This window comes from Hemiscyllium ocellatum, chromosome 11, assembly GCF_020745735.1.
Source record: "Hemiscyllium ocellatum isolate sHemOce1 chromosome 11, sHemOce1.pat.X.cur, whole genome shotgun sequence".
Taxonomy (NCBI): domain Eukaryota; kingdom Metazoa; phylum Chordata; class Chondrichthyes; order Orectolobiformes; family Hemiscylliidae; genus Hemiscyllium; species Hemiscyllium ocellatum.
In genome coordinates this window covers 81,154,833-81,226,921 of record NC_083411.1, presented here as the reverse complement: position 1 = coordinate 81,226,921, position 72,089 = coordinate 81,154,833, and positions in this window count along the sequence as shown.

The window sequence follows — 72,089 nt, the reverse complement described above, 5'->3', positions numbered from 1 at the left end:
TGAGGCAGGTACCTAGGTGCTTTCATAACGTAATTCAGAGGTGGGACATGATAAAAGGGAATGGAAAGATAAGCAGGCAGACTGTGATGAAATAAATTGCATGAAAGGTGACTTGGGGACAATAAATATCCATGCAATCTAGGTGAGCTGAATAGCTTGCTTCAGTGATCTACATTCCACAAAATTTGATGTAACTCTTGAGGATACATTTCAGATGACATATTAGAAAAGAATATCGAACTATCCTCGAGGAAAAATTATAAGTTGAGATGATTTATTGCATTCTCTTCTGCTGAGAATGGGATAGAAACTTATAACAGAAACTAAACTACTTCACCCACATTCAAATGCTATAATATTGATAATGAATTTCCTATCAATATGACAGAGATGCTAATGCATTATGAACAAATTGTATAACATCAGGTGAGGGTCAGATGCTCAGTTACACACAAATATCTGAAGTTTACTACCTTTACTACTCGCTTCACAAATATTACACCTCATTGTCTGCTTCACTTTTGGAATGCTTCAAATAATGTGAAGTTCTGTATTTATGCCATTGAGACACATATGTATGTATATCAATGTGCAAACATACATGGATATAAAAAGGTTGAGTGAGTGTGCAAGTACGCAAAACAAATAGAAAGTTAAATTGATCTTACTTATTACAAGGTAAATAGAATATAATAACAGGGATAGTTTGGTTTGTAGTTTAATTTTCCTTCGTGATGTAGTCATCTGAGCGAGATGTATGAGTTCCCATGCACATGTTTCGAGAACATGTTTCAAATTGACCAAGGCAACTGCTGGAATTTAAATTAGATGAATAAATCTGGAATTAAAAGTTAGTATTAGAAATAGTGATAATGAAATCATTCTTGGTTATCATCAAAACACTAAATAAAAACAAAGCAAAGTAAAGCAGAAGTAAAAACAGTAATTGCTTGTAAAGCAGAGCAGATTTGGTAGCATCTGTGGAGAGAAACCAGAGCCAAAGCTTTGGGTGCAGTGACCGCTCAACGTTTTGGGTCAAGTGACTGTTCCACAGAAATGATGTTAGAAAATGTTAGTAGGGTGGGTGGAGCAGGTAAGGAGCAAACAATAGGTGGGGATAGAGCCCAAAGAGAGAGAAACACAGTTAGATAGACAAAGGAGTGGATAACAATTTGGGTAGAACTTAGAACAGAGAACATAGAACAGTACAGCACAGAACAGGCCCTTCAGCCCACGATGTTGTGTTGACCATTGATCCTCATATATGCACCCTCAAATTTCTGTGATCATATCCATGTCCAGCAGTCTCTTAAATGTCCCCAATGACCTTGCTTCCACAACTGCTGCTGGCAATGCATTCCATGCTCTCACAACTCTCTGTGTAAAGAACCTGCCTCTGACATCCCTTCTATACTTTCCTCCAACCAGCTTAAAACTATGACCCTTCGTGTTAGCCATCTCTGCCCTGGGAAATAGTCTCTGGCTATCGACTCTATCTATGCCTCTCATTATCTTGTATACCTCAATTAGGTCCCCTCTCCTCCTCCTTATCTCCAATGAAAAACGTCCGAGCTCAGTCAATCTCTCTTCATAAGATAAGCCATCCAGTCCAGGCAGCATCCTGATAAACCTCCTCTGAACCCTCTCCAAAGCATCCACATCTTTCCTATAATAGGGCAACCAGAACTGGACGCAGTATTCCGAGTGCGATCTAACCAAAGTTTTATAGAGCTGCAACAAGATCTCATGACTCTTAAACTCAATCCCCCTGTTAATGAAAGCCAAAACACCATATGCTTTCTTAACAACCCTGTCCACTTGGGTGGCCATTTTTTGGAAAATATGTACCTGCACACCAAAATCCCTCTGTTCCTCTACACTGCCAAGAATCCTATCCTTAATCCTGTACTCAGCTTTCAAATTCGACCTTCCAAAATGCACCACCTCGCATTTATCCAGCTTGAACTCTATCTGCCACCTCTTAGTCCATCTCTGCATCCTGTCAATGTTCCGCTGCAGTCTACAGCAGCCCTCTATACTGTCAACGACAGTAGGAAGGTGAATATCTATGAATGGGGATGCTCCTTGAAAGTGGAAATGCAGATAGATAGGATGGTGAAGAAGGCGTTTTATATGCTTTCCTTTATTGGTCAGCGTATTGAGTACAGGTGTTGGGAGGTCATATTGCGGTTGTACAGGACATTGGTTAGGCCACTTTAGGAATGTTGCATGCAATTCTGATATCCTTCCTATTGGAATGATGTTGTGAAACTTGAAATGGTTCAGAAAAGATCTAAAAGGATGTTGCCAGAGTTGGAGGATTTGAGCTGTAGGGAGAGGTTGAATAGGCTGGGGCTGTTTTCCCTTGAGAGTCGGAGGCTGAGGTGTGACCCTATAGAGGTTTATAAAATCATGAGGGGCATGGATAGGGTAAACGTACACAGTCTTTTCCCTAGGGTGGGGGAGTCCAGAACTAGAGAGCATAGGTTGAGGATGAGAGGAGAAAGATATAAAAGAAATCTAAGAGATAACCTTTTCACACAGAAGATGGTGCGTGTGTGGAATGGGCTGCCAAAAGAAGTGATGGAGGTTAGTACAATTGCAACATTTAAGAGACATCTGGATGGGTATATGAATAGGAAGGGTTTGGAGGCATGTGGGCCGGGTGCAGGCAGGTGGGACTAGTTTGGGTTGGGATATCTGGTCAGCATGGATGAGGTTGGACTGAAGGGTCTGTTTCCGTGCTTTACATCTCTATGACTCCATGACTCTATTAATGGCTTACGTTGGGTTATGCGTAATAGCAGACGATATGATAACAAGGCATAGTGTGGGTGTGTGTGTGTGTGGGGTGGGGGGGAGGGGGGAGGGGGAGGTAGCTCTGAAGTTCTTGAATTTGATATAGTCCAGAAGACTGCAGGGTCCCCAGGTGGAAAATGAGAAGTTGTTCTTCCAGCTTGCACTGAGCTTCATTGGAGCACTGCAGCAATTCTGAGACAGTTGTCGGCCAGGGAACAGAATGGTGTGTTGAAATGGCAGGCAACTGGAAGCTCAGGGTCTTTTTTGCAGACAAAATGGAGGTGTTCTATGAAGCAGTCACCCCAATCTTCGCTTTGTTTCCCCTCGTGTAGAGGAGATCACATTATGAGCAGCGAATGCAGTAGATCAGATTGTGTAAAGTGCAGGTAAAGTGCTGCTTCACCTAGAAGGTGTGATTGGACTCTTGGATACTGAGAAAGGAGAAATTAAATGGACAGGAGTTACACCTTCTGCGGTGGTAGGGGTAGGTAACATGGGACTGTGGGGGGCGATGGTAGGAGTGAAGGAAGAGTAGACCAGGATGTCCCAGAGGAAGGTACCTATGGAAGGCTGACAAGTGAAGGGGAATATGTATCTGGTGGTGGAGTCCCACTGGAGGTCGCTGAACTGGCTAGTAATGATCCTCTGGACATCGATGCTGTTGGGACGGTAGGCGACGGTAAGGGGGACCCTATCATTTTTGTGTGAATGAAGAGAGGGGGTGTGAGGGCTGAAGTGTGGGAGATTGGTCAGACCCAACCCACAGATTTCTCTCCACAGATGCTGCCAAACCTGCTGAGCTTTTCCAGCAATTTCTGTCTTTGTGTCATAAAAACATGCCAGATTCACTAATATCATTTGGAAAAGAAATCCGTCATCCTTAACTGGCCCAACCTAAATGTGACTTCAGACTCACAGCGAGGTATTTTTAATTGCTTTCTGAAATCACTCAGCAAGCCATTGAATTCAGAGCAATGAGAAATGGACAGCAGGTGCAAGTGCCGGTGACACTGACTCCCGTAAAAGAATAGGGAGAAAATAACCTTTCCACCTATAAACTCACTCACATGACCTATGAAATTCTGCCCACTGTATCTCAATGTAATAGCTGCGTATGGCCAGGATAGGTGTGATAGCCATGCAACCATATTCCTGCATTTTACATCTAGTTTTAGAGCTGTGGAGACTACCAGAGATCATTTATGACATGCCTTTGTGCTGGTAGCACGATGTACAGTTCTGGCTTCTGTAATGGTAGCTGTTGTACAAACTCCCTCAAAGTGCTCACAACATGAAGTTTAAGCATTAGAAGAAAGAATTCATTCTATAAGTAGATGTGCTGCTTGGTCTTGGTGCAAAGTAAATAAGTAAACTAATATAGATTAAGCAGGGAATTAAACTGACAATGATGTCTAGTCTGCAAGCTACTGGAGGCCAGACAGCAGTGTGGTTGATATTTTCCTGTCCTCCCAATTCATTCAGTTATATCAAACCGTTAGAAAAGATTTTTAGGAAGTCCAGCACCATCATCTCAGGTTATGGGCAATACATTTAAGTCTTAACAGCAATTATGCATATCCTGAGAATGAATCAAGAAAGATAATGTTGAATATTGATTACTATGATCTAACCTGCAGCAAACATCCACCTTCTTATAGTTGACATCAATTAATAATTCAATAGTTTTATTGTATTTTAAAGAAGCTACGGAAATGTCGAGATTCAAATTCAAATGTTTATCTAAATACCTTAAGGTTATTAAAATGTCTGACTACATTAAAATAGTACAGATCACTTGAAACTTGTATCCATTATAGACCATGTAACATGATTATTTTGCTCGTTTTCTGCTTATAGTGTATGTTTTATGAGATTTTTCTTCTCGTTTTTAAACCAGGAGGAAAAAAGATTGCAAGTAAAATTGTAAAATTGTAATCTAATACCCTTGATACAGAGATGCATTCCCCAAGGCACTTTAATCAAGGACTGAGGACAAATTAACATTAAGACAAAAAGATGTGCTCAGGGATGACCCGATGCTGAAATGATGTGATTTAAGATGAAGGGAAGGGAGAAGATATTTGGTCAGGGTTCCAGATTGTGGTATCTTGGCAGACGAAGCCCTGGCCTTCACCACTAGTGAAAACAGCAAAAGAGTTTGGGACACCAGATAGAGTCAGATGAATGAGTAGTTTGATAGAAGAATGATAGAATCTCTACAGTGTGGAAACACAGGCCATTCAGCTCATTGAGTCCACACCGACTTTCTGAACAACATCCCACCCAGAGACCTACACTTTTCATGTAACTCTGCATTCCCATGTCTAACCCACCTAGCCTGCCCATCCTTTGACACTGTGGGCAATTTAGCATGGTCAATCCACCAAACCTCCCACATTGTAAGAGAAAACTGGACCAGCTGAGGAAACTCACTCAGACACAAGGAGAACGTGCAAACGTCACACACATACTTGCCCGAGGCTGGAATTGGATCCAGGTCCCTGGAGCTGTGAGGTAGCAATGCTAACAACTGAGCCACCGTGTTGAGGATGTGTGTGGTATTTGGATCATTACAGACACTGGTGAGGTGCCAATGACTTCGAAATAAACAGGGCTGAGGCAACTTCAATAACAAAAAAGGAAATTCTAACGTTGAACCTTTGTGGAATCAGCAGCAATGTAAATGGGTCAGGGTGGGATGCTAAATGTGACCAAGTTTGCACACAAAAGAATATGAACACCTGTGGACCAAGTGTACTTATGTTTGCGGAGGTAATGTTAGCAGGGTCAACAGGAGAGGACTGGAATTCTCAAATCCAGAACTGATAAAGCTGTATATTTTGTGTGGCTATAGATTCAAATTAGTCAGGTGAGTTGGCTTCAGTGAGGAGCAAGATGTTGTCTTTATGTGATGCAATAGGATGTGGTATCTGGGAATCATGCTTTTTAATTAAAAATTATCGCTGTTAGCTTGAATCTGTTCTGCTTTTATAATCTCCAGGAGATTAGTGATGGGCTTTTTACTTCCAACAGAGTATTCATACCTGATGAAGTGTTACTTATTTTTGCTCTCAGAAGTAACATAGTTCAGAAAGATTCAATAGACTTTTATGATAGGTTCTGGTATCTACGAGTATCACAATCACAAACACTTACATTTGTGAACTCAAGCAAAGCAATTTGGATATAAACTGCAGCTTCCCTCAGTGTATCAAGCAGCAGTAAGGTTAAAAATCGCACAACACCAAGTTATAGTCCAAGAGGTTTATTTGGAAGCACTAGCTTTCGGAGCACTGCTCCTTCCTCAGGTGATTGTGGAGAATAAGATTGTAAGACACAGAATTTATAGCAAAAGTTTACAGTGTGGCGTAACTGAAATAATATATTGAAAAAGACCCGGACTGTTTGTTAAATCTCTCATCTTTTAGAATGACCATATTGGTTTCAGTTCTTTCATATGTAAATTGCAAAACTTTTATTAAAAACTGAAATCAACATGGTCATCCTAAAAGATGAGAGACTTAACAAACTATCCAGGTCTTTTACAATATATAATTTCAGTTACGTCACGTGGTAAACTTTTGCTATAAATTCTGTGTCTTACAATCTTATTCTCCACAACACCTGATGAAGGAGCAGTACACTGAAAGCTAACGCTTCCAAATAAACCTGTTGGACCATAACCTGGCGTTGTGTGATTTTTAATATTGTACACCCTGGTCCAACACTGGCATCTCCAAATCAAGCAGCAATAAGATGCAGTAAGGTGAAGTCTGAGTCTTGAATATCATTAGGTCATACATCATAATATGCTGATGGCATCACTAGCATGTACCTTAAAGTTAAACTGCTTATTAACTGTGAGACGTAAGATCATAAATTCATTTTCAATCAAAGTTATTGATGCAATCAACAGGACTTCTTTCATTCACTGACAGAATCCAAGGACCAGTGTGAGGATTAGTGATTACTGAGGAGTGAAATCTGTAGAATGGGCAAGTGGTTAGAGAGATTTGAGCTTTGCCTTTGGAAAGATATGCTGATCAAGACAATAAGTTAGATTAGTCTATTGGTTCTAAAGCAGTGGCAAAGATTTCTCAATGATCCCTTTGAACAATGCTTAAAAAAAAGGCATAGGGAATAGCTTTTGTCCGTAGGGTCAGTCTGAAATGGTGACAAGGACATAAGAATGTGGCAGAGTGATGGTAGATTGGGACATGGAGATAGCAGTGTACATGCATGAATTTGGGGTGAAAATTAGAAAAAAGAAGAACATTGAAAGTGCCAGGACTGGGTCACAGGAACAGGTGGCAACAGAAGAGAAAACCCCAAGCTGTCCTGGTCTTAAACAGATGGTTCACAAATTGTTACACTCGACATGCATAGCATCTTAAAAGTTATGATATAATGTTATCATATCTCATTAAGTAACACTCAACAACTCTCATTCAAAATGCCAATGAATAAATAATCCCACCAAACACTGGAGAATCCATAAAATTCACAAATTCCACAGAAACAGCGCTACTCTGGATAAAAATACCAATATCTGTAGGCATGATTGTTTGCTGAGTAAATGCACTGATCCCTCAACTGAGCAGGTCCTGAATATTTTAATGAGAAAGACAAAGGTAATACCAAACATATACAAATCAATGCACAGGTTGTAAGTGTAATGCTGCATCCACACAAACACATAAACAAGAAAGAAGACTAGGGCCTCCTCAGCCATTCAATAAGATTATTGCTGATCTGATTTTTACCTCCTGCATTTGTATATTCCTGCATATCCCCAATAATTTTTCATCCCCCGGTAATCAAGAATCTATCTACCTCTGCTTTCAAAATATTTAAGGATCTTGCATCCAGTGCCTAATAAAATAAGGAATTACATAGATTTATCTGAGAGAAAAGAAAGTTTCTTCATCTCTGTTTTAAATGATGATTCCTTATTTTTGGGCTATGACCCCAATTCGAGATTCTCCCACTAGAGGAAATATCCTTTCAAAACACAGCTGACCAAGTCCCCTCAGAATTTTATCTGTTTCAATTGACTCACTCCTATGCTTCTAAGCTCCAGATGATACAAGCTGTTTCGCCTTATTCATAAGGCAGTTCAATAATTCCAGGTATTAGTCTAGTAAACCTTCCCTGAACTGCTTACACCCCATTAAGATCCATTCGTGGGCTTGGTGATCAGTACTGCATACATTACTGTGCAGTCTCACCAATGATCTGTTAGTCCAATTTAAATGGTGTATTTCAGAAAGGGTGACATAAACACAAAGACTGTTTGTGAGAGATTAAGGAAAATGATTGCAGGAATGAGAAGCTTTGTTTATGATGAGAGATTTGTCACTGAATCAAGAAGTAAAAAGAGAGTTATTGTGGTCTTTATTTTGAGCCTGTCAAAATTACAAAATCTTTTCCTGATGGGGACTCTCGTGAGCTTTTAAGTGAGACAATCTGACAAGGCATTGCTTCCATTCTGAGCTTTTTAGTGATTTAGATGAGTTATTTTGAACTCAAAATGATTTTGACAATTGGAGCAAGTAAAAGGAAAAATAAAGCTGACTAACTGCACACAGTCAACACAGAATGGTGCATAAAGGGATGTGAGCCTTTGGTGACATTTTTAATTCAGCCTCTTGTCTGTTATCAATGAGAAAACCTCTCAGGGATCCCAAAATGCTGTTTGTTTTCAATGTTTATCTAATTCGTCAGACAACAAAGTCTTCAAATTTCCATAGCTTCTCAGAGCAAATTTCTGTGGAGACTCAAATCAATGTCTGTGATATATGAAGACAGATTTAACATTAAGCTCCCCTCTCACGTCTGCAAGTATCACAATTGGATATTTACAAAATCTTTTTGAAAACAACAGCTAGGCTGCATACTTTTCTGGAAAATGTGACTTTTTAATTGATTAAAATCAATGGATGGAATCTTCCAGGGGTCTGAGCAACGTGGGCTACAGTGAGGTGTATGATGGAATTCAGTGACAAATGCAGCAAGGCTCATCTCAACATCAAAATTATCTTACTCCACCTTTATACCTTTCATTAGTGCTGAGGTGAGATTCTCACTAGGCAGTGACAAGATGTCAATTGACAGGGATTAATGCACACTAAATGCCTTACCAAAGCCAAAACCCACCTCATTCACATTCAGCCTCTCAAACTCACCCATATTGTCGGAAAATTAACAAGGAAACCACAGCAAGGATCTGGCAGATTTAGATCACCCCTTGCTCTAACTGACATCCATGTAAGAAACTGGGCACTAAATGTCCAATGCAAGCTTCATGGACACTAGCTACATGCACCCCCATGTAGAATCTATAAACCATCATTTCCAATTGACTTACAGGATGCTTCTGCATTTCAATGTTGCACCTTGGGTTGTACTGATAACTATCACTGTGTTGCAATAACAAGGACATTTTGTACTCAGGGACACATATACAACTGATGGACTGAATGTAGCAACATCTCCGGGGTCTTTGCTTGCTCTCACTCTGAACCTACCTGAATGCTCACTGCATCTTTGCCTGACATTGCCTTTGTTAACTGTGCTCCTTCAGCCAGAGGTACCAGGCTGATACTATAGCTGGCTTGCCATTTTATTTTGTGCAGGCACAAATACAGGAATCCTGTCATTGTTATTGGCAGACTTTGGTCAAGTCAAGTTGGGCCCTGACAGATTAAGTCAAGGGCAGTCTGAAAAAAGTCCGGGCCCTGTTTGGGGTGGTCAAAGTTAGAATCCTTTGCTCACAAAGGATGAGGAGCCAAATGACAAGCAGCTCATCACCACCTTCTTGACTGTGGGCTGCTTTCCTCCTGGTGAATATGTGTGAGTGTGTGTGAGAGAGAGAGGTATTAAGGGTGATGGAAGTAGGTGGCACAATTATTAATGCTGGTACAAATGGCGATGTGTCTGCAAGCAAATGAGTGGGCAGCATAATAAGCATACAGGATTAGTGGTGTCTGCGGCTAGGGTGGGTGACAGTAAATGGGGAAGATGTTGCAGGCATTAATAAGTATTAGGGTATGATTCTTGGAGAGCAGTCTGTCAGAAGTAGAGATTGAGTGTGAGGTATCGCTGATGTTTGATGGAGTGGAGAAGATCTTTCCCCACAGTGCTGGGCATTCCTTTAGATGGCTGAGAGTGCACTGACCCAGTTGCCAAACTCACACCAACCCGGGAAAGTCTGGAGTTGTGGCCTTCAGCCCTGGTCCTGAGGGAGGAAGAGATCCTACAATGGCAGCACTAACTCCATCCAGCAGAATGCCCAAAACTGTGTCTGCAAAGCAGGGTGCAGATCTTGCGTTTGTCTGTCATGTTCAAGGCAGATATAAGCAACTGTGCAGGGCTGCTCCAGGTTGACAATGCTAGGTGTCCAACAGGCTTTTAAAGATGGTGCAGGCGCAAGGGATGTGGTGAATTCTGCAACATGCACTGAGTGCCAAGTTGTTGCTGGTTTGATGTAAGGTCAAATGGGAGAGAAATTCAATTTCAGTGACGCCACTGGGACATGTAATCAGTGAAGAGCGTTTGGTAAGATACAGTGGCCGAACTCATTAGGCTTTTGTTAGGGCAATAAAAAATAAGAACTGTGAGGAATAAATTTAAATAAGGAAAGTTTATAACAACCACTTTACTTTCCCTCCCAGACATAAACATTTCCCTCCTTATTGACACTCTTAATCTTCTCTCCCCTTTATAAGTGTTAGGGCGCCCATGGTTCCTGGTTGACATAAAATGGCTGTCCATGCTTTTTTGTTGACATAAAAATGGCCAAAGAAGATTGTTAGCTGAGGCTGTAATTTACACAGAGACAATTGTGGCCTTCATAAACCTTGCCAGATAAGACAATAAAGGGTCTCTTAGAAATCACACAATAGTGTCTTATTAAGAAGAAGCAATAATGTAGCCATTGTTTATATTGAGACAGTGTTGATAAGGGAAGCACTGATAGAAATTTGCTATTTAATAACAGATAAAAGAGAAAAAGTTTGACTCACATTTGTTAAGACACTTTAGTTGATTGTAATCATATATGTGCATATTTATATATATTACTAAATTTTATTCTTATGTATATAAATTTATATAGTGGTAGTTTTAATGTATTTAACATCAAGGGATTTCATTGGATTCCTGTAGAGTCAGCTTGAGACACAAAACCTGTCTTGATAAGGAACACCCTTGAAAAATCCTGATAAAGACTTCTTTTGAGTTCAAAGGTTATTATTAATGTAAACCCCAAAATAATTAAGATGATTTAGTAATTGTGACTCCATATTATGTATGCGTACATAGATCTACTGAAGTTCTGAATACAATCAGCAAACTTACATTAAATTCCCTACAGTGTGGAAACAGGCCAGCAAGTACACACAGACCCTCCAAAGAGTAACCCACCCAGACCCATTTCCCTCTGGCTAATGCACCTAACATTGTGGGCAATTTTGCATGGCCAATTCATCTAACCTGCACATCTTTGGACTGTGGGAGGAAACATGCAAACTCCACACAGACAGTCACCCGACACTGGAATCAAACCCAGGTCCCTGGTGCTGCGAGGCAGCGGTGCTAACCAATGAGCCACTGTGCCATCCCGATTTAACTGAGATCCAATGGATATACCGCATTAGACAATAGGGAGGAGTCCCCATCCAGCTGACAGGGAGGATTGAATAATAGATGTCGAAGCCAGCAGTATTGGAAAGTGATTGAAATAGATGCATTGCAAAAGCCCAAGGAGAAGTGATAAGGATGTCAGGTAAACACTTTGAGATCAAGACCTGGAGTTGTCCATCATTAACTATGCAGTCACATGATTACCCTGACTTGATGTGTACGTAATCAATTAATAACATGATTGGCTTGTAACAATCAAAGGGGAGTTGGGGATTGAGGGTTGGGGGCTGGGAGTTGGGAGTTGAAAACAAATGTATAAAAGTTAATGTCTTTCCTTTGAACAGTGAAGAAGCTTTTGGATCTCCAGACATTTTCTTTCAGCTGGCGTAACATCAATAAATCTTTTGATCCTGGAAGTGGATTTCAGGGGTCAGGTAATTAGTGATTCCACCCCAAAAGCCTCATGGTGAAAAACCCTCCAATTCTTTAATGCAAGTCAAACTCAAGCTCAAAAAGAAGATTCAGCTCAATGTTTTAGTTACAGATCTCCAATAATAGCTTCTTCATCCAGAACTGTTTTAGTAACTTCTCATTTGGCTATGTGCTACAGCTCAGTATTAAATGACAGTTAAGTAGCAGAGAGGAAAGTAATATGCCAATTTTTGTGTTTGAATTTGAATGGAATTAACTTTCTGTTTTTAATTCTAATGCATTTTACACTTTGTACATTTATTTGCAAATTTGCATGCAGTACTTAAAACTAAACCAATAAAGAGCTGTGCGCAACTGGGTTACTTAATTGTCATGCATTTCATGCACTCCCTCGTCAGGTCCACACCCCCCACCAACCCAACCTCCACTCCCGGCACCTTCCTCTGCAACCGCAAGAAATGCAAAACTTGAGCCCACACCTCCCCCCTCACCTCCCTCCAAGGCCCCAAGGGATCCTTCCACATCTGTCACAAATTCACCTGCACCACCACACACATTATTTACTGCATCCGCTGCACCCGATGTGGCCTCCTATACATTGGGAAGACAGGCCGCCTACTTACGGAACATTTCAGAGAACACCTCTGGGACACCTGCACCAACCAACCTAACCGCCCCGTGGCTGAACACTTTAACTCTTCCTCTTACTCCACCAAGGACATGCAGGTCCTTGGCCTCCTCCATCGCCAGACCATGGCAACATGACACCTGGAGGAAGAGCACCTCATCTTCCGCCAAGGAACCCTCCAGCCACAAGGGATGAATGCAGATTTCTCTAGCTTCCTCATTCCCCTCCCTCCACCTTATCTCAGTCGGACTCAGCACCGCCTTCTTGACCTGCAATCTTCTTCCCGACTTCTCTGCCCTCACCCCCTCTCCAACCTATCGCCCTCACCTTAACCTCTTTCCACCTATCGCATTCCCAATTCCCCTCCCCCAAGTCCCTCCTACCTACCTTTTATCTTAGCCTGCTTGGCGCACCTTCCTCATTCCTGAAGAAGGGCTTATGCCCGAAATATCGATTCTACTGCTCCTTGGATGCTGCCTGACCTGCTGTACTTTTCCAGCAATACATTTTTCAGCTCTGATCTCCAGCGTCTGCAGTCCTCACTTTCTCCTATGCATTTCAGATGACAAATTGTGCTAAATACAATTGAATGGAGGAATGACAAATCAAGGCATGTTAGAAAAAATATGTTACCTAATGTCATTTGGCAGCAGATGCTGGTATCTGTCTATCAGCTATTATTTTTAATATAGTCACTAAAGGGAAAATGGGGTGGAACTGAAAGCATGCAGAGTATTGAACAACATGTATTTACTTCAGCGCTGATTTGAATTCCTGTAGCATTTGTGGTAATGTGATGTTCTTCCAACACATCTTCATTAAAAGTCGAGAAAATAACTAAGTAAAGTGGTTGGATACACAGCATATTCATTCTAGCAGCCAGTATGAATCATTTCACAGAGTTAGCTAGTACAATACTATTCGTTTTCTGATAAGATCAATATGTTTTGTCACATTACATGCATTTAAAAAAAAACGCAATTTCAGGTTTAATCAATGAAAATGAAAGGTACACCATGACTTGGAATAGGAGAGTTAGCAGGTTTGACTTCAGGTTGTCATAGTCAGGTGAGAAAGGGCTACTGTCTCCTTTATAGATTAGCTATAGCACATGTTTTTTTAATTTTTTTGGCACCTATCACAGTTCAGTTAAGATATAGTTTGCCAGAAAAGGCAACAGCCAATTTCCAAAGTTTTCTTGTGTTCAGGAGAATAAGGCAGAATCTCAAAGAAACTTGTTCAAACAGGACTAGACATGGTAAATGTCAGGAAAGATGTTCCCAATGACATGGGAGACCAGAACCTGGCATCACAGTCTAAAGATACATGGCAGGCTATTTTGGACTGTGAGGAGGAGAAATTCCTTCACCCAGAGGCGAGTGAGCCCGTGGAATTCATTGCCACTGAAAGCTCTTTCGGCAAAAACTTGAATGTTTCCAGGAAGGAAATAGATATAGTTCTTAGATCTTAAGGTTCAAAGGGTATAGAGTGAAAGCAAGAATAGGATACTGAGTTGAATGATCGTATTGAATGATGGAGCAGGGTTGAAGGATCAAGTGACCCATTCTTATTCCTATTTTCTGTGTTTTTATGAAAGAAAGAGCACTTTTATTACCTACTGACTGATGTGATTTTTGATCACAAAGAGTATTTTACCTGAAGCAGCACACTTATGTTAACTCAAATAAGAACTGGACATGGATATTGTGCTACTGAAGAACACAGCAGGCACTTATTGCATCTAATTATTATATACAAACATTACCTTCATAGACACATAAGTATTGGGCTGTATTATGCTTTCTTTTTCCTTCAATCTTTGATTTATTGCCCATGTATATTAGCTCTAAATTGATTGGCTCAATCAGCCAATCCAGAGGTCAGTTACGAGTCGGCAACCTTGCTGTGTGTCTGGAGTCACATGTGCCCAGACCACAGATTTTCTTAAATACAGGAAACAGATACGTTTTTCCATCGATGATAGTAATTGTTAACATGACACTGAGACTAGCTTTTAGATTCAGATTTATATTAATTGAATTTAAATTCTACTAGCTTCCATGGTTGGTAGGTGCTGGAGTCTAACAGGTCAAAGGACCTTGAGGTATGACATTATAAGAGAGAATATGAAGGATAGGAGGAATATTTTGCATCTCAGGCAGCGATGACAACTCACTTAAAAGAACATTACTTTGGAACCTTGACTTGCTGGATTGAAAGTCAACTGTGAAGAATGACACAGAATAGCTGACACCACATGCAAAATGTTTTTTTTCCCTTTGGGTCAGAGTTAAATTATTGGAACTTGAGGAATCATTGGGCTTCCAGTGATCCAGCAATGTGATCCTTCTGGCTTCAATTGGACTTCACCAACAGGATATTCATCATCCAAGAAGTAATCAGGAGGTCAGCGTTGTGCACACTAATCCTCCCACCATCATATCAGCAAAGCAACTGTAATCAGACACAGGTACTTCAAAGTGGGACCTGAATTTCCCATTACCCAAACACAGTCTTCAGAACACATGTAGAACAGTCCAAGGGGGATCAATCATCCTCTAAGCACAATCTTCTCCACTGTTGAAAATTACAAATGGCACTGAGTGACATAACCACATCCCCCAAGGACCCCTGACTCCCACCTCCTAAGACTACATGAAGTCATCGAAAGGATCCCTGACCTCAGCACCTAAGGCGTCCGTCAACATATTAATTGGCATACTGTAGTTGTCCGAAGAGATACCGTTGTTATTGTACGAATGAAATGCACTGAGTAAATCTGTTCTTCCTGGGTCTAATCTCCACATTCTGAGTTCCAGACGTGAGGGACACCATGGTCTAATTTGAGTGAAAATAGCTCACCTGTCAAAGTGATAGCTGCCTCTGGAAATTAGAGAATGGTGACTCCAACAGCAGGACTTTGGATGTCAGACATAATCCAGCATTCTTGCCACTTGGGGAAAGTCTCCAATCTGGACACAAAACTCGACTCAATTTTCTGAAGTGAGGCCAGTTGAATGTCTGAACAAGGACAAAATCAACATTCGTAAGAATGCAACCAACGCCCTATGCCTTCTAGCTATTGCTTCGTAATGTTGCCCATATAACTCTAGAGATGTATTCATTAGGATACCCAATCAACTTTCCTCTCTACATTCTGATTTATACAGAACATTTAAGTTTATAAAACATCCCAAGTTGCTTAATGGATAATAATGGATTCTGCAGGCATGTTTCCTCTGGAAGGGTGCTCCTGTGCCTATTTGCAGCTTAAAATAATTTGCAGTACATTTCAAGGATATGTCAGGTAGAAAATGTTGGAGTTAAAAATAAGTAATGCTGTGTGAATTGGGAGATTTTTGATAATTCTGAAAAAGTTTCATTAGACATGAAAAGGAACATCATCTCTTTAACTCTTTTGATTCAGTGAGCTGGAGAAAGCAATTTATTTCTTTTTATCAGCTGTACAGATTTTATAACTTTTATTACCACTCATTTTAAGCAGTATATGCTTGACAGACTGCAATAGATATCAGAGTATATGTTCCAGTTATCTCCAAAAAGATAAGATTGACTACCTTTTTAACTGGAAAATGAGTTCAGGGGACATTAATAGTTATAGCTGTGGAATTTTCTCTCCCTGCCAATAGATATTAAAATATTTTAACTTGGGAATTGCCAGCACATTGTATACTATCTTTACATGAAAACAAAAATACACTTTCATTATTCCAAACTGAGCATTGATATGAATCTAAAAATACTATAGATGGTATAAATTTCCACCGCAGTAAGCCTTATACAGTGCAACACATAAGATATGTTAATAAGGTTTCAATATCCATGGATCATTGCAGAAGGTTATTTATTTATACCACAATATTAGTAGAGATATTACACTACACCACCTGACTATATTCAGTACTAAGTCATTTAGAACTGTATTTCATTCTGGGAAAGAAGAACTAAATAATAAAACATATTGGGGCTGAACATTAACAAAAATCAGCTAAGTGTCAAGTTTTGCGTGTTTCATAGAGTATTTCAGCTCTTGAGCTCTAAATGGTTTTCTCTCACTAATATCAGCATCTCACCTTATTAGCTATGCATCATTTATTTAAGGCACCTGCCTCCCATTACTTCTTACTCAGTAAGAGTAGAAGTATTCACTGCTGCTGGGTCATTGATGGACTCTTGAAACCATTATTAAAACTCAGCCATGCACCAGGTTGCTCAGCACTGACAGTCAGGGACTTCACAGTATACATAGTGAGAGTGCAATGAAAAATATAATGCTTCCGAAGACACATAGGTGGCACGGTGCTACTTCATTGCAAATAAAAGTGCATCTTGGCTAGTGTATTGCCATTTTAAATCATCACTTGCCTGAGTGATAGTCATTTAACTGCAGCTACAAGAACTCTCCATCCTTAGCACTATCCCATCTTAGAATCATGCTGAAGGGAGTGCTCTTCTCCTAGCGGAACACAACACTTTGTTTAATATGGGAGCATCACATACCCATGAAACCTTGTAAAAAGTTGAAGATGTTCAGTTTTTTTTATTCAGAGCAGCAAAAGCAAAAAAAAGAAAACAAAGAAAAGCAGTGTTGTCTTGCTCTTCTGGCACAGTGGTAGTGTCTCTCTCTCTCTCTCTCTCTCTCTCTCTCCCTCTCTCTCTCTCTTTTTCTCCCTCTCTCTCTCAGGGCCAGAAGACCTGGGTTCAAGTTCCATCAGATGTGGAGGAAAGTGTGTTGTTTGTAAGAGCTGCTCTCTTCACGACTATGTGGCTGCTGCTGCAGCCTGCAGAAACTAAGGGCAGGTAATGAGTAGTGACATAGGGACAGATATCTGTGTATGCTGAGAATACATTTACAGGGATGGTAATGGCAGAATAGTGTAGCACTTGACAATACATTTTACTTAATTGCCAGTTCATGGAGTTTTCAGTCTCAACACAGGAGAGATCACAGCCATCTCCAACTGAGGCAGTCACTGTTTCCTCACACGGCGTAAGCAGACAGATGGCCCTTGCTGCTTTACTCCAGGCACTCCAGGAGACAAGCGAGTGGATTGATATGGATGAAAATGACTGTGGGTGAGAGCTGCTGGAAGAAACGTTACATGCAATGATGGAAGCGAGTGCAATCGTGAAATTAAAGTGAGCGAGAGGCAGATGGTACACAGAAAGTGCTGTCCTGGGTGTTACCTTCAGGCCAGTCTGGCAGGGTCTGGTGCTGTGGTCTCCTCTGACAGTTCTAAGGAAAGAAGAGAGCACTTCTATCTACTGCCTCTTCACAAGGGCCTCCAGATCTCTATCATCAAATCAGGGTGTCATGCTGTCTCCATCGCCCATCTCAGGGAGCAATACTTCCCACAATGGAGCTGTGAATGTCCATTTCTGGCTTGTAGCAATTAGACTGACATACAGCTGGACTTTAAATATGGTGCTGGTTGGGGAAAACCCAGCAGCTCCCAATACAGGACAATATTTCCTCTGCTGACGAGCACAAGATATCACAGGAACTATGGGGCTAAGGTGTCTAGGTAAATAGTAGAGAAGTGTAAAATTGGGCAAGAAAATTGTGAAGGCTCACAGAGAGAAACATTTAGCAATTAGCACTGCTGCCTCACAGCGCCTGAGACCCGGGTTCAATTCCCGACTCAGGCGACTGACTGTGTGGAGTTTGCACGTTCTCCCCGTGTCTGCGTGGGTTTCCTCCTGGTGCTCCGGTTTCCTCCCACAGTCACAAGGATGTGTGGGTCAGGTGAATTGGCCATGCTAAATTGCCCGTAGTGTTAGGTAAGGGGTATATGTAGGGGTATGGGTGGGTTGCGCTTCGGCGGGTCAGTGTGGACTTGTTGGGCCGAAGGGCCTGTTTCCACACTGTAAGTAATCTAATCTAAACTAATTTGATGAAACTCCCAGAAGGGGAGTCCAAAACTAGAGGGCATAGGTTTAAGGTGAGAAGTAAAAGATTTTAAGGGGGTCTAAGAGACAACCTTTTCATGTTGAGGGTGTTGCGTGTATGGAATGAGCTGCCAGAAGAATTGGTGAAGGCTGGTACAATTACAATATTGAAAAGGCAGCTGGATGGGGAAGGTTTAGAGGGATATGGGCCACATGATGCCAAACGGGACTAGATTAGTTTAAGATATCTGGTCAGCATGGGCGAGTTGGACAAAACAGTCTGTTTCAGTGCTGTACATCCATATGGCTCTATGATTCTAAACTGGCATTTAGTCAAATTTGGGAAAGTTCAGCATCATGTTTTTAAAACAACCCAAAATTCATAGATATTTCACAGTCGTGTCATTCTGCATAATCAAGCACCAATACATGTAAGATGACATTAAGGGAGATGGTCAAATTGTTGGTCAAAGAGCTAGGTTTGAAGAAGTATCATAAAAGAGTTCAGAGGGATAGAAAGCTTTAGTGAGAAAGTCCCAGAGCTTTGTGCTTCAGCATTTTATTGTATAGACACCAACAGTTGAACAATTAAAATTGGAGATGCTGAGGAGACAAGAATTAGAGGGTTGTGACTTATATATTTCAGAGGGTTGTGAGATTGGGGGAAGGTCACAGACATAGAGAAAGTTAAGAAGTTAAAGAAGAAATTACAGGGTGCACCTTATTTTTTTTCATGACAACTAAAAACAATTTGGGATTTTGTTTTCCCTGGGGCACAATGCTGTCTTATTCTAAGGGTTTGTGAGAGATAACTTTAAGCTTTTTACAAAGATGTTTCATTCCTAAAAAGGAAATTGAGGGTAGTTGAAAATTAGGTGTGGATGATTACTAACATTTAAATAACTTCTCACAAAGTTTCAAGCTCTGGCCATGCTGCTGTATGATTAAATATACCAGGGTGAAAACATAAAGTAAATGTAGCTATATACTTTTTTTCATTCAAGGGATGTAGGCATCACTGGCTGGACCAACATTTATTGCCCAACCCAACTTGACTTTGAGAAGGTGGTGATGAGCTTCCTTCTCAAACCACCGCAGTCCGTTTAGTATATGAAGACCCAATAAAATGGATGCTGATGGCAAAAGGTAGAATACTTTTTCCAGCCCATATTTAAAGGGGTCAGAAAAAAATATTCAGTGTGGAAGTACAATGAGAAAATAGTTATTATTGATATTCACGTGATATTGGAATACTCTAATTTTGTTCAGCATTTAAATCTGAATATGTTTGAGAACTTTCAATCAGTAGCTATGTTTGTAAATGTGGAATTGGGTTGTTTTCAAAATCATAATTGTAATATGCTGATCCAATCAATTGTAGACTTCATCAGAAAAGCAGAGACGGAGGTATTTTCAAATGAGACTAAAAATGACTTTAAAAATGGACAATGGTTTGTAAAATAACTAAAGTGCTGGATAGCACACCCATTGATAAATGATTTCAGTTTGACAAATTGGGAAAGACTAAGATACATGAGTTTGAACTAGACTAGAATAACAATAGTTTAGATGTGAAGGGGATCATTTTATTTTGTCCCAGAGAGTAGTGAGCTCGGAATGCATTGATTGCTGATGCAGTCATTGGCTGGGCAGATCCTCTTCATTTTCAGTAGGGAGTTGGACAACTTCTTGCTTGTGACAGAGATCAAATAACGTAGAAGTAAAGTTCTTCACAGAAAATGGATTCAGCATGTAATCTTCTGAGTTTGATTTCCTGAGGGATAGGGAGAGATATTTCAGAATATATTTAACTCTTTATCATCCCTGCAGACTATGAAACAGAAATTAGGCCATTCAGCCCATCAAGTCTTCTCTGCCATTCAATCGTGACTGATAGGTTTCTCATCCCAATTCTCCCGCTTTCTCCTCGTAATCCTTGATCCCTTTGATGCTCAAGAACCTATCTATCTCTGTCTTAAATATACTCATTGCCCTGACCTTCACAGCCTCTGTGGCAGTAATTTCCACAGATTTGCCACTCACTGGCTGAAGAAGTATCCCCTTGTCTCTGTTCTAAAAGGTCTTCCCCTTTACTCAAAGCTATGCTCTCAGGTCCTAGTCTCTCCTACCAATGGAAACATCTTCCCAACATCTACTCTGTCCAGGCCATTCAGCATTTTGTATGTTTCAATTAGATATCCCTTATCCTTCTAAACTCAATCGAGTATAAACTCAGAGTCCTCTAACATTCCCCAGAAGTTAAGCTTTCCATTCCTGGGACCATTCTCGTGAACCTCCTCTGAATGCGCTCCAGGGCCAGTACACCCTTCCTGAGGCATGGGGCCCAAACCTGTGCATAATACTCTAAATATAGTCTGACCAGAGCATGGAAGAACCTCAGAAGTACATCCTCAGATGCTGCCTGAACTGCTGTGCTCTTCCAGCATCACTAATCCAGAATCTCTGCTTTTATAGTCAAGCCCTCTCAAAAAAATGCTTTCATTGTATTCTTAACACCTGAGTCAACCTGCAAGTTTACCTTGAGAGGATCCTGGACTACAACTCTGAAGTCTCTTTGCTTCAGACTTCTGATTTTCTCCCCATGTAGAAAATAGTCCATGCCTCTATTCTTCTTGCCAAAATGCATGACCTCACACTTTCCCACATTGTACTCCATCTGCCATTTCCTTGCCCACTCTCCTAACCTATCCAAATCCTTCTGCAGCCACCTCACCTCCTCAATGTCACCTGTCCCTCTACCCATCTTTTTATCATCTGCAAACTTAGCAGAATGCACTCGGTTGCTTGATCGAGATCATTAATGTGTACATGTTTATTTATCAGATTGGATTATTAGACTTTCCATGCATTATGTGGTTCTATACTCAAAGTAAGGTATGTGCAGATAAAGATAAATGAAATTACATGCAAGAGAGAAAAAGCTACAGTTTAACTATAAAATGCTATTATAAGATAAATATCATGCTGCGTGCTGGGATTTATTTTCTGTCATTGGATAGATTGAAACTAGGCCCTAGCCATTCAATTGGGTTAGTGACTGAGTTTACTTCAGCTTTTGGCTGCACATTTATATTTCACATCTATTACGACAAATGTGAGTGAAGAAATTGTGTTAAAGCAAATATCAGTGCAGCAACTTTCCCTCAGTCGAAGAAATATGGTAACCATAATTTTTTTGGACAGGTCACATTTGAAATTCATGGACTGTGTCAGGCCACCAATTTATTACATAGTTTTGGATCATGAATTGAATATAAAGATCAGCTAAATTTCCATTTAGGAATATGTAACATTAATAGAAAAGATAACAATTGCCAAGCCTGCACTTTTGTTAGCACATTAAAAGTTTAATGCAAACAAATTAATTAGGGCCAGTAGTCCACTCAAACCCTTAAGCCTGGTCCATTATTCAATAAGATCATAGTTAATTTGATAACCCAACATTCCCTCCTAATCTGGTTAATCTTTCACCCCCTATCAAGAACCTACCTACCTATCAACCACCCATCAGTCTCCACATCCAATGCATCATTGTTAAACACTTCTGTCAATGCTAATAGATCCCACCACCAAGAACATCAATCCCTTCCCCCTCCACCTTTCACAAGGACTATTCCCTTCATGAATCATTGGTTGCCGCCACTCTCCCCACCAACACCACGCATCACCACTCTCCCCTCCCATTCCCCACCCCCCCCGACCCCGAACTCCAGATACTTTCCCCTGCAACTGGAAAAGATGCAAAAACCTGTCAGTACACCACACCCCTCACCTCCACCCAGAGTCCCAACAGTCCTTCCAGGTGAGACGGAGGTTCACTTGCCTCTCCTCTAACTTTGTTTACTGTATCTGGTGCTCTCGATGTGGCCTTCTCTACATTGGGGAGACCAAACGTAAACAAAAGCAATACCTCACCGAGAATCTCAGCCAGGCCCACAGGGGCTGACCTGACCTCCCAGTCACTATTCATTTTAATTCCCCTTTCCACTCCCTTTCTGACATGACCATCCTTGGTCTCCTCCATTGCCAAAGTGAATCAGAGCGCAAATTGGAGGAACAATACTTCATCTTCCACCTAGGCAAGCCTATAGCCCAGAAGACTCAACACTGAGTTCTCCAATTTCAAATAACTTCCCTTCCCATTCCCTGACTCCCTTTTCAACCCATCCCTCTCCTTTCCCTTACTCTCATCTACCCTTCCTTCTAGCCACCAACTGGATTTCCTCCTCCCATCAACTAACCAGGTCATACCCTCTATCTGTCTTCACCTATCCCCACCTCACAACCCTCCAGATCCTTGAAAGTGGTGTTGCAGGTAGACATGGTGGTGAACAAAGCATATGGCACAATTGCTTTCATTGATCAGACTATTAAGCATAAAAGATGGAATGCCATGTTGCACCTTTACAAGACAGTGGTGAGGTCCCTTTTAGAACACTGTATACAATTCTGGCTGCCCTGACATAGGAAAGGCATTGTTAAATCTGGCCCACTTCTTCAGTCTCAATCAGTTATATACATTGAGGCTCAAGCACTGTGGTACAGAACTTCTTCTGTATTACCATCCAGCAAATAGACTGTTTACGTCTACTCGGTTGTTTCCTGTTCACTAGCAAATCTTCTATTCATGCAAATATGTGACCCACTATAGCAGTAACTGTAAATGTTTGTAATAAACTTTAATTTGGCACATTCTGAAATGTCATCTGTAAATTCAAATACAGGATGTCCAAGGATTCCCATCTATTCACAGCACGTATGTACCACCCTAAAGAATATCAATAATTTAGTTAAACATGATTTCACTCTTACAAAGCTATGTTGACTCTGTTTGATTACCTTGATCTTTTCTTCATGTGTCATTCTGTGACATGTTTAACAATAGCTGCTAACAGATCCCCAATGACAGACGTTAACCTAATTGGTCTGCAATTTCCTGCTTTCTGTCTCCCTGGCTTTTTGAATAAGAGAATTACAGTTTGTTTTTTTTTAACTTAATGGAAACTTGCCTGAATCTAAGCAATTTTAGAAAAAGAATCCAACTTTATCACTAGCCATTTCTTTAAAGACCCTAGGATGAAGCCTATTACAACCCAAGGTATTGTTAAAACATAACTCCAACAATTTGTTAAGCCCACTTCCCTAATGATTGTAATTTTCTCTCTCCTTCACATCCCCCGACTTATAGTTAGTCCTCAGATATTACTCTTATCCTGTATAGTGAATACTAATGCAAAGCACCTGTTCAATTCATTTGTAGTCTCCACACCTTTCATGATTATTTTTCAAGTCTAGTTTTCTAAAATCCATTGCTAATTTTGATAATTGTTTTCAGATATCTATAGAACTCTGAATATCAATTTTATATTTCTAGCTAACATTCATGCACATTCAACTTTATCCCTTCCTTATTAATCTTTCAGTCATTTCTTATTTTCATTTAACATTCACTTTTATTATGGTGGGTCCACCCCTCAGAATGTCTCTTTCTCATTAAAATTTACCTATCTTGTATATTCTGAAATATCCCTTTAAATGCCTGCTACTTTTCTGTCTTGACCTATCTCCCGCCTCAGGTGACTGACTGTGTGGAGTTTGCACGTTCTCCCCGTGTCTGTGTGGGTTTCCTCCGGGTGCTCCGGTTTACTCCCACAGTCCAAAGATGTACAGGTCAGGTGAATTGGCCATGCTAAATTGCCCGTGGTGTTAGGTAAGGGGTAAATGTAAGGGCATGGGTGGGTTGTGCTTCGGCGGGTCGGTGTGGACTTGTTGGGCTGAAGGGCCTGTTTCCACACTGTAAGTAATCTAATCTAAAATCTAACTTTAGATAACTCTGCTTTCATGGCCTCATAATTGTACTTATTCAATTTTATAGTACTACTCCTCGACCCATTGTTCCCTCTTCAAACTGAATGTAAAATTCCTTCATATTATAGTTGCACCAACCTGCATGGATCTTCACTCTGAGGTCATTGATTAGTTCTATTGTACAGCACAACAGCAAGTAAAGTTTACCAGCTTTCTGGTTGGATCCAGAATATGTTGTTCTAAGAACTATTCTGAAAAACATATCGGATATCCATAGTTAGGATACCTTGTAACTACAAGTATACCACTCCAGCAAGTGACTGCTTGTCTTTATCATTTCTCAACTTTTTAAAAACTGCTTCTATATTCTTATTTTGCAAACTTAGAACATTCTCCTCTATTATTGTAAAAGCATCATTAATTAACCAACACCTTTACCTAGCCTCGTTTCCTTCCTAAATGTTATGTCACATCAATATTCAGCTCTCAATCTATATCACCCTGAAATGATGTTTCTGTGTGAGCTATCAGACCATATTTATTTCTATATGTGCCATCAGTTTTTCTGTTTGGTTTTGAATGTCATGTGTGTATAGATGCAGAGTCCCTCGTTTTGTCCTTAAGATGTTTCATAATAGTTAGATATTTATCCATTGTTAATTCAAAAGCAGTCAGCGAACTCTTGCATGCTCAAATTCGTTTAGTCTTATTAGGTGTAAGTAATGGGACCACAGCAATTAAAGTGGAAATAGAACAAAGAACTGTGGATACTGGAGATTGGAAACAAACAAACACAGAAATCACCAGAGAAACTCAGCAGAATCCATGGAAAGAAAGCAGAGTTCACATTTCAAGTCCAGTGACCCTTCTTCAGACCCCCCCAGCTCAAACATTAGCACTTTTCTTTCCACAGATGCTGCCAAATCTGTTGAGTTTCTTCAACAATTTCTGTTTTTTATTTTATGGAAAATAGAAAAAAATGTTTGCTTAGAAGTGATATGAATGATGTAGCTTTTAATATATCTCACTGAGTGGTTCAGAAATTGTGCTGCTGCAGTCTTTGATGAGTAAATTGATAACCTATTTGTCAGAGTTAGGATGCAACCTTTTTAAAAAATTGAATATCTATAACAAAATGGGTGGAATACCTTTTATCAGGACTATTTGATCAAGAAGAAAAAACAAAGGGCTAACTAATTGTTTTATTTACAGTCAGTATTAAAGTTGATTGCTTTTTTTTAGCATTGGCGATCTTGATCAATCTTTTTTAGATTTTTTTAAATGACTTCAAAATATAATGTTGCAGGTCACCAAAAGAAAATGACTCCCATTATTTACCATAATGGCCTAGGTTGAAATGAAGCTTCCATTCAAAGTCCTCTTAGCTTTATGGTTTAAATGCATGTATCTATTCAATATTCCTAATGATATGAATTGCATCTAGTCTATATTCCTTTAGGAAAGTAAATGGCAGAAAATAGCCAAATTGATTTATCATTCAGATCACAGCGTTTCCATTATCTGTGAATAACATCAATTTTAAATTAATTAAAATGACATTTAGAAACAGACAAAACTATTTTCTAGTTTCATTTGGATACAGTAGTCATCAGTTCTTTGGTAAATTTGAAAGGAAACAGTTTCTAAAAATATAAATTAGTCTCCTCAATTGTGTTGTTTTGTTTTGCCGTAATTCACCTGATAATAATGTGGCCAATGTAAAATATCATAAAACTTTTCACACAATTTGTGTTCATGCTGACTCACCTTTATGTGCTCGTTGGTCAGAGCTTTAAAAGCAATGTACTGGAAGCAGACACCTATAAAACTGGCCATAACCCTCAAGTTGCATTAATCATCACAGAGATTTTCCAGTACACATTTGCAGGCCTTGAAGGAGGGCTTAAATATTAACAAAAACACAATTTACTGGAGACAGTTAGGCAGACTTTGTGGAGAGAAAGTAGAGTTGGTGTTTCAAGTCCAATGACTCTTCCTCAGAACAAGTAGCATGTAAGAAAATGTGGTGTATCTGTGGAAGACAAGGGTTCGAGCCAATCCATTTTCACCTACGTATAGTCCTCATGAGCAGCTTTTCTTCCTCCCTGGTCTATCATTATCCATCTATCTTGTGCCCCTCTGTGCTGCATCTCCACCTATCACTTACTTCTAACCTCACTACCACAACCTTTGTCTTCAACATATATACTAACTTCCTCCTAGGTATGACTACTTCTAAAGATGGGTCATTGGACACAAACATCAGCTCTGCTTTCTTTTTGCAGATGCTGCCAGACTTGTTGAGTTTCTCCAGCAATTTCTATTTTTGTTTCACATTTCCCGTGTCCACATCTCTTTATTTTATTTAATTACAAATATTAAACTGGGTCATTTGGGTGCAAGGACAAGAACATTTTGAATGACTTCCTAAAAAATAAAATGTTGACCGAGTCCTGTCTCATGAGGTAACAAGTTTTTGCTTATTTTCTAAATGTCATGTTAACTTAAGTAGAATTAACTAGTCACAGTTGGTGCAAGCATTATGATTTTTTTTTGGTAAACCCATTTCAGCTGCATTGATCAAACTGCTTGAAGTTATTATAACTACATGATAAAAAATTTTTCAAGAAATTTTTAAAATGATTAGATATTTACAGTGTGGAAACAGGCCCCTCGGCCCAACAAGTCCACACCGACCTGCCACCCACCCATTCCCCTCTTTACCTAACACTACAGGCAATTTAGCATGGTCAATTCACCTGACCTGCACATCTTTGTGATTGTGGGAGGAAACTGGAGCACCCAGAGGAAACCCATGCAGACACGGGGAGAAAGTGCAAACTTCACACAGTCAGTCGCCTGAGTCAGGAATTGAATCTCTGGCGCTGTGAGGCAGCAGTGCTAACTGCCGTGCCATCATGCCACTCCTGCAATAATTCAACAAAGCTCATTGACAAATTCAACAAATTACCTCTTAAAGTTTTGGCTAGCTCACTTGGTTAATGACAGACTTTCTGTTTGTTAATATGCACGTGAGTTTGGACAGAAACATCAGAGAAAACTAACTTCTTAGCAAAATTCTTGCTGAAATTTCTGATTGCAGCAAAGTTGAAATTATATCACTCTGGGCTGGAACATTTTCTTGGCAATCACATTAAGCTACTGGATATTTTTAACTATTTGCTTATTTAATTATGGGGATGTGGGCATCATTAGCCAGACTACCAGTTATTACACATTCCTAATTGCCCCTGAACTGTGTGGCTTGCTGGGGATCACTTCAGAGGGTACAGAAGAGCTAATAAAATTGCTATGGTAATTTCACATGTTTTTCTCACATGTCAGCCAGGTCAGATATGAATGGCAGATTTCCAGTCCTAAAGGACATTAGTGAATCAAATAGGTATTTTAAAAAAACAGCAATTGTTACATGGTCACCATGAGTGCTTTTAATTTCAACCTTTTAGTGTTCTGGCGACACAGTGGCTCAGTGGTTAGCACTGCTGCCTCACAGAGACCTGAGTTCAATTCCAAACTTGGGTGACTGTCTGCATCAAATTTGCACTTTCTCCCTGTATCTTATGGGTACTGTGGTTTCGTCCCACAGTTTTAACATGTGCAAGTTAAATGGTTTGGCCATGCTAAATTGTCCATAGTGATCAGGGATGTGTAAGTTAGGTGCATTTGTCATGGAGAATGCAGGGTTACAAGGATAGGGGAGGGGGAATGGGTCTGGGTGGGTTGCTCTTTGGAGGGACAATGTGGACATGTTGGGCAAAATGGCCTGTTTCCACGCTGTGGGGATTCTATATTCAAATTTCATCATCTTCTTTTGGTGAGATTTAAATATATATCTTGAGAAAATTAATCTGTGTAACTAGTCCAGTGACATTGCTACCTTGCCGAATGGAATCTGATACAATGAAGTGTTGTTATAACTACACAATGTACTACTTAGACCACGCCAAGAAAATTGTAATCAATTTTGGTTCCCTTATCTGAAGAAAAATATACTGGTTTTGGATGCAGTCCAGAGAAGTATCATTAGGTTGATTCCAGTAATGGAAGGATTTTCTCATGAGGAAAGGTTTGAGTAAGTAGGGTCCATATCCATTGGAGTTTTGAAGAATGTAAGGTGACCTTTTTAAGCATATGAGATTCTTAGTGGGCTTGACAGGATAGATGATGAAAGGTTGTGGGAGAGTCTAGAACCAGAAGGCATGATCTCAAGTGGGTGTAAGGCAGATAAGTGGAGTTTTCAATTATCAGATGAGTTATGATATCATTGAATGACAAAACAGGTTCAATGATAGAGTGGCCTACATCTGCTCCTATGTCTTATGGAAACTGCATTTCATGGCAGCCATGATCTTTTACCTCAACTTCACCTTTCCACACTTTTCCCATATCTTCAAATTTCTGAACCATTCAAAAATCTAGCAATGTCGTGTAAATGTATGTGTCTCAGACTTAAAACTGTAACTTTACATGTCTCTCTTTAAATGCTGCCAGACCTGTCAAGATTCTCCAATACTTCAGATCTCCAGCATCAGCAGTACTTAGCTTTTATAAAATTTCTTGATTTTTTTTTCTTTTATTAGAGATTACTGCAGTTCCGTGGGGTAGACTGCATATTATTGCATCATTCGTGACTGCAATAGGAAACACAGTTGACAAAGAGATAGGCAAATGCTCTTACCTTTAACAATTTTGATTAGCAGACTTATTAGTTTATTTTAGTTTGCTCTCTCACATCAAATTGGCTGATAGGAAACTGCAACAGAGTTTAGAATTTGGCATTTTACAAGACAATAAATGCAACAAAAGACATAGATTGCATCATAAACTTGAAATGTGGTATTGCTTTTGAACACATTGAAGATGTTTCTCATGATAAATATAAATAGAGCAGTGTCTTGCCTTTTTTTTAACTTCCTGTTGTTTATAAGAGCGTCATGAATGACAGACCACACGGTCAAGTCTATTTTCCATCCACAGAATATGTTCAGGCAAGATGTAATATTAAAAGAAGTGATTTATCCAGAATTTATATGGGAATTTATTATAGAGGCTAGCACAAGAAAATTGACAACTTTTTATTTTACATTAGATTACTTTCAGTGTGGAAACAGGCCCTTCGGCCCAACAAGTCCACACCGGCCCGCCGAAGCGCAACTCACCCATTCCCCTACATTTACCCCACACTACGGGCAATTTAGCATGGCCAATTAACCTGACCTGCACATCTTTAGACTGTGGGAGGAAATCGGAGCACCCGGAGGAAACCCACGCAGACACAGGGAGAATGTGCAAACTCCACACAGTCGCCTGAGTCGAGAAATATAAATCTCTTTTATCTTGTCATTGAATAGTTTCATTTTGGTCTTATGGCTAATTTTCCCTCTTTCTAAGAACACATGGAATGTTAATGAAATTTAAACAGACTTTTGGAGTGTTGATTTGCCTTGACTGTTAGATGTTGAATGAATAAAGGAAACAACATGCATTTATATGGCGTCATGTTATCCCAAGTGGAAACATGGAAATTTCTTCCTTATCTTTCAAATGGTAGTCATTGTTGTAGGTAGGAAAATGTGGTAGCCAACTGGAACAAATCAAAATTCAACAAATTAGATAAAACAACTGTATGGTACCGAGTGATGGATGAATTATAACTAAGTTACCAACGTCCATTTGAATAAGAAGACATGTTTGTTTTAATTTTTTAACTTCAGCCTAAGAGTTTCAGAAAGAATTCTTTTTTTAAATATAGTTTTGTGGTAATGATGGATGAATTATAACTAAGTTACCAACGTCCATTTGAATAAGAAGACATGTTTGTTTTAATTTTTTAACTTCAGCCTAAGAGTTTCAGAAAGAATTTTTTTTAAAATATAGTTTTGTGGTAATGAAAACTTTAGTTGAACACTATATATGAACTCAATTTGGTTGAACACTATATATTTAGTTTTGCATATCATGGGATGATAAGATAATAGATAGAAGTGGTTGATAGCCATTCCTGTTCCACTGGATTTTACAACCCACACAAAATAATGATTGTAAATAATGTTGTAGCTGATTCATACATTTTATTTCATTCATTCGCAGGATATGGACATCACTGGCAAAACAAGCTTTTATTACCCATCCATAATCACCTTTGAGAAGGTCATTATCCTTGCAAAATGTTATTTAACTACCAACAATGATCAAAGTCTAATCAGTTATCACAGAACAAGAAAGAAATTCAGACATATAAATTTACCACATAATGCATTTTCATTTTCCGTTTACATTGGATTACTTTTTTATGCATCTATGTTTTCATCAAGAATGTTTAATGGAGTAACTACAAATCATCAACCAACACCCTTGACAGAAAAGGAAAAGCAGACTTCTCGTTAAAGTGTGAGATAATAATTTAGGATGTTAAAGAGCTGAAAATGTTCTTATCTAATTACATAATGAAACCACAGTGCCATTAAATGAAGGATGCAAAAAAATTTACTTTGGATATATAAGCAGCACTCATTTTTATTTTTTTGTCTGCTGAAATCAGTTAAAATAATTATCCACCATCTAAACATGGTATATGCCAGTGTGTCTTCGTTGTTTTCTTCTTTGCTGAACAGCATGGTGGGTACACCTTCACAAGACAGTCTGCAGTTATTTCTGACAATCTTGTCAAGGATGCCTATAAATGGGCAATAAATGCTAGTCTGGTTAATGATGCTCATGTCTTAAGAATGATCTTTTTAATAACCTGCAATATTGCCAGTTATCTCTCTTCACTTGTGTTATAATGAGAATATGTCAATCATCATCAGAAATTAAAAACTCGTTATCCCATCAGGACAATAGTATTTGCCCTGTCATTGTTAATACATTACAAAATTAGCTGAGAAATTGTATGAGGCAATGCATTATTTCAGCAATGCTATGCAGATTATTCATTTAGTAATGGAGACTTATATGATTATTCATTAATCCAGTAATATACACATATGTACCTTATTATTTATTAAATTTGTAATGCATAGACACTTTATTATCTAGCAATACACACATATTATCTTATAACACATTGTCTTGGTGAACAAGTTAATCTGAAAAATGTTCTTGGCATAAGTGTTCAATTTTAATAATATTCCTTATAAAGTAATTCAACACTAAATTAGTTGTTCAATTCTTCCACTGGGAAATACATCTTTTAACCTTGAACTGCTACACAGCAAAATTCCCAGCTCTGTTATTGACTCAACTCTGCTGTGAGGAACTGTCAAGGTCTGTAAAAGCTCTTTAAATGGAAGTGGGATTACTTTGGCCATGCAATCTATATTCAAGCCTTTTCTGACATTGGGAATCTGAGCTCTCTTTCCTCCTGTTAGGAAATGACCCATGATGTTAAGCAGCCCTTCAGTCCTTAAAACAGATTCGAGTTACTCGGATAGACTGACCTCAATAACTCACTAGAATGCTGAGAACACCCAGATGTATTTACACAGAACAGATCAGATCAAAACAGTGCATTCTTTTTTTTTATTTTATGTATTTCAGCCAGGAGACCCAGTGCAATCGGAGTCAGATCTGAGCAGAAGCTATGGAAAGGTAAATAGCTCACGACTGAAAAGACATGAAATTTTCAAAGAGCTGCTTACAGGAGCGATGCGGCAATACATTTTGAATTTGGTGAATGCAGAATGTGTTTGCATTACACAGTTGGAGGCTTTAAATACAGAACAGAAGAAGATGAAGACAAATTCCATCCAAAGATAAGCCTTCAAAAAAAGTTAAAGCCAAATCAGATTTTTATTCATAAATAATATCATTTTATAATTAATTGCTTCCTTTATATAAATTAATATAATGGGTAATTAGAGGTCAATGATAATAACATTTCAACATTTCTCACAATTTATTTAGAAATAAATGTGGTGGGAAAAGTGTGAAATGTTCAGGAAGTCAATGCTAACACTTGCAGGAAGTATACTATATATGACTATTAACACATTAGCATACTTATAAATAGGATCTACAAAGGTACCAGTGCTCAGAATGCAATCACTGAATTAAAATTTTCTCTTCTTTGCATTCTTGTACATAATATCGACATTCCAAAGACTGGACATAGCAATTTAAATGAAAGATTTACTCCAGAATCCCAGATTTAACTGAACCTTCCAGTAACACTGCAGATAGTAATCAAACAGTGGTGAAATTACAGGAATATACCAGCGATATTTTCAACCCTGCACTGGCTATTTATTTAGCTGAATATTCATGAATATTACTGAAATTTCTTTGGCAAAACTTTACCATCAGTAAACCAGAATCAACGCAAGCTATTTTTTCTGGTCCATTATCATTATTCTCACATATATTTATTAAATAACATTTGAGATAAAGTGATTTTGTCTTTTGGAATCATAAAAGGTTTATTGTACAAAGCTATAATATATAATATATTAAGTAAACAGTTCAGTTATTCTCTTCCAGTTAGAACAGTGCAAAATTCAAGGTAGCCATGGAAGGGATTGGCAAGCATTTTTTTCATTGCAGTTTTGAAATCAATACATTATTATATTGTGTTACAGTGCTATTCATTATACTTAGTAGCCTGCGACAAAAATGTCTCCAGTTTTTAATGAATCAATATAGAAACAATGAGACTCCTTTAAAGGAATACGTGGTTGAAGCTATAAAAATGTTTTCCTGGTGATCATACATTACAAAGGTGACACTGTAACTGTAGTACTATATTAATTCATTAAACAGATCATTTCCATTAGGTATCAATCTCCTTTTTAGAAAGGTTATCCCTTTCTGCCAGTCACAATTTTAAGCAATTGAAAATAATTTTTAAAAAGTCAAATGAATTTCATTATAGGTAAATGTGAGGTATGACATTTTGGAAAAATAAGGAGGTTACATATTACATGTTTCACGTATTCAGAAGGTAACTGGGGTAGAGGAGCAAAGAACCACAGGTACTCAAATCACTAGAAGTATATACACAGCTAAAAGAAGGTCATTAACAGAGAAAAGAAAGCACGAGGGTTTATGTCTCTTAGGATAAAACTAAAAGGTGAAGATGGTATTTTAGGTATAAGGTACTCTAAATCTCTCTTGATTCATAGTTGTAGCATAGTTGAAATTCTGCAAATAATTCTGATCACCTAATAAACAATGATAGCGGGACACTGGAGGGAATGCAAAATAGTTTTTTAAGAATGACACTACAAAGCAATGAGGATGGTCAGGCTGGATCTCTTTTCTCTTATAAAGGGAAAGTTTACAAGACAAGGTCTTTAAAATTGTAAAAGACTGACATAAGGCAGAAACTTCTCAACCTCTGAATGATACAGGAAATCGTGAAACAATTGGGAAGATAGGGTTAGATTGGAAAAATGAAAATCTTGATGTCAAAGGAAAAGTCGGATTTTCCACCTGAGGTTTAAACAGTGAGGCAAGTGACACAGCAATGAGTGGCAAGAGGCATATGTGTAAGTGTTTTGTTTCACTATTACCCAATCTGACTTCATGATATGCAGTCAGCTATTTTACTAGGCAGTGGAGAGAAACTGAACAGCTCCAGTTTGTTGCTTCTTTCTCCAAGACATGGCCAGCATTTTCCAACATTTCATTGCATTCTCAATGGGCAGCGACTGACAATGAAAGCTAGCATTGGACATGCACCAGCCTATTACATCATCATGGAACATCTCTGAATCACTCAGAATATAGTTCATCACTTTAAGTCCTTGACTCCTTTCACTCGAATGCTGCTGCCAAACTGCTTTGTGTGCAGGGACAAGAGCCCATTTCATGCATCAGAGCAGGGTGCATCTGAGGGCCTCTTTGCTCACTTGCTCAGAATTCACTCACTTTGTGCATACTTGGATGATCACAGTATTTTTACCCTGACTTTTGTACTCATCGACGCCTCATTCGAAACTTACAGGCACACAGTACTTCTGTGTTGCCTTGCCTTTTCACACAGGCACAGGGAGCAATCAAAGGAATCGATATGTTGCTCAATAGCACCAAGGGCAATCTGCCACATGGGGATGGGAGATAATGGCATCATAGGAGAACACAGGATTCATGAAAGAGAGGATCATCAATGGACATAGCCACCTTGGCTTCAATGTAGGAACATTGTGCAACAATGTTTGACATACATAGGCTATCTCGAAAGGTGTAGTGCTGGAAAAGCACAGACCATCAGGCATCATCCGAGAAGCAGGACAATCAACATTTCGAACATAGGCTCTTCATCGGGAATTCCAGCACCACACTTTTCGACTCTGATCTCCAGCATCTGCAGTCCTCACTTTCTCCTCCATGACTAAGCTGGATGCCTGGTGCTTAAAGTACAAAGTAGGATGATGAGCAGTCAAATACAAGTTTTGTAGCAATGTGGGGAAGAGCCAAAGCAATGGCAGTGACAAGAAAGGCAAGTTGGAAAATAACTTGAAGATTTGGAGGGTTAGATTACCTATATCGAACAGGGTGAGCCTTGGTAAAGCACACTAGGTGAAGCACTACTCACTGTATGGTCTTCCATTTTTATCCAAATTGCACAATGGTAATGAAAAGTAGCTGCCACCACACCCAGCATGGGTGTCGTAAGTATATTTCATCTTATCACTGAGGAGCAGATTTTACTTGTGAGTAGGTGAAAGTGAGGACTGCAGATGCTGGAGATTAAAGTTGAGAATATGGTGCTGGAAAAGCACAGCAGGTCAGGCAGCATCCAAGGAGCAGGAGAATCGATAATTCGGGCAAAAGCCCTTCTTGCTTCTCAGATGCTTCTTGATTTTCCTGCTCCTCAGATGCTGCCTGACTCACCGTGCTTTTTCAGTACCACAGTCTCGACTTTTACTTGTGAGTAATGTGAGACTCTTCAATGGGCACTTGCATTAATAAGACACTGACATAACGCAGGTTATCACAGAATAATCATAGAATTCATGCATGTGATTCTCATGCACTGAACTATTTTGAGTACAAATACTGGCCACAAGAACTTTTGACCATCTCATTGCTGCTAACAAATTTATCCTAGTGATGGCTGTGAAGCGTATTTTATAACAGGTGAGCTGTCACATTTTACCCACATTCCACAATTCCCAAACACATTCCAGAGGCTCGTGTCTTGTAAAGTTTCCAGGAACGGCTCACATCATACCTTGAACTATAACATTTGTAGGCCATTGTCCGTTACGCAATCCTGCTATTTTGTGGGTAATGTGGGTGATAGGGGATTGTGCGAGACATTCTCATTTTTCCTACTGTTGGACTTAGGCTCAATTTACTAACTTACTTCTTCTCTGTGTGAGCCCAGTCCTGTGTGCTCTTTAAATAAAGCAATAGGAGAAAATATTCAATCTTACACTTTTAGTTTTATTCTAGCAGTAAGTGGATAAAGTATACAGAGCTCTGGGTCTAAACCTTTCTGTCCCTGACAAACTACAAAGTAAGTCAGTTCACAAAGAACAAAGATATATTCCTGCCCCTGACCCAGTCTTTTAAACCATACAAAACATCATACCATCACTCAAATGAGATTGTCTTCTAATTGGTTGTTGATCTGACTCCATTCCCCACCTCCTCGCGTTCCCGGATGTCCGATCCCACGTGACCCTCCTTTGTGTCTGAAAAGGAGCACCACCACACGACCTTCTTTCGGGTGCGAAACGACAGACTCTCACAATTCCGGGGCGCAAAATTGCTGATCACGTGACCTCCCGGCACTCTTCCAGAACGAGAAACAGGGAGACCATGTGACCGCGCCTGCGTCTTGGAGCATCACATGATCATCCTCTGCGCACGCATCATAGGACCACGTGACCTCCAAACGCCGAGGACACGCCCACTCGGAATCTACAATCTATTTTACTGGTACACTATATATATTTTTACACTACCCCCACACCTACAATTTGCCACAATGTGTGTATTCAATGGCTTGTTCATCAAACATCGGAATCAGGGCTACATTGTAAGAGGAAAATGTAGAGGCATTCCATTGCCCCACTCATCAAATGTTTATCTCAAATGTTTGAATGGAAATGTCTAAATGCAATGTGTGTATACTGTGATTACTGACTGATCATGTTACTGAGGTGGCTAGCCAAGCAAATATCTCTACCTCCATTCTTGCGGCTGTGGCTAAAATGACTGATGATATAAAGTGAATATATATTTATAAATGTGAAATCCTATTTACAATCACATGCCCTTTCTTTACCCTCCCATTACATTTCGATACAGATACTGAACCTGGGTCTGCAGCTGGCTGGAGGGTGCGTATCACTTTGGCGTTTAGGGTGGATAACACTTTGGAAGTTTGTTGCTGGACAGTCCATTAGGCTGCATGTGTAATGTCCAAATGCAAATTTGCCTCTCTCAGCTTGGACAGGGTTGAGCGTGGTAAATAGAGTGGGGCTGGATAGACTGGACACAACTGGGTTATCCTGAGAGGAGACTTCAGGGAGGATGGTATGTTGTCACTCCCTTAGCTTTGTGTTGACTGGCAATACCCTGTCTCCACGTGAGGAAATGGCACCCTGTCTGGGACCAGTGGGAGAAAGAGCGGAGGTAATGATGGGAGGAGGTTGCTGGGACGGTAAGAATATAGTATATATTTGGACAGTGGCTAAACCCAAGATACAACAAGTATGGGATCTCCTTCCCACTCCCTCCTCTAATCAGAAGGAAAGGACTCTGTAAGGTAAGGACTTTTTTTCTTTTCTTATGTATATTTAAGTGCATTGTTTGGTATCAGTTCGTTGAGTTAAAGCTAAAGCTAAGGCTTACAATGGCAGGGCACCTCAGATCCATGGCAAGTGCTTCTTGCTTGATGTGGGAGCTCAGGGAAATGGCTGACCTCCCTGACTCTCACACTTGCAAGAAGTGTGCCCAGCTGCAGCTCTTGTTTGATCACATGACAGCTCTGGAGCTACGGATGGACTCACTGTGGAGCATCGCAATGCTGAGGAGGTCATGGATAGCATATTTAGTGAACTGGTCACATGCAGATTAGACGGTGAATTTGTGACCAAAAGGCAGAGAAAGAGTAGGAAGGCAGTGCAGGTGTCCCCTGCGGTCATCATTTTGTATACTGTTGAGGGAGATGGCTCACCAGGGCAGGGCAGCAGTTGCCAGGATCATGGTAGCCCATGGTGGGCTCTGCTGCTTAGAAGGGTGGAAAAAAGACTCGTAAGGCCATAGGCATAGGAGATTCTATTGTAAGGGGAGCAGATAGGCGATTCTGTGGCCGAAACCGAGACTCCTGATAAGTTGCTTTCCATGTGCTCAGATCATGGATATCACCGATCGGCTGCAGAGCATTCTGGAAAAGGAGGGTGAACAGCCAGTTGTCGAGCTGCATATAGGTACCAATGACATAAGTAAAAAACAAGATAAGGTCCTGAAAGCAGAATTCAGGGATCTAAGAGAGTAGTTAAAGAGCAAGACCTCAAAGGTAGTGATCTCAGGATTGCTACCAGTGCCACATGCTAGCCAGAGTAGAAATGAAAGGATAGGCAGGATGAACACATGGTTTGAGGGATGGTGTAGGAGGGAGGGGTTCAGATTTGTAGGACATTGGGACCGGTTCTGGGGAAGGTGAGACTATTACAAATTGATGATTTACACCTGAATCAGACTGGAACTAATGTCCTTGGGGGAGTTTTTGCTATTGCTGTTGGGGAGGTTCTAAATTAATGGTGGCAGGGGACTGGGAATCAGAAGAGAAGATTAGTAGACAGTGAGATGGAAACTGGAGACTGTAAGGATCATGAAGTTAACATTACCAAGGGGAAGGGTAGACAGAAAGCAAAGGAACTGCTGGTCTGAACTGCATATACTTTAATGGAAGGAGTATAGTGGGTAAGGCGGATGAACTTAAGGCTTGGATTGGTGCCCAATTGTATGACGTTATTGCGATCACAGAAGGAAGGGCATGATTGGCAACTAAATGTTCCAGGATATAGATACTTCAGACAGGACAGTGAGGGAAGTAAAAGGTGGGGAGGAGTTGCATTACTGGTCAGGGACAATATCACGGCTGTGGTAAAGGAGAACACGATGGACAGCTTGAACAGTGAGACATGATGCGTAGAGCTGAGAAAAAAGAAAAGTGCAGTTACATTGTTGGGGCTGTGCTACAGACCTCCCAACAGTGAACGTGAGGTAGAAGAACAAATAGGTAAACAGGTTGTGGAAAATAATAGACGCAACAGGGTAGTGGTGATGGGAGATTTTACTTTTCCCAACATTGACTGGGATACACTTAGTGTCAGAAGTCTGGATGTTGCAGAATTTGTAAGGGGCATCCAGGAAAGTTTTCTAGAGCAGTATGTCAATAGTCCAACTAGGGGAGGGGCCATATTGGACCTGGTGTGAGGGAATGAGCTAGGGCAGGTGGTAGAATTTGCAGTGGGAGATTTCTTTGGGAATAGTGACTACAATTCTGTAAATTTTAGAATATTCATAGACAAAGATGAGAGTGGTCCTAAGGAAATAGTACTAAACTGGGCTATGGTCAACCATATCAAAATTCGGTAGGAGCTGAGAAATATGGATTGGGGCAGCATTTTGAAGAGAAGTCCACATTTGATATGTGGGAGGCTTTCAAAGATAGGTTGAAAATAATGCAGATAAGCATGACCCTTTGAAACCAAGAGATAGGAAAGGCAAGATTTGTGAACTGTGGATGACAGGAGAAATTGTATGACTAGCCAAGAGGAAAAGGGAAGCTCAGAACAGAACAGGCTTTGGAGGACTATCAGGAGATTAAGACCAATCTTAAATGAGGAATCAAGCAGGTTAAAAGGAGTCATGAAATAATTTTAGTGAGCAGAATTAAGGAGAATCCAAGGCCTTGTATTCATATATAAGAAACAAGAGGGTAACTAGAGAAAGGGTTGGTCCACTAAAGGATAAGGAAGAAAGGTTGTGTGTTAAACCTGAGAAAATGGGTGAGATTCTCAATGATTACTTTGCATTAGTGTCCACTGAGAAGAAGGGTATGATGCACATTGAGATTAGGGATAGAAGTTTGGTTACTCTGGATTACGTTGACATAAGGAGGGAGGAGGTGTTGGGTAGACTAAAGGATATTAAGGTGGACAAATCCTCAGAACCAGATGGGATCTGTCCTAAGTTGCTGAGGGAGGCGAGAGAGGAAATACCTAGGGCCCTGACAGATATCTTTGTAGCATCCTTAAACATCCTTAAACACAGGTGAAGTGCCAAAGGACTGGAGAGTTGCTAATATTGTCCCCCGTTCAAGAAGGGTAGTAGAGATATTCCAGGTAACTACAGACCAGTGAGCCTGATGTCAGTGGTGGGAAAGTTGCTGGCGAAGGTATTGAGGGATAGGATCTATTTATATTTGGAAGAGAATGGGCTTATCAGTGACAGGCAACATGGTTTTGTGTGTGTGTGGGGGGGGGAGGGGGATCATGCCTTATCAACTTAACAGAGTTTTTTGAGGAAGTGACTAAGTTGATAGATGAAGAAAGGGCTGTAGATGCCATATTCATGTACTTTAGTAAAGCATTTGGTAAGGTTTCCCATGGTAAACTAATGGAGAAAGTGAAGTCATGTAGTGTGCAGAGTGTTTTAGCTCGGTGGATAAAGAACTGGTTGGGCAACAGCAGACAGAAAGTAGTAGTTGAAGAGAGTTTCTTGAAATGGAGAAAGGTGACCAGTGGTGTTCCACAGGGATAGTGCTGGGCCACTGTTGTTTGTGATATACGTAAATGATCTGGAAGAGAGCACTGTTGGTCTGATCAGTAAGTTTGCAGTTGACATGAAGATTGGTGGAGTAGCAGAAAGTATAGGGGATTGTCAAATAATACAGGAGAATATAGATAGACTGGAGAGTTGGGTGGAGAAGTGGCAGATGGAGTTCAATTTGGGCAAATATGAGGTGATGCATTCTAGAGCGAACTATACTGTAAATGTAAGCTTTGAGAAAATTTCCTCAGAGAGATTTGGGAGTTCAGGTCCATTGTATCATGAAGGTGGCTGTATAGGTGGATAGAGTGGTCAAGAAGGCATATGGTATGCTTGCCTTCATCAGATGGGGTATGAGTATAAGAGCTGGTAGCTCAAGTTAAAATTATGCAAGACTTTGGTTTGGATGCATTTAGAGTACTGCGTATAGCTCTAGTTGCCACATCACCAAAAGGTGGACATTTTGGAAAAGGTGCAGAGAAGTTTTACAAAGATGTTGCCTGGTATGGAAGGTGCTAGCTAGGAAGAGAGGCTAAGTAGGTTAGGATTATTTTCATTAGAAAAAAAGGAGATTGAGGCAGGACCTGATTGAGGTCGACAGAATCATGAAGCGTCTGGACAGAGTGGATGGAGATAAGCATTTTCCCACTGAGGGATTCAATAACGAGAGGTCAGGCGTTCCAAGGTGAGAGGTGAAAAGTTAAGGGGGATACACACTGAAAGTATTTTACACAGAGGGTGGTAGGTGCCTGGAACACGTTGCCAGCAGGTAGAGGTAGATTCATTTACGTGCATCCGGACAGATGCATGTATAAGTGGGAAGCAGAGGGATACAGATCCTTATGAATTGGGTGATAAGTTTAGACAGTGGATTTGGATTAGCACAGGCTTGGAGAGCTGAAGGGCCTGTTTCTGGGCTGTAAATTTTCTTTGTTCTTACAATGAAGTCAATGTGCCTTAGCTTTGTCACTTTGCTGTTGGTGTTGAACATTAATAGCTAAAGCGATGTATTACAGGCCAATGTGTGAATCTGGGAAACACTGAATGTGCTAGACCTGGATTTTAGAGGCAGCCACCAACCTGTGAATGGAGATAGCTGGATGCAATATGCCAGTGTTAGCATGATATAGATAGTGATGGGGTCTACTCCAAGCATTGAACTAGTTTGCCTGGTCTCTCTAACAAACTTGCTGGCTGCCCTGGTGTCTGTTTGTGCCTTTGATTGAAGTCATTAATAGGTTCTCTTCTATTTGGTGCTGAACAGGTACTTGTCCCCCAATTGTCAACTCGCGCTAATGATATGGGGCATTTCTTCCTAGACCAACTGCAGTGATACGCCAATGATGTGCTCACCAGAATGTTCTCCTGAGAATAATCTAGTGAAAGAAACCACTGAGCTGTCAGTGAAGGGTACAGGAGTCAGCATAACAACGATTCCTCTGAAGGGTCTGTTTTTCTTCCATGGAGCTGGAGGAGGAGATGATGTCCAGATGACTGGTCTCCCCAAAGTGAAGACTGTGTGGATACCACTGGTGGTTGATAGAGACAAGAAATGAAATAAGTTGCAAAATAAGGACAGACACTGTTCAAGTCTACATTCACAGTCACAGTAATAATAGAGGAGCACAGAGCTTGAAATTGAAGCCTACTCAGTTGCCATGTCATGAAGATCTCAACATTACCACATGAGTAAACGCAGTTCACTCCCTGTAAGATAAACATTCTCACATGGGTTGTGGAGACAAATGTTGGGCACCCCATCACCCATCTTGGCTCTCTCCACCTAACTGTGGGATGTTGCCAACTGCACTGAGACAAAGAGAGGGATTGAGTGAGACAAAGGTGGCTGGCACAGGTGTTAGTGCTGGTATAGGTTGGAAAAAAGAGGTGAGACGTGCCATGTGAATAAGTAGGCAGAGTAGGCAGGGCATGCAGGGTTAGTGCTGTGAGGATGTTGGGGTTGACATAGCTGAGAGCAGGCAAAGGTGAGGACTGCAGATACTGAAGATCAGAGTCAAGATTAGAGTGGTGCTGGAAAAGCACAGCAGGTCAGGCAGTATCCAAGGAGCAGGAAAATCGATGATTCAGGCAAAAGCCCTTCATCAGGAATGAGGCAGGGAGCCTCCGGGGTGGAGAGACAAATGGGAGGTGAGTGAGGCTGCGGAGAAGGTAGCCAAGAGTACAATAGGTGAATGGGGGTGGGGATGAAGGTGTTAGGTTAGAGAGAAGGGTGGTGCGGATAGGTGGGAAGGAAGATTGGCAGGTAGGACAGGTCATGAGAATGGTGCTGAGCTGGAAGGTTAGAACTGGGGTAAGGTGGAAAGCTGACTTCTCTTTCTCAGCCACATCCTTTAGAACTGGGGAGAAAAACACTGTGGAGGGCAGGCCCTGTCTGGCAGTGTTTGACCTGGTGTATGGCACTGGTGGTGGAAACCCTGGAAGGTCACACCAGAAGTGAGTATATTTGCCATTCATAAGTGTACGATAAGTCAAGTGCAGTGCTATAGAAAAGTGGTATCATTAAATTATAGTCAATAAAAATGAGTCAGCCATTGAAGGCAGTATGATTGTGTCATGATACATCTATTTAATCTGAATGAGTTCAAATGACACAATCAGGACACAAACAGCAGTTTTCGGTAAGAAGTCTGAATGAGAAAACAATGACAGTTTCCAATCTGGACAAACCTGTCCGATTGAGGGCCAGAAAAGACTTAGGCCAACAGATTTAGCTTTTTTCTCAGTAAATTTTGATGGCCAGGAATATTCCCCAATGTCTCGCCCTAATGTACCTCTTCATCTTAAACTTCCCTTTCCTCTCCTGATGACTTCATCACTGACCAGTCTTGTGTTAGGGACCGTTCATACAAATTCTATACCAGTTAAAAGTTCCTTCATGCATATCAATTAGTGTATTTGGCAAGATTAATGTCACCAAATCTATGTAGACAAAATCCAGTTGTTTAAAGTTGACTGGACTTCAGTGTCTCTGAGGCTTTTACCCCCATGTTTCCAGACCCTCCATCAATCCAATTTAGGTCCAATTCTCTTACCAATTCTATGTGCAACTAATTTTTTTGAAACTTTTTTAGTGTTCAACTTGAAAAATAACTGACATCAATCACTAGCTACTACACAGGATTTCCCAGCTGTCCTACAGCTCTGAACCTGCCAGGAAACTGACTGGAATTAAATGAAATATCTGTTTTGTAACAACATCAACAACTTGTACTTGTATAACCTTTCTAAAGCATTAAAATGTCCCAAGGTCTCACAGGAATATGATCAAACACAATTTGACACCAAGCTATGCAAAGATATACAAGGACAAATAACCAAAAATGTGAGAGAATTTTCTCCTTCGTGATGTCTCAAACATAATGGCAAATGAAATGACTAAATAGGGTGAGAATGAAATGTCACATTCTCAACATCAGAGAAAACTTACCTGAGTTAGTCCTCATGCATTACATGGTGAGTTCAGATCTCATCCTTGAGTGGCATTAAGCTCACGTCAAAATAGATGTATCTTGTTCATACACCAACTCGACTTTTGACATTGGACTATCAGTCTTGCTCTCCACAATCAGAAAACATGATGACACAAATTGTTGACAGGTAAAACAGAGCACACTCCTGGTGAATGTCTCATCACCACAGCTCAGGGGAAAGCCTGTGTCAGCCATCTCAACGTTCCTTATGTGGAGTCCCTTCTTCTGTACAAGATGTTACCGTGGTCAATAGCCACCTTATTCTTGGACTTTCAGCCTTGCAACTCAGCTTTGGCAAAGCAGCCTCACCGCATCATCACGTTTGCTCTGTGCTAGGTCAGTAGTCACTTCAGGACTTTGAGTATCCACTTGGAACTGAGAGACAGCTTGACATCTCATTTAATTGATAGAGGATTTCTGGTATTGTCAGAAAGTCTGGGCCTTAATTTGCTTTTTAGCACATAAGGATTTGCTAATAACATGTGGCGATGGTGATTACTGAAGAGTAAATGTATCAATCCAACAGAGACAGACATATCACTGTACCATATCAGCATGTGCTCACAGTTTAAGGCAAACACACTACATTTGATTGAAGTAAATGATGAGGAGAGAAATTCCAAGGGAAGCAGTATTATTGGGACAAGGGTATAATTTAGGCAGATGAGAGGTTAGTTGCGGTCAGTCAGGTGCTTTGTCCCAGGTGGAGCCTAACAGTCACTGATGTGCATACAAATTTGGAGCCTTACTTGGTAAAAAGCTAACTGTGCAATAATTTAACAAAGTGGCTGACACTACATGCAAAGTAGGAGTATTAAGTTTTTTTCTGTGGGGCTGAATTATCAACTTTGTTTTGAGGTTCTGCAAGTAGCAAGTGCAATAGTCATGCTTTCACTGATTAAGCAGAGTAACCAATAGACCTGCAATTATCATTTAAACTGGAGGTCAGTAATTGTTAAAAATTGTTGTTGATGGGTTATAGCCTTAAGCAATCATGAGCAATGCATTGTGTTCACACAAACTGTTTCCTTGTTGTATAAGCTTTCCAGGCCTTTGAGGTATACTGTCTCCTGCATATCTGGAACAATTAAAGGCAGAAAATCCTGGGTGTGCACACAATGGGACAGTAAAATCAATCCCCTAACAATGAAGCTGAGGATCAGCAATTCACCAAGAGGGCAGTCCATCAGAAGAGAACAGAGTAATGTTTTGGAGCCCCTGAGAGATAGAGCCAACTTTACAATCATCCACTTCCAGATGAATGAGTTGGATTTACACATCATTTGATGGTTTGTGCATCTAAATTGCTCATCTGTAAGGCAGCCTTCTGCTTCAAGTCTAACTTGTTGTTTTGCTGTTCTTCACTTTTTATATTGTAGTTTGAATGATACGTTACTCATGTAAACATGTGAATGCTAGCTTCAGATGAACCCATGTTACAGTGAAAAAATAGCAGTGAGAATGTATTTTGTTGCATGGTACTAAAATGGTGTAGCTCAAACACCACTCTCAAGTATATGATTTTGAGTCACGTATGTAACAGTTCCTCATGAGAGTCATCAGTTTGAGCCAAATTTTGAGGAAACTCCTTGCGACCCTTCATTCATGTGCATCTTATCAATTCTTGAGAGTGCATAGGACTGTAACCTTAACTTGATATGCTTGAACATCTTATCTGACAATGTTTGAACTTTAAGTGATGGTACGTCACACAGACCCCAGCATAATGAGTAACAGTCACTACTTCGTAAATCCCATATAGACGAAAACATTTCCCTATAGTAGTATGAACAAAGCTCATGCTATGAGTAGACAAATCAGATCACAGCATGAAATCTAGCTTGATAACTTTTTTTTTAGTTTTAACAAGGTGGTCTCTCAACTAAATACAAACATGCAATTTTGTTTTGCTAAAACACAAAGTTTATGCACAAAGGAAAGAAGATAAAATGAAAATAAACAAACTACTCACATATGCTACAGATGTAAAATCTTCAAAACATATAGTAAAGAAAATCCCATTCATCCAGAAAGCTGCCTCTGAAAGTATTCATATGAGAAAGCATTCCCTTCTCTATCAGCCTTACAGATCTTTCTTCAACTGTAGCTTCAATTTCCAGTCTTGAGAATCTGATAGTCTTCTCCAGAAGCCTTCATTTGACTGAGCTTAAAATAACCCCTCAAGATTTTAACCAAACACCTTAAGTCTGGAATGTTTACTAAAACCTTCACATGGAGATAACCTATTTTAACAATTCTCAACTATTTCCTTCCTTTCTCAGGAGCAATTGCTTCACATGGCTAGTTTCTGCTAAGAATCTTGCAAACTGCTTGAAAATGAAAACAAGAAGATAAACTTTTTTTCTCTCCTAAGTTATGGGTATTTCTCACATCAAAAGAAAAAAACAATTCCAGAATCTACTATCTCAAGCTGAAAGCACCATAATTATTTACTATGTCTCCCAATTTAGATAAGTTCCCATTAACCTTCAAAACTATCTTGCAAACTGTATGTTAAAAGACATCACCATGGCTACAAAAATACTTGCAAGTTAATCATTAAACCTCTTCAGATGCCTATAAAACCTCGACGTCATGAATTTAGAATGCAAAAGTCCAGATGAAAAAATAAACGATTTTAAAATATACATAAATTACCCACCTCATGTTACATCAGGGATGTGTGGAGTCATCACGGATTTTGTACTCTCACTGATAAGGTGGGTGTAAGTTTAACATGATGTGTGCAGGTCAGGCCATGGATTTAGAGTTTAGCATAAGCAGAGTCCATACGAACAGGTTTCACCTTGGCTACAGTCCTCAAAGCTAAAGTTCAAGGATCCCTCGTGGATGAGTCAATTTGCAAACAGACGCTTAGTTGCTTGTGAGAAATGAGTATTGCTTGGTGATTGCAGCAACTTATTTCCTAGGATTATGAGGAGATTCCTCACCTTTTACATGGGTAACTTAAAGAAATCCGATAGTGAAAATATATTATGAGACATTTTAACAGCATACATGAAAATACTTTGATAAAGATGATTGTTTTATTTAAAATGATGCAGCATTCATGCTATTTTATGTGCCTTCAATATGTTTTCTTCTTCCTCTCCCTCCCACTGTGATATCAGCGTGTCTATCCAAGAAGAAGAAATACTTAGATTGAGAAAAAAATACTTTGACTCCCTCCCATCCTACCATTGATGTTGAGTACCCATGACTAAAGTGATGGGCTGCTGATGCATGCGCATGTCTGGCAGTTACTGAATATTCAGTTGGGCTTTGGTCACCAATGTAGCTGCCATCCTTTCCCCTGAGCTAGCCAGGCATCCATGTACCAAAATCACCACAGTAGAGGGACCATTGAAGGTTCCTCAATCCTTTATACCTCTGACACACCTCCATGATGATCCTGTACCTTGGCTGTCTCTGCATGTCTATCAAACCATTCATGACCAAGAATAGAATGCATCTTTTATACTAGTCTGAGCAAGTGCAGGTCCTATGAATGCCAGAGACCTTGAGTATTTTTTTTAGATTACATTCCCTATAGTGTGGAAACAGGCCTTTCGGCCCAACAAGTCCACACCGACCCTCCAAAGAGTAACTCACACAGACCCATTCCCCTACCCTACTTTTACTAATGAACCTAATGCTATGGGCAATTTAGCATGGCCAATCCACCTGACCTGAGCATATTTGGACTGTAGGAGGAAACCGGAGCACCTATAGGAAGCCCTCGGAGACACAGGGAGAATGTGCAAACTCCACACAGACAATTGCCCGAGGCAGGAATTGAACCTGGGTCCCTGGCGCTGTGAGGCTGCAGTGCTAACCACTGAGCCATGATGCCACCCATTTTCTTTCTCAACCAGCTGAAGAGACATGTTAGTGATGTGCACATCAGATCCCCTGTCTAATCTAGAAAGTGAACCCACTGAGCTGCAAGTTTCTATTATTGATGGAAGGTGACTGTGAGAGCTTTGCTTTTGCATCCTTTAAGGGTTTACAAGCTTCCATCTCAGAAGTAGAGGTGAAGCTGAGAAGCTTAGGCAGTAGCCACTTTCTTATGGTGTTTTTGCTGGTGCCTGTACACGATTGCCCGTAGTGTTAGGTAAGGGGTAAATGTAGGGATATGGGTGGGTTGCACTTCGGCGGGTCGGTGTGGACTTGTTGGGCCGAAGGGCCTGTTTCCACACTGTAAATCTAATCTAATCTAATCTAAGAAGAGCAGGAATTAGTTGGAGAAATTGAATAAAACTTTGCGCAGAAGAAACAAGACATAATGGGAGACAGGCAAAACATAATGGAGCTTTCTAGTTGGTTGCTCATTGGTGACTCTAAGCAGCACTTGGGCAAGTTGTGTTTTTCCTACGAGCTCCATTTTAATTCTTTCTTCTTTCCACTGCCTGCTTTGGCCTTCTCGGGAACGAACCTAGGGAAGGATTTTGAACAATGGAAGTGGATGTAACAAGCATGGATGATCAAAAGAAATGGCGAGACAAAATCACCACAGTGCAGATAGAGGCCATTTGGCCCATTGGGATTGTATCTACCCTATCCCCATTACCCACTTTTACCGTAGTTGAACTACAGAGCCTGCACATCACTGGACACTATGGGACTATTTACCATGGCCAATGCATCTGAACTGTACATTTTTGAACTGTGGGAGGAAACCAGGGCACCTGGATGAAACCCACACAGACAAGGGGAGAACATGCAAACTCCACGCAGACAGTAACCCAGGGGTGGAATCAAACCTGTGTCGCTGGCACTGTGCAACCTAATGCTAAATCACTGAGCCACTGTACTATCATATACTGGGGTGTACCCAGTGAGTGAGTAGGAAGTACAGAGGGCAGGAAGGTTTAATAGTTGCAGAAGAAGAAATGGATGTGAGTCCTTGAGTGGACACGAAACACATGCACTTACTTCAGAGTAAAGTGGATCATTCTTCATACACTGCTGGGCTTCTATTTGTATGCGTTAGAAAGGATTGACCTATGCTGCTACTTACATAAGTATTAGCTGTGCTTTGTAGTATGGCCTTTATCTGAGTCCAGCAAAGAAGACCTTCACTCCATCAACCCATCCATCAGAACATTGAAATCCATCTCCTTATAGTCTTCCAGCATATAGCCTTGTTCTACACTGCGTCTTGACAGTTTAGGGGTAAGCACCACAGTGTGAGGGGTCAATTCTAGTTTGCAGCTTCTGAAGTGGTGAGTGGCAGCAACTTAAATATGTGCCAGAGGACTGGGGAGGCCCTGTCTCGCTCACCAAGCAATTCATCAAGTAAGGCATTTGACATCTCACTTGCATAATTAATGAGAAGGAAAGCAAAGGATTACGCAAGACAACGTGCCATGGGCTATGGTGAAAATGATGCCATTTATCTTGCACATTACCACTCTCTAACTGCAAGTGGAATATCCCAGACTTGGTTGAGGCAGTAGTTTTCAAGCATCGGCTAAAAGCAAGTGAAAGTGATATCCAGGCACTAGAGGTTGAGAGGGGGTTTTAAGGTTTTAGTCTGTTAATTGTGTAATTTGTGCAAATTTGGGGAAAAATAGCCTTATGATGAATTTTAACCATTAATATGAAATTTTATTTCTAGAATTGTACTTTTTGTATCTGTTTGTGGAAATGGATCACACTGTCACTTTTGTTTGATGCAGGTACTGTACTTCAGAATTGAGTGGTCTGCAGTGCATTTTGGAATCTTATTATCCTAAAATATTCTACACAGCTACAACACTTTTGTTGTAGAAGCATTATAAGTTAAGAATCGAACACAGTTGGATTGTAGATTGGCAGAAGCAGTGGGAGTTGGGGGCAACATTTTCTTTGGAAAGAAAAGAACTTATTTTATCGATGAATGAATAATTTAGACTCTGTTAAGGCTGGTGAGTTAACTTATTAAAATTCCAGTCTGCCTAGAGTGCTTCTTTAAGAGACTGAAATTAAGGTGAGAAGAGAATAACTGCAGCTCAGAGATAAAGGTAGGTGATTTGAGGATTTTTAAGAGAGTTAGGGTATCTGATAAACACCACGTGAATGATGATATGCTACTAAAATATTCAAAAGCATATAGCTAAGTTAAAGATTTATAATTGATGCCCTTTTAATTAAAACTTAGCCAATGGCTATCCCTTTTCACTCTTAGAAGCCTTACCTATTAATATGGACAGTAATGTTTTGAAATATGTGAGGTAATTATTATTTTTTTCTTTTAAAATTCAGGTCAGTTGAGGAGTTTGTTGTCCGAACTAGCTGCAGTGAAAAGATTTTGAAACTTTGAGCAAATACTCTTTAAGACTGCAAAAAGAAATTGCGTACCCTTGAATTACAGATATCTAGCTACTGCTTTAAATAAAATAAATAGGATTATCTTAAAGTTTCCTTTTAATGAACAACTTCTGGGAAAAATAATTGTTAAACCATTTAGCTGAAACTATTTATATGTGTTGATTAGCCAAAAATTATACATATTCTATCTGTTGACAATTTCGTTTGACATTCTAATTAAATCCAGCAAATTAAAACAGGGATAACAGCTAAAATGGATTTAAATTTGAAGTCAATGAGCTTTCATCAGAACTCTAATTAAAGGTCATCGATCTTTAATGTTAACTGTATCTCTGTCCACAGATGCTGTCGGACTTGCTGAGTATTTCCAGCATTATTTTTTATTTAAGGTTTACAGCACCTGGTGTATTATGCTTTTATATTGGTCAAAAGAGTTTCTGCTAAAACACTGGTAATTAATTAAAAATATTGCCATACTCTTTGCAGACCACAGGGCTGCTTTATGTTTAGAGAGAGATGACTGACGGCTGTTTAATCTGATGGTCACTGCACCTCAGGTGACGGGAGATGTTGTGAAGGAGAATCCTTCATGGCATCATTTGGCATTGCATGCCAATTCTCATACACACACACACACACACACACACACACACACACACCATTTTTGTCGAATCCATAGTTATTGAAAGAAAATGCAGCTATTAATATCATCTTTGGTACAAAGCTCAGTGTCCCATGGCTTACAGACTTATTCTTTCCTTCTTTAATTACTTTTCACAGCTCTTCAATTACCTGGTCTTATGATGTTCAATTCACTCACCTCTGCGGTGATAGTGGGCAACTTCAGGGATTGAAAGCGTCGCACCTCTTTGAAAAAGAATGACACATTTTAAATCAGTTTTATGCTACAGCAAGCACAGTCTATCAGTTTGTCTCAATAAGATTGGTGCTAAAGGTGCATAGTTTTGCTGACCTTTGCTTTATTGGATGGAGAAGACTCCACCAAGCAATAATTTAGTGAATAGAAATGAGATTGCACTCAATAACAGTGTGCTGGTTGTTATGTTAATGATGTAATTCCATGTTTCTCAAATAATGATGTCATTCAAGTGTCTATTTTAATTTTGCTATAGCTATCATCAACACAACATCTTCTCAAGGACAGTCTGACATTTGTAATAACTGCTGACCTTGCCAGTGACACACATCCCATGTATGAATCCAAAAGAAACAGCATACCGAGGATAGATACCTAGAATAGTTATAGGAAATAAAAGAATATAAATCTGAATTTAAATCTGAACTATTTTGCAAGTTTAAATTGTCTATTCTTTTGGCCAAATTAGAATTAGTTAAAAATAATAATCTCAATTGCTGAAACAAAGGGCAGAACTTTAAAAAAATCATTTTAGAGTGAAGTGGATAGCTCAGGTGCAAACGCGGGCATTAAATTTCCAGAAAAGAAAAGAACATGTTGGAAACTTGACAAAGCTAAGAAACATGTGGATAGCATGTTTCAGGAGGTTATCAAGCCTCAGGTGAGTAGCATGTGGGAAGAAAGGGAACAAATGATCACCAGGCAGAATCTGCGTCACGGTCAGATAGTGCAGGAGTCGTCGGACTCTTTCTGAGTCAGGTTGTGTGTTTGCTCACTGAGCTGGTAGATTTCTTCTCAAATGTTTCATCAGCATGTTAGGTAACATCATCAGTGAGCCTACGATGAAGTGCTGGTGTTATATCCTCCTTGCTATTTATGTGTCTTAGTCTGTTTTGGTGAGTGATATCATTTCTGGTTCTTTTTCTGAGAGGTTGGTAAATGGACTCCAAATCACTATGTTTGTTAATGGAGGTCCAGTTTGAATGCCAGGCCTCTAGGAATTCCTGTGTGTGTCTTTGTTTAGCCTGTCCCAGGCTGGATGTATTGTCCCAGTCGAACTGGTATCCCTCTTTATTTGTGCATACGGATGCTAGTGATAGTTGGTAATGTCTTTTGGTAGCTTGTTGGTGATCATGTATCCTGTGGCTAGTTTCTTGCCCGTCTGTTCAATGTAATGTTCGATGCAGTCCTTGTAGGGTATTTTGTATATGATGTTCGTTCTGCTGGTTGTTGATACGGAGTTCTTTAAATTCACTAGGAGCAGTTTCAGTGTGGGTGGTGGGTTTCTGGGCTACCATGATGGCTCAGGGCCAGAGTAATCTGATTGTCATTTCCAAATGTCTTTAATGTATGGCAGGGTGGCTAGGGTCTCTGGGCGTGTTGTGTCTTCTTGTTTAGGTCTGTTGTGTTGGAATTGACAACATGTTTATTGGGTACCCATTGTTCCTGAATATGTTGTGCAGGTGTTTTTCCTTGGCTACACTTAGTTTCTAGGTGTTGCAGTGTGTGGTTTGTTTAAATAATGTGCTGGTGCAGCTCTGTTTGTGGTTGTTGAGATGATTGCTCCTGTAGTTGAGTAACTGGTTCGTCTGTGTGGCTATCCTGTAGATGCTGGTCTGTAGCTCTCCATTAACTTTGCATTCTATCGTGACAACTATGAAGGGGAATCTATTGTGGTTCTCTTCCTCTTTGGTGAACTTTATACCAGTAAGGGTGCTGTTTATGTGTTTGCGGGTTTCTTCAAATTTGTTGAATTAGAAACAAACCTACCACCACACTGAAACAGCTCCTGATGAATGTAAAGGACTTCATACCAACAACCAGTAGAATGAACGTCACATACAAAATACTCTGTAAGGACTGCAACAAACATTGCATTGGACAGATGAGTAGGATACTAGCCACCAGGATACATGATCACCAACTAGCCACCAAAAGACATGACCATCTATCACTAGTATCATTACACACAGACAAAGAGGGACACCTGCTCAACTGGGACAATACATCCATCCTAGTACAGGCTAAACAAAGAAATGTACGGGAATTCCTAAAGGCCTGGCATTCAAACTGGAACCCCATTAACAAACATATCGATTTGGAACCCATTTACCAACCTCTCAGAAAAAAAACAGAAATAGTATCACCGACCAAGACTCACTAGCGCTTCATCAGAGGCTCACTGATGATGTTACCTAGCATATTGATGAAACATCTGAGAACAAATCTACCAGGTCAGTCAGCAAACACACAACTTGATCCACAACCTGAGCTATAGATCTTCTCCAAAATTGCAAACCTTTTTTGAGTCTCTGATTTGAAAACTGATGAGGGTGATGGCTTCTCAAAGGAATGTAGCAAAGTCTAAGTTGTGGGACCATGAGTAGCTCAGCTCATAGGGGAGAGTACAGGACAAACCTTACTGTTACGAGATTCATTAGTTGTGGGAACAGGCAAGTGTTTCCGTGACTGTCGATTGACTTCAAGTTGGTGTGCTGTTTCCCTTATGTCAGCGTCAAGGACGACTGACATTGTTCTAAGGGACAGAGAATGGCCAGAGATCATGATCCACTCTATTCCATTAGGTTGAAAGAGGGTTAAAGTCCTGTTACCACAGTTTAAGAAAGAGATTAGAAAAAATGACCTCTAAGTCAGTAATCTGCTATTGTTAGAACCTTATGCCAGTGAGTACATCAGTAATAAGATTGAGTGAACGCATGTGTGGCTGGAAAAATGGTGCAGGTGGGAAGGCTTGAAACTACTGAGGCACTCAGGCCAATATGGGGGACATGGGACCTGTAATGGTCAGGTTACTTCTTAGCAGAACTGAGAGCAATATCCTTACAGGGTGACCTGCTGGTCTCAGTGAAGATGATTTAAATTCGTTGCCAGAGGAATGAGAACCTGAGAAGGAATTCACAGAGAAGAAAAACAAAGCTGGAAATGTAAAGTGAAAAGTGGTAAATGAAAATGAGGAGCAGCAACAACAATTGCCAACATTAAATGAAGTTAAAAGACAGAATTTAAGGCATTCTAAATGCACAACTAAGTAAGTGAATTGCTGGCATAAATAAAAGTAAACAGACGGTCTCCCTCCTATAGGAAGGAGGTTGTGAAACTTGAAAGTGTTCAGTAAAGATTTGCAATGATGTTGCCAGGCTTAGAGGGTTTAAACAACAGAGAGAGGCTGAATAGGTTGGGGCTGTTTTCCTGGAGAATTGGATGCTGAGGGATGACTTTATAGAGGTTTATAAAATCATGGATGGGGGGCATGGATTAGATAAATAGACAAAGTTTTTTTCCCTGGGGTAGGGAAGTCCAGAACTAGAGAGCATAGGTTGAGGGTGAGAGGGGAAAGATTTAAAAGGTCCTAAGGGGCATCTTTTTCCCACAGAGGGATGGAATGAGGTGCCAGAGGAAGTGGTGGAGGCTGGTAAAACTGCAACATTTAAAGGGCATCTGGATGGGTATATGAATAGGGAGGATTGAGAGAGAGATGGGCCAAAAGCTGGCAAATGGGACTAGATTAATTTAGGATATCTGGTCAGCATGGGCAAGTTGGATTGAAGAGTATGGTTCTGTGCTGTGCAACTCTATGACTCTATGACATGATTTAATTGCTATTATAGACACATGACTAAAGGGTGAAAAAAGCAAGGTTCTGAATTTGTAAAGATGTTTGACATTTGGGTCCAGAGCTTGAGATCAAAACTTAAGAATATGAGGCATTTCTTTTTAGACACAGATTGGTAGACTTTTAAAAAAACAATCTCATTTGGGCATTAAAGTCATAGAATTATGGGATCATCCAGTACAGAAGTTACCCTTTGGTCTATTGAGTTTGTACATCAAAAAATATTCTACTACTTGCACTAGGCCCTGAGTTTTGAATGTTCTGCCACTTTAAGTGCTGATCCAAGAAGTTTTTAAAGTTTGTGAGTCTTCCTGCTTCAACTATTCTCCCAGGCAGTGCATTTCAGACTCCCTCTGCCCTCTAGCTGAAAATCTTTCTCTTAAAATCTCCTCTGGCCTTTCACTCAAAAGAAAGTGTACCCTTTCTTCTTGACCCTTCAACTAGCAGGAATAACTACCACCCTCTCCAGCTTTTCATAACCTTACACACCTCCAACAGGTCCCCGTCAACTTTCTTTGTTCCAAAAGAAAAAAAAACAACCCAAGCATATCCAACCTCTCCTCGCAGCTGAAATCCAACCAAGGCAATATCTTCACTCCAACCCCTCCACTACAATCATATCCTTCCTGAAATGTGTTGACCAGAACTGAACTTAATACACCAGCTGTGGCTTGCCTTACCAAACTTCAGTACAGTTCCAACATAACCTCCCTGCTTTACAGTTTATGTCCTGACCGGTAGAGACAAATGTCATGGTTGCCTTCTTAACTACCCCATTAACTTGATCAACCATCTTTCGTGATCTGTGGACAAGCACCCTATGATCTCACTGCTCCTCTGAGCTGACTAGTGACCTGCCATTCATGAATCACTCCCTTGTCATGCTACCACATTCAAAGTTTTACCTCATTTATCAGGGTTAAATGCTATCTCTGAGGTCTGCAGGTGCTGGAGCTCAGAGCTGAAAATGTGTTGCTGGTTAAAGCACAGCAGGTCAGGCAGCATCCAAGGAACAGGAAATGAGGGGAGCCTCATTCCTGATGAAGGGCTCTGGCCCGAAACGTCGAATTTCCTGTTCCTTGGATGCTGCCTGACCTGCTGTGCTTTAACCAGCAACACACTTTCAGCTCTGATCTCCAGCATCTGCAGACCTCACTTTTTACTCAAAGATTTTAACCTACCGCGAATCCTCTTGCAAGGATGCCTTCCTTGAAGAAGCTCTCTTCCTCTCCTCATTCCTGATTAAGGGCTCTGGCCTGAAACGTCGAATTTCCTGTTCCTTGGATGCTGCCTGACCTGCTGTGCTTTAACCAGCAACACATTTTCAGCTAAATGCTATCTGTCACTGATCTACTCACCCCCTCGCAATCTATTTATGTCCTCCTGTAGCTTAAGACTGCAAACCTACATTATCATTCCCCATATTGTCAAATATATCATTCATGACTATCACAAACAATAAGTGATCCAGCACTGATTCCTGTGGCACACCACTGCATACTGGGTTCCATTCACACAAATAGACTTCCACGATCACCCTCTGTCTTTTTTCACCTAGCCAATTATGAATCCAATTTATCAAGTCACCTTGGATAGCATGACCTTTGCATTCTTTCCCAGTTTCACAAATGGGACTTTGTCAACGGCGCTGCTGAAATCCACATAAACCACATTCAACTGCCTCAGCTATACACCCGATCACCCCTTTGAAAAATTCAATCAAATTCATTTGGCATGATGTCCCTCTGACAATGCCATGCTCACGATACCTGGCCTCTCTAAATGGCGACAATTTTTTTCTTCACTGCTTTCTCCAGTAGCTTCCCTACCTCTGATGTGAGACTAGTGTAACCTGGAATTCTTTTCTCCAGAAATTCATGGAGACTGTGCCATTGATGCCATTTCAGGCAGAGTTAGATAAATCTTTAAAACATGAGGGATTCAAGTGTTTTGGTAGCAGACAGGAAAGTGTAGTTAATTCTACAATCAGTCTATCAGTGATCTTATTGAACAGTATATTTGGCTTGAAGGACTGAATAGCTTACTCCTGCTCTTATGTATAATGTTTCTGTAATTTTTCTTGTTCAATGATTCCTGCCTTTAGTATCTTCTAGATTTCCATCTCTTGTTGAAATCAGAAATTGTGTGTGTGAAATTTTGGGTAGACTTCTTTCAGAGCCAAACCACTGGGCTGGCAATGAGTCAATAAAGAAATAGTCACAGCACTAGCCTTTGGTGCAGCCTCTTAACTTAAAAATTTGGATATAAAGGGACCCTAGCAGGGGTTTTAACATCTGCACATGTGCATCTAAATATTGGGTCAGTTCAGTTCCAAGAAAATGTGATTAATGGGAAAGGTTTACACGAAGTATTTCAAAATGGTCTTATAAGAGGAATTAAGACAAGTATGTGGTCTTCATCACAAGATCTGTCTCAAGAATAACTGCTAACTTTAACTATACCAACATCATATTTTCATTATCCAATTATAGAGACTTAGTGCATCACCTGTTCTTCTCAGTCCAAAGGCACTCATCAGTTCATTTGCTATTTTGACAGGAAAAGACTAACAATGATCTCTTCTCACAAACATAAGCTTGAAGTTGACAAGTTCATTTTGGGACATCTCCCTCACTTTATTTTTAAGGTTTTCCGCTCATTACCTCTCCATTATGATTCAGTATAGTTTTCTTTCTCAGTGATCAGCAGGTGTGCAATGTCCCTCAATAATGTTTTGTGACAGTCACAATTAAGTTTGCAGCCTCTGAGTCAAAGGTTGTGAGTAAAAGTTCCATTCCGGGTCTCAGAAAAATCAGGGTTAATACTCTTGTACTGAACTGAGAGAATTGAGTTCTGTTGTCATTTTGTGGATGTGATGGTAGAGTGAGATCCTATTTTCCCTTTCTGTTGTTTTGGCAATCCCTGGGTTACGACTGAATTTTGTTCTGGAATCTGATCAACTTGCTCACAAGTTGGAGCATCATTTAAGATAATGGAACACTGCTGCTTATAACATCAGGCAATGTTCATATTTTGGGTCTTTAAAAAATAAAACCATGTATTGGAAAGAACAAGCATTCGTAAGTCAGATGTTTGTAAGTTGAGAATTCCCTGTATGTGAAAGTTTCCATGACACTTTGAACAAACGCAAATGACTTATTCCTTATACATGGCTAATGCTTATCATTGATTCACCATTACCAGAGGGAATGATTCCATCATCATCACATTGTTGTTGGTGGGAGTTTGCCATGGAGTACCTATATTGCATCAGTGGCTACATGTAAATATAATATTTCATTGCTTGGAAAATGTTTTGGGATTTTGCATGACCTTGGCATCCTCTATATACACAAGGTTATTTTCTTTGCAGTTTTATTCTTAAACATCAGCAGAGATTGACTGCACCAAAGGATCCCCTGGTCATTTCCAGGTCAAAAGATTCATTTCAGAATCTCACCCATCCTTTGAGATTCCACGGAATTAATCAACAATGTGGTTTGTTGTTTTCTATGTGTGTAGCATGTACCAGAAAGTCAGTTTTTTCTAGACACTTAAAGATTATTAACAGTACTAACTAGATGACTACCCTATCAAGACTGACAAACATAACCTAGGTTCTCTCTTTACTGTTGTTATTGTGCATCATAAAAACATAACCAAATACCGAAGGTGTTATACTGACCTAATGGCATGGACAGAGTTAATGAATGTGTGGCATGATCTTTACAGCAGAACATCGTATGTTACTGTCTTAAAGCTACAGGTCTGTCTGTCTGGAATCTAGGCAATAATGCAGCAGTAGGGATGGGAAACAACCAATTAGAGGGGCTAAATGAATCACTCACTACGTTGAAAATGTAAGTATTGCTCAGGCGAGAGAGGACCACTTGGTGGTGGCGCTCATCTAGTGGTGAATATAGCTTCCTATAATGAACAAAAAGAACCATTCAGTGGACTGAGCCCAGAGATGGTTCTGCCTGCTGGGTGACTAAATTACAAAATTATCCTGTTAACTGCTACATAGGAAATTTTTGTTCTTTCAAACTCAAGTATCTAAACTTGGACATTGGAGTTCTGACATTCGTCTGTGAAGATAGCTACAGACACAGTAGGAAACTCTTTCACTGCCAGAAAACTGTCATTTGCTATGAAAGTTCAGTTTAACTGGTCTTTCCCAGGTTTAAATTCACATCACATCACTGCTGGGTGGATCACCTTCTGCACACTGAGCTCATTCATTAAAAAATGACTGGAGGCAAAAATGAACAGTGGAGTCGGTCCAATAATTCTATTTCCAAAATTTTATTGACAATTATTCCATCCTGTACATGAGGTAGATAGTGAACCTGCACATGATGAAGCACTAAGCACAATTGAGCAGTATCTGGTAGTGAATGGATGAGAGAGCATAAGAGAAAATCCACCATGGTGTGAACTCCCATCCAGCTCCACTGAACAGGACAGAGATATGTACTTTTGGAATGCAACTATCAAATGAAAACTGCCTCCCTTACACTAGCAGTTATACTAGGTATTGGGTAGCTGCCAAAAACTGTCAGTGCTGTGATTGAGAGAATGCAGGAGTCTCTTTCCAGCCTGTGCGGTATCACCTCACATTAGGACAGAGTCTGCAATCTGCCTTAGAGAGTGTCACCATCTTTAGTTCCAAGGCCATTCATGCTCTCAATAGAAGTTATTGTGTACAGCCTTCTTAGTTGTGTTAGAAGTTGAACTGAAGGCTACTGAAAAATCTGAGCTTCATATCAGAAATTCAGTTCAATTCAAAAATTGGTAAGCCATATGGAGCAGGATCTGTTGCAAACTAATGCAAGAATAGCCAAGGTCTTTTCCCCAGGGGAGTCTAAAACTAAAAGGCATAGGCTTACAGTGAGAGGGAAAAGATTTAAAAGGGACCTAAGGGGTATTTTGTTTGATGCATGTGTGGAATGAGCCACCAGAGGAAGTGATGGAGGGTGGTACAATTACAACATTGAAAAGAATCTGGATAGGTATATGTTTAGGAAGGGTTCAGACAGATATGAGCCAAATGCTGGCAAATGGGATTAGCTTTACTTAGGATATCTAGTTGGCATGGATGAATTGGACTGAAGGGTTTATTTCTGTGCTATATATCTCTACGATTCTATAACTCGAAGTAAGGAGTTACAATTGAATGATTGTGGCAATGGTGATATTGGATGACCCCGGTGCTCGTTCACCATCATGACAATCAAAGTCCACAAAGTTGTCAGGAAGCTGTCTGATTCAGCAAATAGCAGCAGCTAAAGAGTTTCTGCCTGTATTTTGAACTCACAATATTAAGTACTCAGAACTTGCCAACTGTACCGATAACAAAGCTTCTAATATGACCAACTGTGGCTTTCACCAGCTTTATGAGAGGAACACTTCACATAATTCAGAGTTAGTAAACTAACTGTCAAAAATTACACCATGGCTGACACTTGACTGAGAGAAAAAGAAAAGCAATCATTATGAAAGATGCTTTAATCTGTAGTGTGAATTTATAATAGCTTCTGAGTCAACACTGTCAGCACGTCTTTGATATAAGTATTGGTCAAATTAATTCAAAATTCCATTAAGTCAGGATTAATGTGGTAGTGAAGAAGGGTATTATTGCAGAGAGGTGTGTGTCAGCTTTCATTGCAGGAGTTTCCTCATTCTTGGCATCTCCAGCAATATGGATATGAGTGGCCCTTCCGTTCCTTCTTCGTTTTTCCCTGCAATTTTCCTTCCAATGGGGATTACTCTATTGCAGGACTTTCTCTGAATGAAACACTTGACTTTTGTTTGAAAGTAGGGCTGTAGTAGCTCATTTGCACCTTGGTGGGTGCGTGGTTGTGACGATACAAATGTTGAGCAGATTAAGTGGGTTTGTAATGCAGTGTTTTCCTCCCCCCAACCCCTCCGCCGCCGCCATCCCCAGCAACCTCCACACGCACCACACACCCCCCATCCCTCCCAAGTGTTCTATGTGTGTCCAAAACCTATCAATGCGCCACACATTGTCTAGTGCTGCTTAGCAATTCTCCTTTTTGGATATGGCCCTTATGTCCAGCTAAACAGAGCTTAGAGACAACTGTATGCTTCCAGACATATTCTTCATTCCAGTCACCACCTGCTCTTGAGTACTTTTAAAGTGTAAGTGAGACGTTGAAATCACAACTATATGTCCCAATGAACCCTGTAGTGTGTGAGTATCTGAACTAGTGCACAGTCTGCACGGGTCTGTGGCAGTTCATAATCAGAATACATCAGCTCCGCTGAAGAATAATGTCTATTGACTTCTGTTGCACTCATAAGGCCATTTAGAGGTATAAATGGATTAGTTGTGTCAGGGAAAAAAATGCCAAGATGAAGATGATCATATCTCACTTGCTGTTGAAATCAAATCATTATGACAGAAAGCCATCAGCCAATGATAATTAATTCTATCATCAAATAGCTGGGAAGTCCAGTATTTCCATCTCCAATGGTGAGAGACACTGGAAAACATCTGGTCTCAAATGTTTCTTCTCTGTTTATGAACGAGGCAAATCTTTGGAGGCAAATCATTTCCATTTCTCATTTTCTCTCATTGTGCTCTGTTCTTTCTTCTTTTGAAGTGAGAGAAAGAATAGGTTAATGAGTGACTATAATGCCAATTGCTCAGTCAGTGCATGGGGTGCTTTTGGTGAAAATGAGTTCTATGGAAAGACCTGAAATTGTACAGAATGTAGAGGAGAGCCAAGGGAGATGTATAGATAGGGGATTTAAGGAAACACTTAAGAGAGAGAGGTAGTTTGATGGATCTGTAAGATAGTGCGAAGAGTGCAGTGATGGTTTAGACTTGACAAGACGGAGCAAAGTGATAAATTGTTGAATACTGCAGAATGTAGGTTGTACATCTGTATTGGTTTAGTTATTAAATAGCTATTTACAGTGAATCACGAAGTGTGGCACTAACTTCTGCTGCTGCTTATGTCCTTGCTCATTTTTAGGCATAACATCTTGGTGTTGGGAGCAGATTTCATCCTCTTGGTGCTGAGTAACGTTTTCTCCTACCAGGTCCTCACTGAGTCCAAAAGCACATCAAGTGAGATGACAATGAATTGATTTACAGCCTTTGTTTGACACACTTTGTTTCGTCTTGTTTTAATTTCCAATTATACAAATTTTACATTTGGGTTGAACCTTCAACTACTGAAGTTGAGATTAGGTCATTTGGGTCCTAATTATACTCATTGTTGGAAATAAAACGCTAATGAGCTGCCAAATTCAAAACCACTGTATTTATATGGTGAGTCCAGTTATGTTGGAAAAACTGAATTTGATTAGTAGCTTAATTCTGGTTAGATTGGAATGTTAAAAAGTTCATCCTGCTTGAACTGTGTTTCTCAGCTGATAGAAGATCTTACTCACTCCCAATGATCCTTCGAATTAATATAAAAAGCTTTCAATCTGTGCTTATTAGGTTCATGCTGAACATTTCCTTACTCAAAATGCATTGTGTAAACTGTCACTGCTAATTGCAGATGTACTGTTTGTATGTTATGGATGTCAATTGAAATATTATGAGTTGTTTCATTAAAAAAAAAGATGTTGCTTCTACTTAATTATAGCTCTGTATTTTGTTATTCCATAAGTGGAATTGTTTATATGATTAAGAATTATGGATTATGTACTTTCTGTAGGCACTTTACTGAAATTGACATGATACTTAAAGATAATTTTCAATGCAAACTATGGGATTAGTTTTAGCTTGCATCTCATTTCAGTCTTAAATACAATTGTCAGGGCTTCAGAGTTGTGTAGAAAATTCCTGGATGTTTTAAGCCTTCATCAGATGTAGCTCTGAACTGGTCAATCTGAAACCATGTTATTCTAATTTTAAACTCTATTTCACAGATTCCTTTCTTCCAATAAGCTCCAGTTTATGAAACTAATTCACTTTTGACAGCATGAACTCTGTATGTCTACCACTTTTCGTTGATATGAATAACATAGATCTTAGGCTATCGTATAGTCATATTCAGTTGTGCCATTTCATTGCTTCAATTGTTATATTGAATATTTGACACAATCTCATCAAAATGATTTTGCAAAATGGAGACTCTATGGTGATTAATTACAGAAAGTCACTATAATAATGTTCGATGACAGCTGACTTTTTACATTTAACTCTAATCAGAATTAACATACTACTCAAATTCAGTTATTTGAACATCACAACCCAATCGGACTCAACATATTAACACAATGGCTACAAGACCAGGTCAGAGGCTATGAATCCTGCAGCGAGTAAGGTACCTCCTGACTCCATAAAGCCTGTCCACCAACAATGAGACACAAATTAGGAGTGTGATTGAATACTCCCCACTTGCCTGGATGAGTACAACTCCAACAACACTTGAAAAGCTTGACTTCACACAGGGCAATCTAGCCCATTTGATTGACATCCACAAGAATCCACTTCTTCCACCACCAAATTTCAGTAGCAGCACGGCTAACAAAGAACAAGATGCGCTGCAGAAACCCATTGTGCAAACCCACAACCACTTCCATCTGGAAGGACAAAGGCAGCAGATACATGGGAACACCACTATCCACATGTTCCCCACTAAACCATTCACAATCCTGACTGAGAAATATATCAGCATCCTTCACTATCATTAGGCCAAATTCCTGGAATTCCATCCCTAATGGTACTGTGATTCTACCTTGAGCACATGGAAGGCTTAGGTTCAAAAAGGCAGGACACCACCACCTTCTCAAGAGCAACTCAGGGCAAGCAATTAATACTGGCCACCCAGCGATGTTCGGATCTTACAGCAGAATAAAAACACCTGACTACCAACTACTGCACATCCATTTTAAATCTATATAATTGTAATATTATTTTCCACAACATCTATAGCTTTAAAAATTTATGTATTGTGCATTGAATTCTGGACACTAATTTTATCCTCTGAGAAAGTTTGAGATCAGTGTGTCTGCCATGATTATGAGTCTTTGTAAAGTTCTGAATTACAATATAAATCCCATTGCTTCATGCAGAATATTATATATTTATTAGCTCTGACTTTTCACCAACACGCAACTAATAATGATCTCAGAAATGAGTCAGCATATCCACATCTGATTTTCCTTTATCCCAAGTTTAAATTCTTTTCTGCATCTTCTCCTGTTCAGAAAATATCTGAAGTTAAAGCCATGATTCATTAGCTCAAGTTATTATGCCATTTTTCAATCCTCCTGTGGGAGCATAGTTCCCTATTGGGAGTGCCAATTTATCATAATTTCTTGCTAAAGTCAGATTTATAAATAGAAATGATAATTACATAAGGAAAAGAATTCCTTGCTCGACTTTGGTTTGCCATTTGTGAAGTATGTCATCCATATATGCATTGCGTTTGGGGCCAACAGTGGAAATAAGCTAACCAGAGCTGCCATTTATACAGCAAAACACATTCTCAGGTGATAATGGATAAATAAATTATTAATAACTACTTGGCCCAAATTGCATTTTTGTTGTTCCACTGAAGGTTTTCCACATGACTTATTTTGGCACAGTAATATACAGCAAAGAAATAAAAAAATTCTATATTCGAGTGAGTTGTTGATGAAGAATGATCGTTATCTGTAATGTCAGAAACTTGTTGGCATGAAGCAAGAAAATATCACAGAGAAGAATTTCACAAAACCTATTGATGACATCTGGCATCTACTGTGAATTAGGAGAAAGTGAGCACTGCAGATGTTGGAGCGTCCAAGGAGCTGGAATCATTCAGGGAATCATTCCTGAAGAAGGGATTATGCCCGAAAAGTCGATTCTCCTGCTCCTTGGATGCTGCCTGACCTGCTGCGCTTTTCCAGCAACACATTTTTCAGCATCTACTGTGAATGTCTGAAATCTGAAAATGATGCAACAGTTCCCCTTTCCCAAATGTTAAAAATGAAAAAAAAAACTGAGAAATCATCCTTTGAAATGACAAAAGCATTCAAGTGTAATAATAAATCCATTCGACCAGAACACATAATTGTTACAGTTCCAATTAAAGGTGTCCTGGAACATTTTGTATTGTACATGTTATCTGGATGATTTCAGATAAATGTGCCATTTATCTAAACCAAGATTCTACACAAGCAAATGACTTTTCTTTCACTTCAACTGTACATCATTTATTATCCAAGCATATCATTTAAAGCTCCAAACCCTACTTTACTAAACCTTTTTAAATGGATAACCAGAGCCCGACATCAACTACACAATGTCAATCATTGTATTCACACACATCAGAAATCCATTTATTTTGTCTTTTGCTTCAAACACTATCTCTCTCAGTATAATAGCAATAGCACTAGATAAAAAGAATAGTGCAGCAAACAATATGTTTTACTTCATCTTGATTTCATTTTTTTATATCACGTTTGATTAAAGCAGGAGTTTCCCTTGATTATGATCACATTAGGTGGAAAATTCTGTCCCTACTTGGAATTTATGGAAGGGAAGGTGAGGTGACGTAATTGGTGCAAGCTTTTATTCCTTTTTTCCCTGGTTATGGAATCATAGAACCGCTACAGTGCAGAAAGGGGCCATTTGCCCAACATATGTGCAGCAAACTACTGGCATATCACACAGACCAAGCACCCATACCCTATCCCCATATGGCTAATCTATCTAGCCTGTACATCTTTGGACTGTGGAAAGAAAGCAGAGCACCAAGTGGAAACCCCGCAGTCACAGGGAGAATGTGCAAACTCCACACAGACAGTCCCCCCAAGGCTGGAATCAAACCAACAAAATATTCTAACGGTAGGAATATGTCATGGGTTTACCCACACAACCATAGATGACCCAATTTATGTTGACTTGTCTGAAATATAAATCAAAACAGGTGATCACCTTGCTCCATCTTAACCTCAGTTGTGGATCAGATGAGTCCTGTTCCCGAGCTAGTTGTCACCCTGAGGCATATTACCTTATACTCCTTTTCTATTCAACAGCCTGTGTGGTCAATCTTTGACACTGTCTAGTCTTCAGTGATTGATCAACTGTCTGTTGACAAACATCACAAGTATGTCATGTCTACCACGGTCAGTTGATCTATTTGTCCCCTCATCAGCCTACTCACACTGCTCAGATAGGCTATATCGTTACAGCTTTCGTGTCATCCAATCAACCATACGATAGCCGCACAACATGACCCATGTGGTCAACTACATTTTGTGTTGCTGACAAATGGTCACTGGGTCAGTGTGCCTCGTGCTGAGCTATAACATTTAACTTAAACACATAGGTATCTCTTTAGAAAACAGAGATGGCCCAGTGATGTTTTCATGATTATGTCGCCATCAGACTGATTGATCTTCCAATGCATTTTCTCTTACTTAGTCTAACCCAACAAATTTAAGGCCAGAGGCAAAAAATTCAGTCTCCTAATGGCAGAGTGAATGTCTGCAATTAAGTGCTCAGAGCCTTTCAGGTAGGTTCACTTTCCTGTCTTGTATTCATCAGAATTTCATGAATACTTGTTCAGTAACAATCTATCATGGGCACAGGTCTATTCCCCAAAAGTGGAAAAGCATGTGTTTACAAACCTGACTATGTACATAAGGTTGTGCCTGACAGTTTAGGCTCTTTTCTCCAAGCTCCAGTGAACTCAAAGTTCCTTGGTTATGTGGCTCCTTCATTACTCAGGTGTTTCTTTTTGCAAAAACTTAGAATTGAAACTGTTTCATATTGATCAGCTCTTGGGAAATGTCAGTCACATGCAGTATGGTTTGTCCTTACTAAGCCTTACAGTCTGTGAGGTGAACCATGACTGGTCCAGCACAAGTGAAGTGAAGCCAACCACTCTGTGCAATGTCAGAAAATTTAACCAGGACAGACATGTGCGGCAGAATTCAAAAGGTTTTCAAATCAAAAAGTCATATTTTGCCATTGTTCTTGCCCTCTGTCATCCTTTAATGAAAAAAAAATGAAAAAGAAAGAACAAACCAATATAAATACCGGAAGAAACATCAAAGCAGCGCTTCACACGAGGCTCCAACAGCACTGATGATGTTCCCTAGCCAGGGAATGAAACGTTTGCAGCAAAAACTTCCAGCTCGGCGAGCAGAGCCACAACAACGGATACCCGAGCTACAAATCTTCAAGAACAAACCAATATAAATACCGGAAGAAACATCAAAGCAGCGCTTCACACAAGGCTCCAACAGCACTGATGATGTTCCCTAGCCAGGGAACGAAACGTTTGCAGCAAAAACTTCCAGCTCGGCGAGCAGAACCACAACAACGGATACCCGAGCTACAAATCTTCAATCAGATTTTTTAAAAAATCAGAAATCTCTATTTGCCCAGTTATGATGAAAAGCCAGTGGCCTGATGATGTATAAACTGCTGACTATTGGCACTCCTTTATGTTTTAAGTATGAACCCTGATAAATGTGTGAGAAGTATCACAACATCCTGGGTGACAGACCTCTGTAGTGGCAACTATTCAACCCAGCTTATACTTTTCGGAGCATGAAGCATGGAGTAGACAGTAATAGACACTCCAGCAGAACAGAGCAAATCATTCATTTTTTTAGTGGCACAAGAACAAGGTTCTCTTGAGCTACGCATGGGTGTTGGCCTCCACAGCCACTTCTGTCCAGACTCCCTTTGCCAGTTGGAAGTGTCATTTATTGCCATCCAGTAGAAAAATAACTTATCTTCTTGAAAAGCCTTCAGAAGAATCTTTTAGAATCCCTAGTCTGTGGAAACATGCCCTTCAGCACAACAAGTCCACACCGACCCTCCAAAGAGTAATTCACCCAGACCCATTCCTCAACATTTATTCCTGACTAATGCACCTAACCTGCACACCCCTGAACACTGTGGGACAATTTAGCATGGCCAATCCACCCTAACCTGCAACCTGCACACCCCTGAACACTGTGGGACAACTTAGCATGGCCAATCCACCCTAACCTGCACACCCCTGAACACTGTGGGACAATTTAGCATGGCCAATCCACCCTAACCTGCACACCCCCTGAACACTGTGGGACAATTTAGCATGGCCAATCCACCCTAACCTGCACACCTTTGGATGTGGGAGGAAATCAGAACACCTGGAGGAAACCCAGGTCGACACGGGGAGAATATGCAAACCTCACATAGACAGTTGCTCGAGGCTGGACTCAAACCCAGGTTCCCGGCCCTGTGAGGAAGCAATGCTAACCACTGAGTCACTGTGTCACTTCACACCCATCCCCCCATCTAGGGAGTCATTGCAAAAGAATGGTGCCATTGTTTGGCCTGTATTTCTCTAGAGGTGAGTGAGCATCCTGAGCAGAGGCAAGTAACTCTGGCCTGCAGAAAATGAAGAGATGTCCAAATGTCTTACAAGCTATGGCCCTTAGATTTGGAGCTGAAAACTCCCAGCTAACTGCAGAATGCTCTGCCTATAAGATCTGACACACTCATGTTTACGTTTTTTAAAATAATCTACACGATGTGGGAGTACCTAACTGGCATTTATTTCCCATCCCTAATTGCCCAGAGGGTAATTAAGAGTCAGCCACATTGCTGTGAGTGTGGAGTCACATGTAGGTCAGACCAGGTAAGGATGGCAATTTCCACTCTTAAAGGACATTAGTGAACCAGATGGATTCTTCCTGATAATTAACAATGGTTTCACCATCTGCCATGGTGGGATTTGGACACAGATCCCCAGAACATTACCTGGATCTCTGGACTAATAGACTAGAGATAATACTGCTAGACCATTGTCTACCCTGAGGTAATGAGGCTAGGAAGAATGTAATTGCATAAGAAACCCTAGTTCCTATGTGGAGGTCTCTCTTGCTGCCAAGTTTGTCTCCACAAACATCTTCAAAGAATGAATATTCCTACACTAGTATTTTGCTGCTTCTGTTTTTAAATCATTTTCTGGACTTTGTTATGGACCAGGCCAGACCTCCTCAAAACATTTCAAGAAAGTAGCCCAGTCCCCAACTTTGCGATTGTTTTAAGCAGGTGTAGGGTGGGTATTCTGGTAGTATGCAGCTGGTCAAACCACTTAGTTTTATACAAAGCAGAATTTGTTTGCAAGATTACCAAATGAAACACAAACAAAAGAGAATAGAATACAGAATAGCTTAACCTATCTGAAAACCCAACAGATTACCCCAACTTAATGATGCTGTTCCAAATAGTTGCAACAATCCGCATAAACACCCCTTGGCAAGAAAGGTAAAGCCAAACACAAAATCTTACAGGGGAGATATCACAGAGAGATGGCAGAGAGATTCAGCATGGAACACCTTCTTCCATACAGCTGTTTCTTTGACCAGCAGCCTCAAAACCAACTGACTGCATGCTCTGAACAGCGACATTGCCAAACCAGAGCAAAGCTGAACTGGGAGAACTGGCCACTCCCCTTTCATTGTACAAGTGTTTTTTTTTCAACTTAAAAGCTTTCACAAATAGCTCAATCCAGATGTTTCACAGCTAGTGTCTGAAGCTAAAAGGACAACCTAACCTTGTTAGAGGAGCAGCATCGTCACAACTTTGTAATGTCTTTCTCTCTATTTTTGACTGGTGATGTGTGCAATTTATAGATACCGCCAAGCATCAAGTATGAATTGATGACATTCAAAATGACCACCCACAAGTTCCTCTCCAAGCCACGTAATGTCCTGACTTGGAAACATATCACCATTCCTTCACTGTAATGGGTCAAAATACTGGAACTCCTTTCCCAATAGAACTGTGGGCGTCTCTACACCCTAAGGACTGAAGCAAATCACAAAGGTAGCTCATCACCACATTCTCCAGAGTGACTAGGGCTGGCAATAAATGGATGGCACTAACATCCCATGAATGAACAAAATAAAATGACACTCCTGCTCCATGAGAAATTCAAACATTTGTATCCACTTGATAGTTTACAATAAGTGGCATCAGAAATAAGCTATCGGAAGATTTAATTGATTTTTTTCTTAAAATGGGCAGCAAATATGTCTTATAACAATCAATATGTATTTGGTTTACCTTAGAAAGAGATCTAAATATTTTGAAGCATCCTGCTGTTATACATTTAATTGGTTTTGAGGTGGTTGCAAAATGAATGATATGCAAGAATGAACCAGCTGTATTGAAATTTGTTAGTTTGTCTGAAGCAGGAATTATATACAAGCTGATTAGAAATGTAAAGTTTCTTGACAAACAATATTTTTGTCAGAGTTCAATTGCATATGTTCATCTATTTCTAATCATTACCATATAACTTGGATGTCAAGTGGATACCAACAATCTAGATGTTATCTTTAGAAGTTAGAAATTTATTTTGTTTTTAATGGGACTTGGTTGTGAAACTAATAGCGAGAGTTTGGAAAAATAAAATATTAGAAAGCTTTATTATACTCAATATGATAGTTTGTCTGGTCAGTTTATGCTTTTATGACTTCTAACAGTCATATTGACACATTTCAGAATGTTAAGTTTTATTTTACTCTTCATATATTCAACATGAGTATTATCAACAATATTTTGGTGATTTATGATCATCTCACAATTTTTTTTCATATTTTTGCTTATTAATTTGTTTTTCACCATTGGTTTTCCATATCACAACAACTTGTACTCTTCCTGAGCAACTGGAAGGCCTTTTGTTCCAACAAATGAGTTTTTAAGGATGTAAGCCTGCTATGGATACCTCCTTTGGTTCACCAATATCACCAATCTAAGCATCTTCCTTCTCTATGAGTAAATTCATACTGCTCTATAATAATTTGTCTGGTAATAGAATGGAGGGAAATGATAATAGCATCCCATTTCGATCTGAACCACATTCCCTTATACTGAAGGCAAATTTCCAAACTCCCTTTTCCTGTCCTCATCCTCTTCATAATCTTTTACTGATTGCCCTTCCCACCACCATTCCAACCAACATTACACCTTTCACTCCTTACCTGCCTTCATTACTCTCTCTAATCATCTATATAGTAGTTCTAACCAAATTTTAAACTTCAGAATGTTTTATTAATTTCTTTATCATTGCTTTCCTATCATTATTTTGTCTCATTATTTCGTACCCTGGATCCGTGATCTTGCATCAAATCAAAGGTCAAATTGTTTTTGCAAGGTTGCACTTTCTATTTCTTCACATTCAGAGTAAGAAAATTCCTCGAAATCTAAACTAGAGCAGGAATTCCACTGCCCATTTAACCCATGCCCATCAATAATGTCGAAATGGCATGTAGACACCTTTTGTTTTAAATTAGTGCTATGTGTCAGACACTCTTTCACCAAGAGCTCATGTCATCTCAGTCTAAAGTCTCTTCTTTCTGATGACTGTAAAGGTCTTAAGTAAGGATAGATGTGGTTTTGCTTCAGTTCCTTTCGGCATGGGACAAAAGTGTAAAACAGCTCATAATTGACAGGTTACCTCAGAGAAACTGTAAGAATAGTGTGAAAAATGGAAAAGACACTCTGCTACAACAGCGTTTTACTTTGCATCAAACCATGATCTCAACTTTAATGATAACACAGGGTGAGGAAAAAGAACATGTCCCAAATTTCAGAAATATATATCAATTATCTCTCACATACCAGGATATTGCCATATCACATTGAACTCACTCTTACTGCCATAACAATTTTGAGTGAATTACAAAGATCAAAAGTAGTTTAACAGAACAGTGAGAATTTATTTTTCATTCTTGCACTTTGGTTGATATTTGAAACACTGTCTGAAATGGAGAAGAGGATGATACTTCAGAGGCAATTAGAAGTTAACCAGGTTGTATGGGTTTCAAATCAACTCCTAGAGCACCATATTTCTTGGCGTCCAACTGGTGGAGAACCTCACCTGATCCCTCAACATCAGCTCCATAGCCAATAAAGCCCAGCAGTGTCTCTACTTTCTGCACAGGCTGAGGAAAGCACACCTCCACCTCCATCCCCCACCCTCACCACATACTACAGAGGGTTCATTGAGAGTACCCTGAGCTGCTGCATCACTGCTTGATTTGAGAATTGCACTGTCTCGGATTGTAAGACCTGATAATGGATAGTGAGGACAGCGGAGAAGATCATTGAGGTCTCTCTCCCATCCATTACAGACATTTACACCACACACTGCATCCAAAAGGCTAAGAGCATTGCGGAAGAGCCCAAATACCTTCACTCAAACTCTCCTCCCTCCTGCCATCAGGCAGAAGATAACAGAGCATTTGGTCTCTCACAGTCAGACCATGCAACAGATCAACTGATTCATTACCAAGTTGCATGAGTTCCAACAATTAACAGCAGAGTTGGTAACAGAAACAGTACTGTGGTTGTTACCATAAAAAGAAAAATGTTTCAAAACATTTTGGTTCAAAATTTGTTATAAATCATTTTTGGGTACCTAAATGACAGTGTATATTCATCCAAGTTGATATATATACCAAGATGCAATGCTGAATAGAATTATACTCACTAAGCCATTTCCATGTTTATCTGATGAAATGATACTCATTGATTTGAAGGGCTTATGCTCGAAACGTCGAATTCTCTATTCCTGAGATGCTGCCTAACCTGCTGTGCTTTGACCAGCAACACATTTGCAGTCATTGATTTGAAGACAAGTTTATTTAGCATTTCTGACTCCACAGATGATGCAAACATTTATGTGTCACAAAGATTATCGAATGCCAGGATCTTACCTCAGTGTCTGTAGAAACCAATGATTAACACCCAAGTCATAGCATAACATATCCAATTTCAATTTCAGGCCATTAATTAAG